This window comes from Rutidosis leptorrhynchoides, chromosome 8 (assembly GCF_046630445.1).
Source record: "Rutidosis leptorrhynchoides isolate AG116_Rl617_1_P2 chromosome 8, CSIRO_AGI_Rlap_v1, whole genome shotgun sequence".
Classification (NCBI taxonomy): domain Eukaryota; kingdom Viridiplantae; phylum Streptophyta; class Magnoliopsida; order Asterales; family Asteraceae; genus Rutidosis; species Rutidosis leptorrhynchoides.
The window spans coordinates 334680382-334752470 of NC_092340.1; the positions used below are offsets into that span (position 1 = coordinate 334680382).

General features: G+C 33.2%; 3 protein-coding genes across 3 annotated transcripts; 2 read left to right on the top strand and 1 right to left on the bottom strand.

Moving 5' to 3' along the window:
* Positions 1–33898: 33898 nt before the first annotated feature.
* LOC139862562 (mavicyanin-like) lies at positions 33899–38415 on the top strand. The gene is made up of 2 exons (XM_071851179.1): positions 33899–34139; positions 37988–38415. The coding sequence occupies exons 1-2, from the start codon at positions 33965–33967 to the stop codon at positions 38299–38301; spliced, it is 489 nt and encodes a 162-aa protein (XP_071707280.1). The 5' UTR covers positions 33899–33964; the 3' UTR covers positions 38302–38415.
* A 1507-nt stretch (positions 38416–39922) lies between these two features.
* On the top strand, positions 39923–40623 carry LOC139865001 (BAG family molecular chaperone regulator 5, mitochondrial-like). The gene has a single exon (XM_071853553.1). The coding sequence runs from the start codon at positions 39942–39944 to the stop codon at positions 40476–40478; it is 537 nt and encodes a 178-aa protein (XP_071709654.1). The 5' UTR covers positions 39923–39941; the 3' UTR covers positions 40479–40623.
* A 5723-nt stretch (positions 40624–46346) lies between these two features.
* On the bottom strand, positions 46347–51605 carry LOC139862407 (E3 ubiquitin-protein ligase UPL5-like). Its single transcript, XM_071851007.1, has 3 exons — positions 49886–51605; positions 47913–48502; positions 46347–46835 (listed from the first exon to the last, which is right to left on the bottom strand). The coding sequence occupies exons 1-3, from the start codon at positions 51549–51551 to the stop codon at positions 46572–46574; spliced, it is 2520 nt and encodes an 839-aa protein (XP_071707108.1). The 5' UTR covers positions 51552–51605; the 3' UTR covers positions 46347–46571.
* Positions 51606–72089: the final 20484 nt, after the last annotated feature.

A 72089-nucleotide genomic window follows, 5' to 3' on the forward strand; every position in this document is an offset into this window, starting at 1 on the left:
TAATCAATTACCCAACCCGAATAATTAATTAAATGATTATAATAGATTCCATATGAACGTCACTAAATAGGACAACCATAATCATTATTAATTATTAGGATAATTAATTTGAAGATAGGTTCGACAGACTCCAATGAGTTGTCACTCAATTAGACAATACCCCCATCTATTAATAGTCAATAGTCCAATTTCCACAAGTGTCGGTCTTTTCCCAAACCTTAATTATGGTACAAAGTTCAATAACCCTGTCTTAATATTGTAGCCCAACATCACGATTACTTCGGCTCAAATAAGCATAATAATAACTTAGTTACGAGACATTAAATTAAAAAGGAAGAACATAGCTTACAGTGATGATTAATCGCGTAGCGTTGCACGGATAGAATTTCGACTTAAAACCCGTAAAATATTTCTTACAATAACCCAACTAAACCATAACTTTATTATTAAAATTAACTTATATTAAAATTATAATATAAATATATATTACATATTACAGAAGAGAGAAAGAAATATGAAGAAAGGTGTACATAAATCGATCAAATGAATTGCCTTTTATAGGCAAATATTGAATTGAAATTTTCACTTATGACCCCTTAACTATGCTCAATTAACAACTTTTTATTATTTATTATTATTCTTATTATGAATTATTTAAATATTATATTATATTCTTATGCATAGTTGACTTGTACTTTCAGCTCCGTTGCGTCGAGCATTGATAGTTGGCTCGGGTACCGGTTCCGGATTTTCGAACGTCCTTTCGTATAATTTAATATCTTGTACTTTGCGTTTTGTAACTTGTACTCTTGTCATTTTTAGACGTTTCTCATCAATAAATTGAACCTTTTGAATTGTATCTTGTACATTTGAGCTTTTTGGACGTTTGTGTCTTCAAATCTTCGTTTTCGCCTTTTGTCTTCGTACTTATTTATTTAAACAATTACAATGAAAATATAATATAATTACATATGAAAACCTATTATTTAGAAGGGATATTGCTATGAAATATATGTTCCTTTTTAGCCTTATCAAATATCCCCACACTTGAGCGTTGCTTGTCCTCAAGCAATACAGAACTTGAAATAAAAACATACATGAATCACTTTTTTATTCATCACACTTTGTACATTAGTGATTTTGATATGGTGGTATAAACAATGATAGTAACGATAGAACTATGGTTAAAGGTGGGTGTGTCATCCACAGTTGCCTCGGGTTTAGGTCAACGACACTTGCAATCAAATAGCCGATTTACTTTCGGTTTCTAAAGCAAAGTGCACATTTGAAAGGTGGTTTACAGTCCCACATGACTATGAAAATGTAGATCCTTAAGGAAATTGGATCTTTATGAAAACATTTGATCTTTTTGAAAATTTAATCTAGCTTTTACCCTAGGTAAGTTTTCCGGAATAACCATTCACCGGTGTTTGCAAAATATTTTTGTGGGTTGTGTGGGTTTCAGATTTGAAAATTTTAGCTCAACACTTGTGGTTTTGTGTTACCCACTTGCTAACCTTGTATTGGGAAAGCAACACATCCAGTTTACTTGTTCCGTATATTACCTTTCGGTAAACTACCGTTCGGTTGTAAAGGAAAGCGATGAACAAGAAACTGTTAAGGCAATGTCTAATGACATGCATATGATTATGGTCTTAAAACGTGTCGGATGCTAGTACTATCCTTTGTAGGAGCAATAGTAAAGATCATCCTATGATTTTTCGGTCTGGCACAAGGTCCTGTCTCCGACCATGCTATGCAACCACCGTTCTTACGGTTGACACCCGATTTGGTTCAGGTGACCTAATGAATTCCAGGTGAATTCCTAGGATTTTACGTTCAATGGTAATGAACGCATTGAAAATAGGTTTTCAGAAAACAAATTGGTTTTAATTTTGATCAAAATATTTTCTCGTTCAAGCTCGAGTTTAGATATCATTGAATTCCATGAGTTTGTAATTCTCAATCTTTAAGGTCAATCTCAAGGATTGAGTAATATCAGGCTTAAAAGCTGATTTTTAATCTTTAAGGAGATTATCCTTTCTGGGGATCTGATTCATTAGTCTTATCAAGCTAATTTGCACGGTGCCCCCCCCATTGTGCGAGATAAATCCTTCTCATGGTTAGGATAAATCTGACCACTTGGCGACCCTGTTTGATGCTGAGGTCCATGGATTTCCTGCTGATTTTAGAGATGACTTTTCTAGATTTTTCGTCAACCTACAGCTGGTCTGGACGACAACTTCTTGACCTAAATCAAGAAGCGCGTGTCTTTTTCGGAAGACTTTACTTCCTTTTAATGATGGAATTGATTCATCGTGTAGATCCATCTTTCATTACAGTAAATCGGGTAAACCAGTTAATTTAGTCCAAAGTAAAAGCACCTGCAATAACTTTACAAAAACATGTGATAGATAGTTTTTAATTGAATAACTTGGTACATTCTCCCCACACTTGGCTTTTTTCATGCGTCTTTTTATATCTTAATAAATAAATTCAAGCGTTTTAGTTGTTTCTCAATTTATGTCCTTTCCGAGGTAACAATAATTTTGGCATTAACACCTAGTTTTATCGTTCATAAATATGTATAAACATGATTTTGAATTCATTTAGTTAAAAAATTTTAAAATTTTCATAATATTTAGAAAATAAGCCAAGTATAAACCAGAGAGAATTTATAACCCTTCCCGACACTTGAGATCATGCAATGCCCTCATTTGCATGAAATCAGACTATAATTATAAATTCATGAGGGTGATTAGTGTAGGAAAGTGATTAAAAATACCCAGTTTGTAATTACAAAGCTCGTCGAATGATAGATGGCGCGCCTCATCGTTCATTCCTTCATTTATTATATCACATTTGTTGTTTTGCATCTTGTCGTCAAAATCAGTAGCTTTTGCTGAACTTAATGTTTGTCTTCGAAAGTGCGTTGTTTTACCCTGTTGTTTACATGATAAAATACAAACATATATACATATTTTTAAAGTTGGGTATGTTACCCCACGTTCAAAAATTTATAAAATCAAATATTTTTTTTTTTTTTGCATACTTTAAATCAATAAAATTAAAAATAATGATGAAAAAATTTTTCGCCCCGCCCTCGGGTAAAGTAATTTCGGCTCAACGACCTAGTCTTCAACTCACGACGAATTTTAGAAATCATTTTTTTTCAACTTAATGAAATAAAGTAAATTTTTGATTTTAAATTCACACAAAACTTAAAAAGAAAACATATTAATTTCATATAAAACCTAAAAAACAAAAAAATTCAGAATGGGGGGAGAAAACTAGTTCTTTAGTGTCTGCTAGTGGAAAAGACCAATCGGATTCCATTCTCGGAACTACACGAGAACAGAACAACTAACTCCAAACAGCATTTTCTTTTTAGAATATTTGAATCTCCTCACACTTAGGTAGATTTAGTGTCGAAATTGTGATTAACTTCATCGTCAATTTCTCTTGGACCATAATCAACTTGCATATCTGTGACTTTTGCTTTAAGCCAGTGACCAGATTTTTCCGTAATATCCACAAATTCAACTAGCTTCGCCGTTTCTTTAGGCGACAGATTGGATACTAACCGGTTATATAACTTAAAGTTCCCCTTGCTTTTAGCATCAATAACCCGTTTAAAAAGTTTCTTCATTGAACTGTTAATAACGGGGTCATTTAATTTCGTATCAACTATGGGGTTCTTTATTATCAAGTCATCATTAGGTGTTACTTCATTTTCCCCACACTTAGGCGTTCTATTATTGTTAAGCATTATCGTTGGAGTTGGTAAAACAACATGGTTCTTACCAATCGTTTTTGTCGGTTCAACGGTTTTGGTTTGTGGATATTTAGACTTTTGAATCATAAAGGTGATCGATTTCTCATCATTACTAAGTGTCATTCTACCCTTTCTTACATCAAATAACGCCCCGGTGGACGCTAAGAATGGTCGACCTAAAATTAGAGGAACGTTTGAGTCCTCTTCTATGTCAATGACAATGAATTCGACTAGAAAGGTTAAATTACCTACTTGAACGGGTAGGTTGTCAGCAATTCCAACTGGGTGCTTAATGGTTTGATCAAGGAGTCGAACACTCATATCCGTTGGAGTTAACTCACCTACACCTAATCTCTTATATAATGAAAGAGGCATAACACTTACACTCGCACCTAAATCTGCTAGTGCATCATACATGACACAATCACTAAGTAGACAAGGAACAATAAATTCACTTGGATCACCTATCCTAGGTAGAGGTTTTGGTGGAACTGTCTTCACCGGGTTTACTTCTACGGTTTTTATTTCTTGCACTTTCTTATTCTTCTTCTTCTTCTTCTTTACAGAGGTATCACAAACTTTATTACCTATCACTTGCTCATACTCAACTTCTTTTCTTGAAAACGGGATGGGTGTTTTGTATGGTGCCACCACTGGCTTTACATACTCGGGTGGTGGTGGTGTTGTAACTTCTTCATTGTTACTTACATCTAAAACTTTCCCATCTTTTGGTATTGGTTTTTCAGAATTTGTTGATATCATGTTAACATTTTCATTCCGAGGATTTACTTCATTATTACTCGGTAGCTTTCCTTGTTCCCTTTCACTCATCAATCTAACAAGAGTACCTACTTGTTTTTCTAGATTCAAAATGGAAGCTTGTTGAGTTCTAAATGACTGATCAAACCTCTCATTCGTTTGGGTTTGAGTTTCAATAAATTGTGTTTGAGATTCAACTAGCTTAAATACCACTTCTTCCAGATTTGACTTCTTCTCGTCGGTTTGTTGTGGTGGTTTATACAAGACAGGTCTTTGTTGATTGAAAGTGTTGTTTTGAGTTGGTTGGTTATTCGGACCTTGTTGGTTATACGAGTTATTGTCGGGTCCTTTTGGATTGTAAAGAATGTTTTGATTTCGATTGAAGTTTGGCCTTGGCGGTTGATAATTATTCTGATAACTATTTTCCAGCCTTTGGTTCATGTAGACAACATTCTCACGTTGTTCCATCGTTTGTTCAATGTGACAGTCTTTCATTAAGTGTGGTCCACCGCATTGCTCACAACTGATTCGTATTGCGTGAATATCTTTATTCATCTTTTCCATTCGTCTCTCGAAAGCATCTATTTTTGCGGAAACGGAATCAAAGTTATGGCTAGAATCGGCTCTAGCCGCTTTAGATGAACGATATATATCTTTCTCTTGGTGCCACTCATGAGAGTGGGAGGCTGTGTTATCAATAATTTTGTAAGCTTCGGTTGCGGTTTTCTTCATAATGGAACCACCAACTGTTATGTCGATGTCTTTTCGTGTAGCAATGTTGACACCTTGGTAGAATATTTGTACTATTTGAAAAGTATCTAATCCGTGTTGAGGACATCCTCTTAACATCCTTCCGAATCTTGTCCACGCCTCATATAGAGTTTCATTTGACTTTTGTGTGAACGTAACAATTTCTCCTTGAAGTCTCACGACTTTAGATGCCGGAAAGAATCTTTTAAGAAATTTCTCAACTAAAACATCTCATGTGTCAATCGCCCCTTCAGGTAACGATTCTAACCAATCTTTGGCTTCTCCCTTTAAAGTCCAGGGAAACAACATGAGATAGATCTGTTCATCCTCAACTTCTCGGATTTTGAATAGTGTACAGATCCTATTAAACGTACGAAGATGTTCGTTTGGATCTTCCTTCGGCGCACCACTATATTGGCACTGATTAGTTACCATGTGTAGGATTTGTTCTTTGATTTCATAATCTGGCGCATTAATGTCTGGCTTAATAATGGCGTGACCTTGGCCCGTGCGTGTGGCTCTCATTCGGTCTTCCATACTTAGAGGTTCCAGATTTTCCATAATTGAATTTGTTGAATACGAATCACTAGAAGATTCTGATTTAATGATTTGTGGTTCAGGAGGAATGATTAGTGGTTCTGGATCTTGGAATTGTCCCTGAATATTCTCCGGATTCTCAATTGTGAGGTCGGGTTCAAAAGATGGATTATCGGAAATTTGAGTTGGAGTTTTTGGTCGACTAGATGATGATTCTAAAGAAAAATCAACGGCGAAAATATTGGCTAGATGTCTTGATCGAGTTATAGGTGGTGAACGTATGAAAGGTGGTGAACGTTTTACTCGGTGCATTCACTGAATATCCTATTAGTTTTTAAAAGGAAAGAAAAATTATATAAGTTATCCAATTAATAGACTTTTCTGATTTTGCCCACGTTTCGAATAGCCAAAAGATGCAGCAGAGGGGCAGGATTCGTTTGGTCTCAATATAATTGAGTACTGTTTGGCTCCAATAACCCGGTCCACGTACAAATCCAACTATTACTACGAACCAGAAAATTTTGATGTCTATCAATTTAACCACTTAAAATAAATTTTCGTAATTTTAAGAAATTTAGATAAGAAGTAGAATAAAAATCTTATCCTAAAACTAGAATAGCGAGAAATAAGAAAGAAAAAAACGCGTCGAAAAAGGTCGAAAAATAAAAGGTCGAAAAATAGGCGTCGAAAAATAAAAATAAGAAAGTAGCGCGAAAAACGGCGTCGCAAAATTCTAAAGCACATAAATCTTAGTCTAAGGAATAAGCACTTAAGGGATTTTACGGCAAACCTAAAAATTCTAGAAATAAAAATAACTATGGCAAAACTAAACTTAACACTAAAAATTGTAACTAGAGTCTAAAAATCTAAAGGTAATAAAAAAAAACTTTTTTTTAATATTTTTTTTATATTTCGTTTTTTAAGGATTTTAAAATTTTTTTTTTAAAAAAATTTTTTTTTTATAATTTTTTTTTAACTTTTTTTTTTAAATTTTTCTTTAAAAAAAACATTTTTTTTACAATTTTTTTTTAAACAAATTTTTTTTCTTTAAAAAAAATGATTTTTTTTACACAAATTTTTTTTTTTAAGGAATTAATAAATTTTTTATTATTATTATTATTTTTTTTCAAAACTTTTTTTTTAACTCATTTAATATTCATGAATAGTGAATGAAAAGAAATTAATTACTTTACTATTCACATGAAAACGACATGATAGAAATTATTAATTGCAAGTTACATAATATACCCCTGAAATATTTAATAAATACGACTTTTTAAAACTTTTAAAACTTTTACGATTCAAAATAGTAAATTAAAGAAATTAATTAATTTACTATTCACATGAAAGCGACATTATAGAAATTATTAATTATAAGTTACATAATATACCCCTGAAATATTTAATAAATACGACTTTTTAAAACTTTTAAAACTTTTACGTATCAAATTTGATTCTAAAATATTATTATATTATTATATTATTATATTTTATTTCAATATTATTATATTATTATATTTATTAAATTATTATATTTAAATTAATATATCTTTAATCAATCAAAAACTAAAAAAAAAAAACTTAAATACCCCGTGAAAACACAAAAAGTGTCCCCGAAATTACTTTTTTTTTTATAACTATATTTTTACAGATATAAATTAAAAATATAGCGTTTTAGCGCTCCCCGGCAGCGGCGCCAAAAACTTGATGATGTAGCGTGAGGGTACGAAATAGTATTATTTTTACTAGGAAATACTACAAAATATGACACAAGTTTTATTAATTTACGGATGGGATATACCTAAACCTTGCTACAACACTATAGGCAGTGTACCTAATCGTAGAGTAGTGTAGTTTTTAGTAAGTCCGGTTCGTTTCACAGGGAGCTAGTGATTACGTACTATATTTTTATAAAACTATATTTATATAAATATATATATATATAAGTAGTAAAATTATTATAAAAGGGGGGGTTTTTACCGTTTAATGACCGGTTTGTCGATTTTATATTTTTAAGCGTAAAGATAAATGACAATAATTAAAGTGCGTAAAATAAATAAATGACGATAAATAAAATAACAATAAATAAAATTGCGATAGAATATGAAATAAAAGGATTATGCTTATTTAAACTTCCGTAATCATGATGTTTAACGTTTTGATTTTAATTAATTGTTACCCGGGTTAATTGTCCTTTGTCATGGTTTATTTGATACCTATCTGGTTTTTGTCCATAATAGTCCATCGGTTATAAATATAAAGTGCGAGTGTCCTCGTCAAATTACCCTTATACCCGAAGTCAAATATTCCAACTAATTAAGGATTTAAACTGTGACGCAGTTATCACTTCTGTCAACAATTACACCAGTTATCACTGTATGTAATCCACCCATGTTTTGATTAGATATGAATATTAATTTACCCACTTGATCAGTTTGAATAATCAATTACCCAACCCGAATAATTAATTAAATGATTATAATAGATTCCATATGAACGTCACTAAATAGGACAACCATAATCATTATTAATTATTAGGATAATTAATTTGAAGATAGGTTCGACAGACTCCAATGAGTTGTCACTCAATTAGACAATACCCCCATCTATTAATAGTCAATAGTCCAATTTCCACAAGTGTCGGTCTTTTCCCAAACCTTAATTATGGTACAAAGTTCAATAACCCCGTCTTAATATTGTAGCCCAACATCACGATTACTTCGGCTCAAATAAGCATAATAATAACTTAGTTACGAGACATTAAATTAAAAAGGAAGAACATAGCTTACAGTGATGATTAATCGCGTAGCGTTGCACGGACAGAATTTCGACTTAAAACCCGTAAAATATTTCTTACAATAACCCAACTAAACCATAACTTTATTATTAAAATTAACTTATATTAAAATTATAATATAAATATATATTACATATTACAGAAGAGAGAAAGAAATATGAAGAAAGGTGTACATAAATCGATCAAATGAATTGCCTTTTATAGGCAAATATTGAATTGAAATTTTCACTTATGACCCCTTAACTATGCTCAATTAACAACTTTTTATTATTTATTATTATTCTTATTATGAATTATTTAAATATTATATTATATTCTTGTGCATAGTTGACTTGTACTTTCAGCTCCGTTGCGTCGAGCGTTGATAGTTGGCTCGGGTACCGGTTCCGGATTTTTGAACGTCCTTTCGTATAATTTAATATCTTGTACTTTGCGTTTTGTAACTTGTACTCTTGTCATTTTTTGTGACGATCTGTCCAAATCCATATGGACGAACACGTCATTCATTGATTTCATTGCGAGGTATTTGACCTCTATGATACGTTTTGTAAACATTGCATTCTTTTGAAAAGGCACACCATAAATGAATATTTAAATCAAAGGTTTTCGACATCTAATGATTTCTACATATAGACAATCACCATAAATAATAGTTTACAACAGTACTTCCATTGACCATGCAGTCAAAATAAGATACATGGTGATTATTTGGTGAATGCAACGTTTCCTTGAAAAATATGTCATGCAAGACTCCATGCACATAGCTTGTCTAACATCTAAGCAAACAGCGGAAGACTTCTAGGAAACCTGAGAATAAACATGCTAACAAGTGTCAACACAAAGGTTGGTGAGTTCATAGTTTTAGTGTTTCGTATAATCTGTATATAAAAGTGGATCACAAGATTTTAGTTGTTTCATCCAGAAATGTTTATCAATAGATTATATAAAAGTGGATCACAAGATTTCAGTTATTTCATCCAGAAACGTTTATCAAAATATTCTACGAAATTGAGCACCCTGGTAACTAAACTTTAACGTATATATAATTTGTACCCTTTGTATAATCATCTTAATAATACACGCAAACCAACGTGTACGCTTCTCAAATAGCATACGTCCGTTAAAAGGCTAGCGCTCTAGCTCGGACGGGGATATCAAGCCCTATGGATCCATATACTACTACTCGCGCCCACCAGTTCTTATAACTGGCAGTTACTAGTTACCAAAGCTAAGGGATTTTCGGTTCAAACTCAGTGTAGAATTTAGTATGTACTTGTATCCATTGCGTTTAAAATAAAGTGCATGTATTCTCAGCCCAAAAATGTAATAAGTAAAAGGGAGCAAATGAAATTCACTCATATAAATATTGTATATCGGTTAATAAAGCATTTGCATGTATTCTCAGCCCAAAAATGTAGAGAGTAAAAGGGATCATATGAAACTCACACAAAATCAGTTTTAGTATTTGTATCCATTTAGTAAAACAGTTTATAAAACTGCGCATGTATTCTCAGCCCAAAAATATAGTTTGAAAAAGGGATCATATGAAACTCACAGTTTAATATTGATATACAATATTGCAGGAAAGCACGTAGACGCATCGGAGATGATAAACACGAGGTTTGATTCACAAAAATACCTCCGAACATTACCCATAATTTCCTTGGCAATAACCCATATTTTCCTTAGCTCTAGCTCGCTCGGAAACTCGTTTTGAAAATTACTTGGACAGTACTCCGTCGTAATATTTTATGTACATTATTATTTTTGTATCGCAAAAATAATAATACTAATAATAAGATTAATAAGATTAATAATAATCTTAATAATAATAATAATAATAATAATAATAAATATTATACGGAGTAATATATATTTGTGTATGTGTGTTTGATTTTTCATTCGAGCAAAACACCTGAATTTATAGTACCTGGCCTGGAATCTGGAGTCATGCGACTCGCATGGAAATGGCCTTCTGGCCATGCGACTCGCATGAGGACCAGGGACAGCTCACATTGTTTTTGTCCTAACATTTGTCGACATAATAAAATATAAATATAATATATATAATTTAAATTAATTAATTATATATTATATTAAATTCACGTGCATAGTTGACTTGTAATTTTTGTTCCGATAAGTCGTACGTTGTCACTCGACTTATGTCCCGGTTCCGGTTTTTCGAACGCCCTTTCGTACGCTGAGAAAACTTGTACTTTACGTTTCGTGAATCGTACATTTGTCAAAATATAGTCTTAAATCATCCATAAAATATACCACTGTAGCAAAGTCAATTTTTACTGTAGCAATTCACTGCAGCAAAGTCAATTTCACTGTAGCAAATAGTGATTTTCAAAAACACTGTAGCATTTTGGGTACTGTAGCAATTTGAAAATGTTACTATCGTTTACTAAATAACTTAAAATTTTATATATATGTATATATCTTTTTAATATATATAAATCAGTTTTTAAATACACATTGGAAGTTATTTATAAATAAATTTTAATAATAAATATTTTAACTTATCATATATATTCAAATAGATATTTAAACCAATAAGTTTAATATACGGTATCAAACAATTAATACATTGTTACCTTTTCATGTTATAGTATATATGTATCTATTTACATATAATTGTTCGCGAATCGTCGAAAACAACCGAATGGTATTTAAATATATAAAAGTAATTCAAAAATTTTGAGATTCAGTTTTACAGACTTTGCTTATCGTGTCGGAAATGTTAATCATACAAAGATTAAGTTTAAATTTAGTCGAAATTTCTGGGTCATCACATTTTTAGACGTTTCTCATCAATAAATTGAACCTTTTGAATTGTATCTTGTACATTTGAGCTTTTTGGACGTTTGTGTCTTCAAATCTTCGTTTTCGCCTTTTGTCTTCGTGCTTATTTATTTAAACAATTACAATGAAAATATAATATAATTACATATGAAAACCTATTATTTAGAAGGGATATTGCTATGAAATATATGTTCCTTTTTAGCCTTATCACATACATCAAACTGTCATAATGTACTAATTAGGCCTGATCCACCTAAATTCATCATGATTTGTTTATGTACTGATCACTATCAGTTAATAAAATTTTATCTTATTCTTATGCAAAGTGCTGCCTGTGACAAATGTAAAACATTGCATTTATATTCTGCCCACAGAAGGAGAGTATTTCTATACCTCCGATGGCGGATGCTCTTGTGACAGCCATAAAAAGGCACAAGGGATCGGCTAGAAAACATTAAAGTTTTACTAGAACGCACCGAGGCAAAATGAAAAATCAGATACTTGTCATGACAAATATTATAAAAACTTACTTCACATAACGAATGAAGTTCTTATAATATATGAAGGCCAAAATATTTCACAACTCTTCCTCATAAACTTTATGACGGAAGGCGTATGGCGGAAAGGTTATTCATTCATAACCAATCTTTAACAATACTTCATAACTATTCCTCATTAATTTTATGATGGAAAGCATATAATAGACTTTAATGTCCTACCAATTATTTTGAAGGCATGGTGTTTGCAAAGTAAAATTTCAATATTGGATATGTTATTAATTCAGCAGAAGTTACTAATGCAAAACATCTTCATAAGACTTACATCAAATACTTTATGCAATATACAGTTATGCATAGAGAATTTATCATATGTTTTGTACAGAGCAGATTTATTTTAGCACAGAAAAACCTGAGTATTTGTCAACAAACATACATAATCATCAAAGTGGTATATATTTCAACTATAGAAAGCAAATAACTTCATTACAGACATTGTTCAGAAATTGTTAACAGAATTCATGTAAACTGCACACCAAGTACATCCTTGGCGGTTGATTCCTCCCTATTGCATACATCATCGAAAATGTCAATCTTCAGGTTTATCAATTTGTCCTTTGTCTCGTTGACTCTCTCTCCAGGGTCCAAGGACGCATCAGATTAGCAATAGCAGGAGGAAGATACTGGTTTGGGGCAAGGCGTTTGGTTACCTTGCTGGCAACATCATATATGGTGTGGGTGACTATAGCATCAACATAATCATTGTAGGGAGTCCCAACAAGTTGGGATACTAGAACCTTCGCTATTACACCCGGTATCCCCTTCTTCAGTTCAGCAAAGTTACCCTCATCGGCCTCCGCCCTGTGGAGAAGTTCAGCAGACTTGTCCTTTTCAGCATTCAGCTGATTCTCCAGATCACTAACCTTCAGTCGCTCCTCCTCAACCTTTTTCCTCTCAGCTTCAATCACTTTGTCCTTCTCCTCTTGCAGAGTAACAGCAGCATCTTGAGCACTTTTCAACTCAACTTCTCTAGCCTTTAACGCTTCTTGAGTATTGGTTAAGGCATGTTCAGCCTCAACAGCTCTTTTGCGAGCATTTGCACCTTCAGCAATTTCAGTACGGGCTAAGGCAAGAATAGACTCTTGATGCAGCTGCAATTGAAGAGCATTCTTTAGATGATTCATGAACAACATAGCAGATGCAGTAGTTGACTGCCTAAGTTGTTCAGAACGGAGAGCCGCAAAGTGAGGATTTAGCTCAGGGATAGCACAACCCTGTGAAAGAAGAATGTTATGATCAACATTAGCAATTCACATAAATAAATTGTTGGCACAAGTTGTTTTATCATTGTTATATGAAGAAGAGTCAAAAGATCATTGCACTTAGTGGCAGGGTTATCAATAAACTCCTGCAGCGCGCCTAAATGAGCAGGAATTGGTGGTACAGGAACATTTGATGATGTGAGAGCAGGGGTAGTGGTACTGGGAGGAGGAGAATGATAAGAAGAGTCGCCTTCCGTCCTCAGCTCCTGAAAATCAGCCTCATCAAAGGGAGTAAAGTTTCGGTTAGGAGATTTCAAAATTTCATCCTCTTGACTTTCGAGGTTCTCCGCCGTCCTCTGTTCACCACCTTCAGTAGCCTTTCCTTGGCTATCATCAGAATCTGCTAAAACCACTAACATAAATAAATTAGCAAACATAACAGTTATGAGCAAAGATATATGTAATATCAAGAAAGGACAATGTTGGCATACTTCTTCTACGTTTTAGCTTAGGGCTTCCCTCAGCACTTTTTGCTCTCTTAGAGCCTATACTCTTCTTGCGAGTCTTTTATGTTGCAGGAGGGCTAGGAAGCGTTTCACCAGTAATGTCAATCAAGCCTGTTGTTTCCTGCTCGGTAGTGGTGTCCTCCGCCGTCCGTTCAGTGTCGGACTCGGACTCACTATTTGAACTACTGCTGCTGCATTCCCCTTCCTTTTCAACATTAGCAGCAGCAGCAGCCTCAGCTTCAGCAGCAACCCTTTCTGCCTCTAGTTCTGCCGGGGTTTTGTCACGGGCAGTGATCTCCACGTCATCCTCAAGATCGAAGGATAAGATAGCAGAACGAACAAGCATCTCGGTATTTTCGGCAAAAATTAAACAAGGGCAAAAAATAGCAAACATAAGCAATAATGACATAAAAATGATAGACAAATATATATGTTAGGATGATCATATCACATCCTACCCTGGTTTTTCTGGCGGAGTACTGGCACAGAAGTACTTGGCCATTCTTGGCTCACTTTACACAGCACAAGAATACCCTCATATTTCTCATATGATCTAAGCGGAAGGCGGAGAGTTTTAAGATTATTTACTATTCGCTTCTCTACGGCGGTTACCTTAACGGCCTTTCCCACACCATCATCTATAGACTTTCATTTCCGAACAACGAAATACTCCTCCGGAATAACTCCTTCGTCAACAAAGAAAAATGGACTCTTCCAGTCCTTCAAGTTTGAAACTTTATTTTTCCCAACAAAATATGTATTTCGTTTATTGTCAATCGTAAGCCAGCAGTGGCTAATCGTTCGAATTCTAAAAAGAGAGATGAAAACTTTAAGGCGAGGCTTAATATTGCTGGCATTGCAATACATTTCAAAAAGAATAATTTTTTGAAGACCGTGGGGATGGATTTGGCTCAGGCAGGCTCTATAGTATCTAAGGATACGGAGAAGAAATTTAGTAAGAGGAACACGGAGGTTGCCGTGCGTAAGTTGTAAAGCATACAAAGTAATTTTTCCGACAGGCGGTTTATTGGCCCTTTGATTGCCAGTAGGAAGAATAGGGTTGTATTGATTAAGATGATGAAAAGCGATCTTCAAGCTGTCAAAATGGCTCTTCGATAATGACGATACTATCGTGCTAACTTCAGGAAGGTCGGTTGTTTCTGAAGAAGAAAGCTCCACGTTCTCTCGGCCAGTACTCGACACAGAAGCCATGGTAATAATATGAACAGTAAAAGTGAAAAAGAAGTAACAGCGAGGTAAAATGCAACTGACCTTGAAAGATGAAAAACCTTAAAAAGTTGAAAGTAAAAGCTTGAGGAAGGCGATGAAGATTTGGGCAGAGATATGCTTTTTAGATCTTGAGCAAAAGTAAAAAAGTGAAGTTCAAAGGTTATGACGGTTTATATAGAGTTTCATCAATGTATTTTTTATGGACACGATCGTGACACGTGTATGGGCAAGTTTAAAAGTGGGGTATAAAGAAACGCTTTTTACAGCTGGTGGCGCGTGAAGAATCTCAACCATTTAAAAGTAATCATCACAATGTCAGTAAAATTCGTCTGTCATCATTATTAATAATGTTTTCTCCGGTGCAAATGGCAAATGTGAAGACTTGTTTGGCATGCGTTGGCAGAAGTTTAACAACTTAATCCTTTTTCAAATGCTTAAGTCATTAAACTGGGGGGACTTAATGGTGTATCCTATCGTATAACACGCATAAAGGCACAATATTCGCATGAAAATAGCATCAGGAACACTGAGAACAATGGTTTTAAGAAACTGTACGTCAAACGTTCTCCGCTGTGCAGGCTGCTTCCGTCATGCATAAGCACTGAAGGCCGCCTAGCGCTTAAGCCCTAACCGGAGAATGTCACATCCAGCGCATATTTCAGATCACGAATAATAGAACGTATCATCATCTGACACGTGTCCCTGAATAATCCGGTGGATCTGTCACTATAAATAGACCCCTTGGGTCGTCATTTTCCACATTCAGACATTCTGACAACTTGTGAGCAGAGATTTCAACTTTCTCTCTCACACAATACTTTCTCTCACTAGAGGTCATCCGGCTAGTAGCTTAGCGCTCAACGGACAAAAGATTGATTAAGCCACCCCACAAGTTTCTATACTTGTGAATCGAGTCTGCAGGGATTATTTCCCAAGGGTAAACATCAATCGACAACACTCCCCAACTTTTAGCTAGATACTTCTAGTATTGTGCTAACACACTAAACCTTACCTCATAAGGAAATAGGTGTTAACAATCACACTTGCATATAGTAAGAGCAAAAATAGTTTTATCATCTTATTCTTATTTTTTCTAGAAATTGATGATTAATTTGGAACATTCCCTAAAAAAATACAGTATTTTATTATATAAATAAATTAAAAACCGGGGAGTACCAACCTTGAACTCATGTATTGCTTAAAGCACTGTATTCATACATATTACCATATTAACTATTAGACAAAAAATGATAAATAATACCAGGGACATTTTTGTCTTTTCACTTTTTTTTATCCCTTCCTTTCTTCTAAATAACACCACAAACGTCCACCACACTTTGTTCAAAATTTAAAATCGGCCCCCAAAACAGGGGGTTAAAGTGTCAAATTAAAATTTTCATAAAATATCTTAAATAAACTCCACTCAAATATTCAACGTGTCATATCTTCTCGCTCGCAACGAGTTTTATTTTTCCGACACCATCGTTAAACTCAAAATAATTTTACGAACACAATATCACTAACTATACGCAAAACGGACACTTTTTAAAAAACATTAAATATTTAGGGTACTTTTCATATACTTTGATTTTTGACTCGCAGACTCCGTAACTAAACACAATAAAATACATTAGAAACCGAACCCCCAGCGCGAAGCGAGAGTTCGACAACTAGTTTGAGCTAAAAAAAAAATACTACGGAGTATATTATATAAACTATCTATTCATACTTACTATTTGAACTAGTCGTTTTGTTCACGTGTTTATTGTGCGTCAGTTTTTTTTTTTCTCCTTTTGTGTCAAATTTTACATCTTTAAATTCGTTTAATATCAATTATAATAATCTTGGTGAGATTCAGAACAGTACCGGTTCGACCCGACTCTGTTGAGTTAAACCGGGTCGACCCAGTCCGATCCTTTTTTCTGAAAACTTTTTTTTCATTACGGTTTCATTTTTTCCTTCTTCTTTCATTCCTCCATTTTTTAAACGTCTAGTTAACCAACCGTTAACGGCCTTTTTAATGTATAACTAATCGACAGTTAACTGAAAAAAACACCCTACAACGAAGTTATTATTTTATAACTTTCTTTTACATCCTCTTTTCCTTCCCTTTTCATTCCTTTTTTTACCGTTTAATTGCCCGACCATTAACCCTTTTATTAACCAAACATTAACCGATGAAAAATACCCCGAAGTGAAGCTCGAGCTCTTTATACTTGTTGCCACTATTACTCAATTACTACCATTTTGTCCTTTATATACCCTCGCGGAATGGCGACCCTTTGTTTCGGCCATTGTAGCACGTGTGTCACTCAGGGCATAAGGGGGATGATGACTTGACGTCATCCTCACCTTCCCCCGACTTATCACCGGCAGTCTGTTTAAAGTTCCAACTCAGTGATGGCTACTAAACACGAAGGTTGCGCTCGTTGCCGGACTTAACCCAACATGAGTAAATAGTAAATTGACGCCAAAATCAACCATTACAAATTAGCCACATCACCCCAAAGTTATGTCAAAGCCACCTCTATTTATAAGATACGGAGTATATAATAGTACTACTTTATACTATTGTTTCTTAAAAAAAATCATACTTAATTAAATTATTTAAGAATGATAGAAAGGGTAATGTGATGTATAAACCAAGCCTTTTTTTTTTCTTCCTTTTTTGGTGTAGTTTTAATTTAAGCATGATTCATGCACCATTTTTTTTTTATAACTAAACACCACTTTAGAGTGTTATAGAATACGATAATTTAAAAGTATGGTAAATAAATAGAAATATAGGGACGATCACCTTAGGCCAGGATTAATCTGGCGTGAGCAAGAGGCGTTACATGAGGTAGAAACTAAGGTGTTAGATGTCTGACGCCCATTGTCGTAAAAAAACCCGATTACTCGCCGATTAATCCCCGATTAATCATTTTTAAGAGCAATCCGTTCTGATTTCTGAAATTCCGTTTAGTTATTTTGTCAACGTCAATTGATAGGTCAAATTCCAATTTGGTAATCAAAGTCAGTAAAAGTAAAAAATAGTTAACATTTTAACATGAATTTAAACTATAACTTTATAATTTATGAGTCAAAATGAATAATTTTAGACAATTATGTTAAAGTTTATTTTTATATTTATAGTTTTTTTCTATATTTACACATATTTTTTAAAATTTAATATTTAAATGTATGCAGTACAAATCGATTAATCCCCGATTAATCCTCGAATTACCGATTAATCCTTCTAAAGTCTCGACCGATTAATCTCCGAATAACGAATTTTGCTACCTTGCTGACGCTCCTGACAAATTTAGCGGGGTGTCACTTGTGACGCTGAAGGAACATCAGCTACCAATCTGACGGAAGCGCGTCATGGATTTTTCAACCAATCAGAATTTACCACTAATTTTTATATATTATTAATTTATTTATTTTGTACCCACCTATTAATCATATTTTATCAAATTACTCATCACAAATTTAACACTCAAATTTGACACTTTTATTTATTTAATTTTATTTGATAATCTTGACATATCACTCAAAAAGTGTATTATTTGATTACAGGTCCCCGCTAATGTTAACAAGGGTTAAATATGGGGATGAAAATGGATTGAATGTGGATCGGGTGGTGTCATAACCCGTCCTTAACCATAAGAACGAGTTAGATAACGTATGATTTCATTGCGAGGTATTGACCTCTATATGCGACATTTTTAAAAGAACAACTGCATTTATTTTACATTACAAACCATAACTCTTATGTTAATACAAGCTTTAGACAATATAAAGATGATTATCGTTTAGCGATAATCTTAGACTTACAAACTTTACATGTGATGATAACAATACGATTTCTAGCATATTTTACATTACAATTCCTCGGATATGCAGTTTTATTTTTGACACAAATATGCATACTCAAGATCTTGCTTAAATTCAACATGTTGCAGCGGAAGCTTCTAATTATCACCTGAGAATAGACATGCTTAAAACGTCAACATAAAGTTGGTGAGATATAGGTTTAATGCCGGCAGCAATATATATATATAGACCACAAGATTTCATATATAAACATTTTCATAAAAATATTCTAAGTGGTTGAGCACTTGGTAACCATACTTAACATTTAATCACGTCGCATATTCCCTTTAATATGAAATCTTACTACACTGTACCAAGTATAGTCACGAAACGAAGTACTGTGCAACCGTTGAATACTGGTCGTCCAGTCCGGTTGGGGTTGTCAGGCCCGATAGATCTATCAACAGGATTCGCGTTTACAATACCGCTGTAAATAATAGTTACCAAGCTACAGGGAAGTATGCCAGTGGTACAACTCAACGTAGAATATATTTTTCAATTACTTGTGTCCATATCGTAAAACATAAAATACATGTATTCTCATCCCGAAATACTTAGAGTTTAAAAGTGGGACTATATACTCACTTTTGTCTTGAAGATATGTAATTTCGACTTGGTCTCCGATTGATATCACGAACCTATCCATATATAATATATCAATACCTTTTCTTTTTAAAACAATCGTCACATATATATACTTATTATACTTTTAATACTTTTAATAATTTCTTAGTCCGTAGTTAGCAGTCCGATGTTAGTAATTCAATTTTAATGGTTCATTTTTAGGTGTTTAATAAACCCCCAATGAAATAAATAAAAACCCCCATCGTATATGTATTGGTCGAGATTAATCTTGACCCACGGTACCGGTGTTGTCAAATGACGTGTTGCGTACATAAAGTACCGGTGTTGTCAAATGACGTGTTGCGTACAATCATGGGATCTTATGATTAATCTTCTCGTATTGTTTACGGGTGATCCTGAACCATATAAAATTAAATTATGAGTACATATATATAAAATATCATGTTATTTTAGAAAGATGTGGTTTATTTAATTTTTTTCCAATTAATCACGTAGCTAAACTAGTCTTGGATATCCGATTTCGTTTTGGTCATAGTTTCTTCGTTACAACTCCGTTTTCGTTGATTCAACTTGCCATCTCCTTGGATCGAGTTCCTCTTTAAGACTATGAACTGTAAATACCTTAGTTTCTATTCGAAATCATAGATCATAGGTCAAACTTTAGTGAAACTTATGAAGTTAATCATTTTTGTTACAAGAACATCATTTAATGACCATTTTTCTAAAAATACTTATACTTTAAATTAAATCATGAAATTTTTATGCGTTAACATATTCATAGTAAAAATCATTTTTCCAGAAAATAAACCTCCAATTCAAAGTTTAAGATGGTTTTTAATTATCCAACCCAAAACAGCCCCCGGTTACACTCCGACGTCGTAAAAACAGTTTTTAAGGTGTTCTTTGAAAAACCAAGTTATACCTTGTTAAATTAGCATATATTTAAGTTATATTACAGGTCTTGAAGTATTTTAAAAGTTAAGTTAGAAGGATCTATTTAGTTTGCAAACAAGTTTGAAAACATTCAAACTATGTTCTTGTTGTTAAAATTTTATACCACAAAATAAGATAGCTATATATATATGAATCGAATAAGGTTATGAACAAAGTTACTACCTCAAGTTACTTGGACAAGATTGCTGTAAAAGAGGAGTAAAAACCTAGAACCAAAAGGATGATGGAATTGGATGAAAGATTGGAAGTAAGTTTGTGTTCTTGGAAGGATTCTTGAAGTGTTTTTGTAAGAGTTTTCTTATGGTGATTAAGTGATGTTTTTATGGCTAGATCTTCATGGATATTAGCTGAATGGTTATGGAGTTTAAGGCTCTTAAAAATGTGTGTGTTTTTAGCTAGAGGTTTGAGTTAAAAATGAATCAAAAATTGAAAATGGATGGAGTATAAATGGTGGTGTAAAAGGTGTATAAGTTTGTAATTTTGTGAAAAAATCTTTTAATCATGTGAAATTGTCATACTAGATAACAAAAGTAGTTACCTTATACATAAGGCATTGAACAAGGGCTGGTTGGTGGTAATTTGATGTGTATATACCAATAGTAAATACGTATAGAAGCTAGGTATGATACGAGTACATGTACTCTAGATATACGTATAGAAATCTTGTGAAAAATGGAATGAGAATTCAAATATAGCTATCTTTTGTGAATATACTTATATTTTTTTATGTATTTAAGTCCTTAAAAAGTGATTAAATACATTACTTATACGATATATGTATAAACATTATATGTTATAAGTATTTATGTCAAATAACGTTACGTATGGTTATCGTTTTGAAAACTTAAGTTAGTAGTTTCAAAATATACTTATAACTTATTGTTATTAATACAAAATGAGATATTAAAACATCCTTAGATCATGTTAAATATGTATATATACATATATATACACAAACGTATAATTATCATATATTGTATAGTTCGTGATATCATCGGTCAAACTAGACGGTCAAACGTTGTGTAAAACTCTTTTCAAAAACATAAATCTCAACAATTTGGATTGCTTATCATGTTGGTAAGGTTTAATTTATGTAAATATTAATCTTATAAGTATAGAACGATCGAAAAAGTGCGGGTCGTTACATTACCTCCCCGTTAAATAAATTTCGTCCCGAAATTTTAAAATTGTACTTATTTTGCGTCATCGAGAAACAAGTGTGGATACTTTTGTTTCATCTGATCCTCTCGTTCCCAAGTAAACTCAGGACCTCTTCTAGCATTCCAACGAACCTTAACAATCGGTATGTTGCTCTGCTTGAGCTGTTTAACTTCACGGTCCATGATTTTGATTGGTTCTTCGACGAATTGTAGTTTCTCGTCGACATGGATTTCTTCAAGAGGAATGGTGAAATCTTCCTTTACAAGACACTTCTTAAGGTTTGAGACGTGAAAGGTATTATGTACTCCGGCGAGTTGTTGCGGTAACTCGAGTCGATAAGCTACCGGTCCAATGCGTTCGATGATCTTGAACGGGCCTACATATCTTGGGTTCAGTTTACCCCTTTTTCCAAAACGTATTACACCTTTCCATGGTGACACCTTTAACATAACCATGTCACTGATCTAAAACTCTAATGGTTTCCTTCGGACATCGGCGTAGCTCTTTTGGCGACTACGGGCTGTTTTCAATCTCTCCTTGATTTGTACTATCTTCTCAGTCATTTCGTGTATGATCTCGGGACCAGTTAATTGTCGATCTCCTACTTCATTCCAACAAATAGGAGATCTACACTTCCTTCAGTACAATGCTTCGAATGGCGCAGCTTTAATGCTCGCATGATAACTATTATTATACGAGAATTCTGCTAATGGTAGATATTTATCCCATCAGTTTCCAAAATCGATCACACATGCCCTGAGCATGTCTTCAAGAGTCTGAATCGTTCTTTCACTCTGCCCGTCGGTTTGCGGATGATACGCGGTACTCATATCCAAACGAGTTCCTAGGGCCTCCTGTAGTGATTGCCAGAACTTTGATGTAAATCTACTATCACGATCGGATATAATGGAAATAGGTATTCCATGCCTTGAAACAATTTCCTTTATATACAATCGTAATAGTTTCTCCATCCTATCCGTTTCCTTTATAGGCAAGAAATGTGCAGACTTGGTGAGACGATCAACAATCACCCAAATGGTGTCGTATCCCCAGGCAGTCTTTGGTAACTTCGTGATGAAATCCATGGTAATACCATCCCATTTCCATTCTGGGATTTCTGGTTGTTGAAGTAACCCTGACGGCTTCTGGTGTTCAGCTTTGACTTTGGAACAAGTTAAACATTCCCCAACATATGTTGCAACGTCTGTCTTTAAATTAGGCCACCAATAATGTGTCTTAAGATCTTGGTACATCTTTCCAACTCCAGGATGTATCGAGTATCTTGTCTTATGTGCCTCATTCAATATCAACTTCCTTAATCCACCCAACTTCGGTACCCAAATACGGTTTGCAAAATATCGAATTCCATCTTCCCGTATAACGAGTTGCTTCTCATACTTCTTCATTATTTCATTTCCTATATTTTCTTTAGTAAGTGCTTCTCGTTGAACTTCTTTGATTTGTGAGTTGAGATTCATGAGAATTTTTATGTTCATCGCTCGTACTCGAATTGGTTCTCGTTCCTTTCTGCTTAGAGCGTCGGCCACCACGTTCGCTTTCCCGGGATGATAACGAATTTCACAATCATAGTCATTTATTAACTCAACCCACCTACGTTGCCTCATGTTCAGCTGTTTTTGATCGAAAATATGTTGAAGGCTTTTATGATCAGTAAACACAGTGCATTTAACCCCATACAAGTAGTGTCTCCATATCTTCAATGCAAACACGACTGCTCCCAGTTCTAGATCATGCGTCGTATAATTCCGCTCGTGAATCTTTAATTGTCGGGATGCGTATGCAATAACTTTCTTCCGTTGCATAAGAACGCAACCAAAACCTTGTCGCGAAGCGTTACAATATATTTCAAAATCATCGTTCCCTTCTGGTAACGATAAAATAGGCGCCGTAGTCAACTTCTTTTTCAGTAATTGAAATGCACTCTCCTGCTCAGAAGTCCATTCATATTTCTTCCCTTTTTGCGTTAACGCTGTCAACGGCTTAGCTATTCGGGAAAAATCTTGAATAAACCTTCTATAATAACCGGCTAAACCCAAAAATTGGCGTATCTGCATTGGTATCTTAGGAGTCTCCCATTTTTCAATGGCTTCAATTTTTGCTGGATCAACCTGAATTCCTTTGCTACTAACAACGTGGCCAAGAAATTGCACTTCTTTCAACCAGAAAGCACATTTAGAAAATTTAGCATATAGCTGTTCTTTTCTTAACAACTCTAATATCAACCTTAAATGCTGCTCATGCTCTTGCTCACTCTTGGAATAGATAAGAATATCATCAATGAAAACGATAACAAACTTATCTAAATATGGACTACAAACTCGATTCATGAGGTCCATGAATACAGCTGGCGCATTCGTCAATCCAAACGGCATGACCAAAAATTCGTAATGACCGTAGCGTGTCCGAAAAGCAGTTTTCGGTATATCTTCTTCTTTGACACGTAATTGATGATAGCCCGATCTTAGGTCAATTTTCGAGTACACACATGATCCTTGGAGTTGATCAAATAAGTCGTCAATTCTCGGTAGTGGATACCGATTCTTGATAGTTAACTTATTTAATTCACGATAATCTATACACATCCTAAAAGATCCATCTTTCTTTTTAACAAATAGAATCGGAGCTCCCCACGGTGAAGTACTTGGTCGTATGAATCCACGATCCAGTAATTCTTTTAACTGACTCTGAAGTTCTTTTAACTCGGACGGTGCAAGTCTATATGGAGCACGGGCAACTGGTGCAGCTCCTGGTACTAAATCTATTTGAAATTCTACAGATCTAAATGGAGGTAATCCCGGCAACTCTTCCGAAAAAACTTCAGGAAAATCTCTTGCCACAGGCACGTCGTTGATGCACTTCTCTTTTTCTTTCTTTTCGACTTTATTAACATGTGCTAGAATAGCATAACATCCCTTTTCTAAACACTTCTTGGCTTTCAAACAGCTAATGAGTTTTAACTTTGAGTTACCCTTCTCTCCATAAATCATCACCGGCATTTTATCCTTACAAGGAATGCGAATTGCCTTCTTGGCACACACAACTTCAGCTCCTACTTTGGACATCCAGTCCATGCCGACTATTACATCAAAACTTCCTAATTCTACGGGTATCAAATCAATCTTAAATGTTTCTCCGGCTAAATTTATTTTACAATCACGGCAAATTTTATCGGCTTTAATTAGTTTACCATTAGCTAACTCAATCATGTACTTAGCATCTAGAGGTAATGATGAACAATTCAATTTAGCTTGAAAGTCTCTACACACGTAACTTCTATCAGCACCAGTATCAAATATAATAGATGCGGATAAGTTATTAATGGTAAACGTACCCGTAACAAGCTCCGGGTCTTCACATGCCTCTCTAGCATTAATAACAAATGCTCTCCCACGTGCAGGTCCGATATTCTTCTCTGGATTCGGGCACTGGCTCTTATAGTGACCTTGTTTTCCACACCCAAAACAAGTAATGGTAGCCAAAGCAGTTCTATTTGCATTGGTGGCAGGAGTCTTGGTACCATTTGTATTTGTAACGAGAGCCCTACAATCTTCAGCAAGATGACCCTTTCGATTACATTTGTTGCATACCACATTACAGTAACCAGAGTGATGTTTGTGGCATCGGTTGCATAAAGGATTTTGTCCTTTATAACCAAAGCTTAAACCACTACCCGTACCTTGCGTGGTTTCTTGTTTCTTAAAAGATTGTTGTTGGTTACCTCGATCATAATTTCCATTCCACTTTCTTTTGTTACCTGATACCTTCACATCAGTATTGGATACTTTCTTATCCATGATGACCTGATCCATTAGCTCGTTTGCCATGGTTATAGCTTCATGAATTGTCTTAGGTTTCGATGCTGTAACATTTGCCTTGACCTTTTTGGGCAAACCATCTTTGTACATTTCAATCTTCCGTTCTTCGGTTGGAACCAATTCAGGACATAGCAAAACTAATTCCATGAATCGCTGATTGTAGTTGGTGATTTCAGTACCAACAACCTTCAGACTTCGTAATTCATCTTCCAACTTCCTAACCTCGTTCCTTGGACAATATTCGTTGATTAACATTGTTTTGAATTCTTCCCATGGAGTATCATAAGCTACATCTCCTCCTACAGCCTTCACAAAATTTTTCCACCACGTGAGTGCACTATCTTGTAAAGTGCACGATGCATACTTGGTCATGTCCTTTTCAACACAACCACTGATTTTAAACACAGTCTCCATCTTTTCTATCCACCGGGTTAAACCGATCGGTCCTTCCGTTCCACTGAATGATGAGGGCTTGCAAGCTTGAAACGTCTTGTAGGTGCATCCTACACGAGGATTTGGGTTAACTGCAGCAGCTCTTGCAGCTTCGACCCATAACATTCTGTCATTGACTCGCTGGTTGATGAATTCCTCGACTTCTTGTTCCGTCATTCGATTCAATCGCGCCATTTCCTAATGAAAGAAAATAATTATTCACATGGAATATTATAGATGTAGTGTGTATTTATAGTACATTATAGCTTGTTAATAATATGAACTAGGTATTATTATAAAAGCCTTTTCTTCTTATTAGCGTTTTATAATTATATCTAGGGTAGTACCTACCCGTTAATGTTCATACTTAATAGCTTAGTACAGAACCAATTACTACAATCTAAATAATACTTAACCATGGAAAATTATTGCATTTCATACTTCACTATTTTACATATGCTTATCTTACATCGAACATTAAGCAAACCACTCTAATAATATTATACAAAACATTATATGATCCCATGGTTTAATACGGCAGCGCATCGTTTGGTCTATTTTCTAGGACGTTTAGGTTCAAGGAATGGCCTAACGCTTATCCTAGCTGTCTGCCTATATTTTGGCGGTGGGGCTGAAGAACTAGATGCCGAGATAGAACGAATAGGTATAGCAGGAATAGGGGTGGTAGTGTCTAGTGGAGTTGGTGCCACATCATCCTCACTAAACTCGGGATTTGAATTTTCTAATTCATTAGCCTTTCGTTTCTTTCCTAATTCGAACTTGTCTTTCGTAATTTTCTGTATTTCTTCCTCGGGTTCACTTTCCTCCTCGGGTTCACTTTCCTCCTCGGGTTCACTTTCCGGGTTTCCTATAGTTGGTTCATCCGGAATTTGTGAGTCTTCCCCAAAGATATTATTTTCGTCATCGGATAGGTTAATGACTGAAACGCCATCTGAAGATTCTGATTCGGAGTCGCTGAATGTGATAACAAGTTTTGAGCCCGACATCTATCACACAACAACTAACCCATTAGTACTACATAATATTTACATATAAATTTTAACCAACAATGATAAGCAATGGTTTTTAAATCAGACCCGGTCAAAGTCCAGACTTACTAATGTATCCTAACGACTTATCAGTTAGACACACTAATGCAAACCTGGTTCGCTAAGACCACCGCTCTGATACCACATGTCATAACCCGTCCTTAACCATAAGAACGAGTTAGATAACGTATGATTTCATTGCGAGGTATTGACCTCTATATGCGACATTTTTAAAAGAACAACTGCATTTATTTTACGTTACAAACCATAACTCTTATGTTAATACAAGCTTTAGACAATATAAAGATGATTATCGTTTAGCGATAATCTTAGACTTACAAACTTTACATGTGATGATAACAATACGATTTCTAGCATATTTTACATTACAATTCCTCGGATATGCAGTTTTATTTTTGACACAAATATGCATACTCAAGATCTTGCTTAAATTCAACATGTTGCAGCGGAAGCTTCTAATTATCACCTGAGAATAGACATGCTTAAAACGTCAACATAAAGTTGGTGAGATATAGGTTTAATGCCGGCAGCAATATATATATATATAGACCACAAGATTTCATATATAAACATTTTCATAAAAATATTCTAAGTGGTTGAGCACTTGGTAACCATACTTAACATTTAATCACGTCGCATATTCCCTTTAATATGAAATCTTACTACACTGTACCAAGTATAGTCACGAAACGAAGTACTGTGCAACCGTTGAATACTGGTCGTCCAGTCCGGTTGGGGTTGTCAGGCCCGATAGATCTATCAACAGGATTCGCGTTTACAATACCGCTGTAAATAATAGTTACCAAGCTACAGGGAAGTATGCCAGTGGTACAACTCAACGTAGAATATATTTTTCAATTACTTGTGTCCATATCGTAAAACATAAAATACATGTATTCTCATCCCGAAATACTTAGAGTTTAAAAGTGGGACTATATACTCACTTTTGTCTTGAAGATATGTAATTTCGACTTGGTCTCCGATTGATATCACGAACCTATCCATATATAATATATCAATACCTTTTCTTTTTAAAACAATCGTCACATATATATACTTATTATACTTTTAATACTTTTAATAATTTCTTAGTCCGTAGTTAGCAGTCCGATGTTAGTAATTCAATTTTAATGGTTCATTTTTAGGTGTTTAATAAACCCCCAATGAAATAAATAAAAACCCCCATCGTATATGTATTGGTCGAGATTAATCTTGACCCACGGTACCGGTGTTGTCAAATGACGTGTTGCGTACATAAAGTACCGGTGTTGTCAAATGACGTGTTGCGTACAATCATGGGATCTTATGATTAATCTTCTCGTATTGTTTACGGGTGATCCTGAACCATATAAAATTAAATTATGAGTACATATATATAAAATATCATGTTATTTTAGAAAGATGTGGTTTATTTAATTTTTTTCCAATTAATCACGTAGCTAAACTAGTCTTGGATATCCGATTTCGTTTTGGTCATAGTTTCTTCGTTACAACTCCGTTTTCGTTGATTCAACTTGCCATCTCCTTGGATCGAGTTCCTCTTTAAGACTATGAACTGTAAATACCTTAGTTTGTATTCGAAATCACAGATCATAGGTCAAACTTTAGTGAAACTTATGAAGTTAATCATTTTTGTTACAAAAACATCATTTAATGACCGTTTTTCTAAAAATACTTATACTTTGAATTAAATCATGAAATTTTTATGCGTTAACATATTCATAGTAAAAATAATTTTTCCAGAAAATAAACCTCCAATTCAAAGTTTAAGATGGTTTTTAATTATCCAACCCAAAACAGCCCCCGGTTACACTCCGACGTCGTAAAAACAGTTTTTAAGGTGTTCTTTGAAAAACCAAGTTATACCTTGTTAAATTAGCATATATTTAAGTTATATTACAGGTCTTGAAGTATTTTAAAAGTTAAGTTAGAAGGATCTATTTAGTTTGCAAACAAGTTTGAAAACATTCAAACTATGTTCTTGTTGTTAAAATTTTATACCACAAAATAAGATAGCTATATATATATGAATCGAATAAGGTTATGAACAAAGTTACTACCTCAAGTTACTTGGACAAGATTGCTGTAAAAGAGGAGTAAAAACCTAGAACCAAAAGGATGATGGAATTGGATGAAAGATTAGAAGTAAGTTTGTGTTCTTGGAAGGATTCTTGAAGTGTTTTTGTAAGAGTTTTCTTATGGTGATTAAGTGATGTTTTTATGGCTAGATCTTCATGGATATTAGCTGAATGGTTATGGAGTTTAAGGCTCTTAAAAATGTGTGTGTTTTTAGCTAGAGGTTTGAGGTAAAAATGAATCAAAAATTGAAAATGGATGGAGTATAAATGGTGGTGTAAAAGGTGTATAAGTTTGTAATTTTGTGAAAAAATCTTTTAATCATGTGAAATTGTCATACTAGATAACAAAAGTAGTTACCTTATACATAAGGCATTGAACAAGGGCTGGTTGGTGGTGATTTGATGTGTATATACCAATAGTAAATACGTATAGAAGCTAGGTATGATACGAGTACATGTACTCTAGATATACGTATAGAAATCTTGTGAAAAATGGAATGAGAATTCAAATATAGCTATCTTTTGTGAATATACTTATATTTTTTTATGTATTTAAGTCCTTAAAAAGTGATTAAATACATTACTTATACGATATATGTATAAACATTATATGTTATAAGTATTTATGTCAAATAACGTTACGTATGGTTATCGTTTTGAAAACTTAAGTTAGTAGTTTCAAAATATACTTATAACTTATTGTTATTAATACAAAATGAGATATTAAAACATCCTTAGATCATGTTAAATATGTATATATACATATATATACACAAACGTATAATTATCATATATTGTATAGTTCGTGATATCATCGGTCAAACTAGACGGTCAAACGTTGTGTAAAACTCTTTTTAAAAACATAAATCTCAACAATTTGGATTGCTTATCATGTTGGTAAGGTTTAATTTATGTAAATATTAATCTTATAAGTATAGAACGATCGAAAAAGTGCGGGTCGTTACAGGTGGTGATGTATCCATATTCATATCCATATAATTTTTGTTCATCCATATCCATATCTATTTAATTTCAGATCATCCATCCATATCCATATCCGCTAGATTAAGCGAGTTAATGGATATCCGTTGAATATTAAAAAAATGGTATAATATTTTCTAATATACTATGAAAACAAAAACGTGTTATAAGAAAAATCAATAAAACATGAAAAAAAAAATTAAAATCTACCCACAAAATGTGTAATCTTTGTCAAAAATAGAACACAATTTGTTGAGTTTACTATAAACACATATTATAAAAAATTAAATATGTAATTTTATGGTTATTTTCTTAGATATACGTGTTTTATTGCAATATATCATAGTTATTTTATTATAAGGTTGAAACAAAATATAAATTTAACGGTAAATGCATTTGTAATAGTAAATACGTAAGCATATATATCTATATTTATGTATTTGTATATGTATTCATGTATAAATGGATATATCCATAGATGAAATTTCTCATTCATGTCCATATCCATTTAGGTTCATCCATATCAGTATCCAGAGCCGGACCTGGGGTAGGTGTAACATCCCGCCTTTTTCCGTTTACTTTTTGTTTAACTATTTTGAAGTCCGTTAAATATTTATAACATCTCCCGTTGATACGCATTTTAAATTATCTCGTTTAGGTAATTCATGCACCCAATTCAAACTTGAGGGACCAATGTTGCCAAATGACCAAAGTTTTGACTAGGTCAAAGTGGTCAACACCCACCTCCTCCATTCATTATCCTTTCCATTTCTATTTTTCTAAATACTTTCAACATATTCTCTCAAACACCAATTCAAAGATTCATCATCCATTTTCAATCTAACAATCAAACATCAAAACAAATTACATATTTGGAATCCTTACATCTTCCTCTTCGAATCCATACCGATTACTTCTCATTTGGGTAACTTTCTAAAATCACTAGATTTTATGTTCTTGATGATTTTTACTTATAAAAGTGTTAATTAGTGTCTATGGCTCAAGTCTAACATGAATATGTGATTTATATGTTCGATCTCGTTATTTTAAGCAACTAGCATGAACTTGAATTTTGGTGTGTTTGATTTGGTGATTTGGTTGCTTGAATGTTGTTAAATGTTATAAGTGCATGCTTTAATTGTGTTACTAGTATCACTAGCTTCAATTTGATGTGGAGGTTGCTTTTGAAAACTTCATAAACTTGATTATTGATTTTGGTGATGTTGGTTAGGGTTTGATAGACCTAAATGTGAACATTTGATGTATCGAATGCCATTAATTGTTGTTGGTAAGTGGTTAGTTGGATTGTATGCTTGATTACCTACGAAACGGTGAATTATATGTAGGTAGTAAGTTCCCGAATCATAAATATGCATTTATGAACTTGAAACTTTGAAAATGGACTTTTAATGACCACTTGGCTAGAAATCGGTTATTGTAAATGATGTTTTTGATTGATGAAATGTGTTTAGTTGTGTTCCTCGTTAAATTACATTTCCAACGATATAAGATACATGTTTTGAATATTTACGGTTCATAAGTTATGGTGGGTTGAAGTTAGGTTCGTGCCTTAAGTGTTAAAAACTGCCAGATTTGCTGAACATGTACCTGGAGCGGCGCTCCATAACCTTGAGCGGCGCTCCAAAGTAGGCTGTCCAACTTGGCACTTTTACGAAAAATGTTTGCTATGCTGTGGACCTCCAATTCACATGTAACTTGTTCCAACATGCTTATATATGATTAAAAACCTCAGAAAAATAGTTCGGGATCCGACCCGAATGTGTTGACTTTTTCGTTGACTTTGACTTGACCAAAGTTGACTTTTGTCCAAACTTAACCAGTACTTGTTTAAACCGTTCTAATCTTCTTGTATACTTGATTCTTGCATGAAACTTGACAATTTGACTCACATGCTATATATAACCGAGTCGTAACGAGCCATAGGACTAATTGAACAACTTTGACCAATCGTGTTTATCGATATTGATACAACTTACTTGTTTAGGTCAAGACTAGCAATTATCCTTGCACACGTTTACTTGTGAAGTACTTATTTACTCGTGCACTCAAGGTGAGATCATAGTCCCACTTTTACAATTTTGAACTTACATTTGGGATGAGAAAACATAAACGTTTCTTTCTACTAAGTGAACACAAGTAAAGAAAAACAAACATTCTACATACGAGTTTGAACAAAAATCCTCAATTCGATTATCATTAGTTACACTTGCCGGGTGTAAGCGAGAACTTATGTTATATGGCCATATGGGTTTGACAAACCCTCATTCGGACGGTTCGCTACCGTTATTCGGATGAAATATATTTTCGAGAAACAGTGTATGTTCTAACACTATTGTGATGGGGTTCTATGGATGGAAAGTTAAGCCTTGATAATTGGGTGCTCGTGATAACAATTTTAGAATGGTTTACCGTTATTTCAATGATATAAATCTTGTGGTTCATTTGTACTTACTTACTTAAACCTATGATTTCACCAACGTTTTCGTTAACAGATTTCTATGTTTTTCCCAGGTCCTTGAACGTTTTGTGATACATGCTTCCGCTCATTACTTTTGATACTTGCTTGGATGTCGAGTATACATGCATACGTGGAGCTTCTTTTGACTTAACTTAATTTGTGTCGCATAGGTTTCAATTGTACTTATAACATTGTAACATGTTTGGTCGTCGAACCTACTTGTAAACCTTAAAACATCTTTATAATTGAAATGAATGCGACATATTTTGGTCAAACGTTGTTTTAAAGACTTATGACCACGTGACGGGACCTAAGTAGACGGCGCCGTCAATGACAATTTTGTCGGGTCGCTACAGTAGGGCCGCAGGTGCGACCGCACTGGGCATCGAGTTAGAGAGGGCATCAAATATGACGTTCGAATTCTTTTTCCTAAAAAAATAAAAAATAAAATAAATAACCAAGTTGTAGGAATGGGTAAAGTTTTTTAAATAAATGAGAATAAGGAAGAATGAAAAGGTGCATGGAGTGATTTGAGGGGAGAAAATGTGTACATTACTTTACAGTACAAGTAGGTAATGCATTTACATGTACCTTTTAAACTATATGAATATTTAAGTAACAATGAATTAGTAATTGTGAAATGATGGGACATCTAGTGACTTTCAAAACTTAATGTATTAATATATTTAGCTCAGTAAAAATTATTTATCTTTATTTCTTTTTTTATCATTCTATTTGGATTCTTTGTTATATTAAACGAGCTACACAATTTTTCTATACAAAGTTGATGTTTATAGATTCTGTTAAATACAAGTTATACGGAGTAGTTTTTATTTAGATAACTCTTGATTATGATGTAGTATTTTACATTATTGATATAATAAGTTATGATTATTATGCACTCTTAAATAAATTTTACAGAGTTTGTAATAATTTCATAAAAAGTTAAATTATATTTTTGAAATCTAATCTTTTTCTAGTATTAAGTCATACTATTCCGACTAGAAAAGAACTTAGTTTTGACATTAGATTTTTTTTTTTTTTTTTGAATATATCGATCTTAGACTTAACTTATAATATGAATTATCATTATCATTATCATTTTTAAATGTAGTTTGTGTCTTCAAACTGTTACACTATACTATACTGAGAATTTGTTAAGATATTAATGTGAGAATGAGCAATATAAACTAACGTTTCAAACACTCCATGCAGTAAGTTTAAAGGTCTTAATAGGGGCATCTTTTTGTCATCTCGCACCGGGCAACAAAACACTTAGGACCGGCCCTGTCCGTATCCATATTCATTTAGGTTCATCTATATCCATTAAAAAATAGTGGATCAGGTAAATGTTTACCGGATCGGATGGTAATTGTTATAGCTAGTTAAATGCATTTTAAAAAAGGCATGAAGATAAAGCAGTTTGATGTCGATGCAACGTACGTTGTATTATTTCAATGTCAGTCACGTGCTCAATTAGAAATTTCATTGAGAATCACGTGAATGCTTTATCTTTATTTAACCACCTTTTCTGACCTACCCTTCTAACAACCTTCCATTCTCATCTAACAAACAAGCAGCTTCAAATCACTTTTCTTAGTTAGATAAGATGACTGCAGTGAAGTTGCTGGTGGCACTGTTCATCCTAACGGTGTTTCCCGGCCGGAAATTTGTCGGAGCTCAGGTGGTCCACCATGTTTTATCGAGTGATCGTGCTTCGGATACATCCACGGATATTGGCCCTTGGTCCTCCGGCCGTGTTTTCCGAGTTGGAGACAGTCTTTGTAAGCATCGAATCTTTAACTTCAAATTTTTATATTATGTGCTTGCACCATAGGTGATAGGACCATGGAAGTATTTGCATGCATTTTTTTGTTTTAGAGTATATTAACTCGTTATATAGTATAAATAATAGATAGATAATAGATATAGATTGAATTTGATTTGACAGACATATTGTTATTGTCTTTGCGTTTAGAACTTAATTATTTAATTATTACAATTTCAAAACGTAAATAATCAGTTTCTAGTGTTTGGTAAGTTAAAAAAAAAATTAATTATTTACGATTTGAGAGGCTTAAAACATGAAAATAAAAATCAACTAATCAAGTCACCCCTTACCGAAGCAAAACGTGATTATCAGATTATGGCGTTTTACTTTTAATTTAACAAATAATCGAATTTACAAAAACTTAATTAATTGAATATTTAATTATTGCGTTGTCAAATAGTATAATCAAATCCACACTATTAATTTATAATCCGTTTTGATACAGCCGATTGTTTGATTTTAATTATCTTAGATGCATAATCAATTTTTAAAACCAAAACCCAAACACCAAGATATATGCTATTTTCATAAGCAATCCTAATTCTATTACGAAGTACTCCGTAATAAAATAAAATTATTTATTTATCTATCAGAAGTGACTTTGTACACTACTTTTTTTCATGAAAATATCTCATGAAGGTTGGTGGTAATTAAATATCTCATGAAGTGAAAGACCAAAATACCCTTAAGTACTTTTGTAAAATGACAAAAATAATCCAATACTGAGTGTCAAAAGATGAAAATTTCCTTTACCTAATACTCCATATAACCAGTAAAATGACCCGTAGAATCACGGGTTTGTTTAAAAGAAACAGTTTAATGATATATTTAGGTATTAAGTGAATTTAAACGCTAAAGTCATTTAGTTTAATGATTCCGACGGATTCCGACTAAGAAACTTCTCCTTGTTTTTACAGACACATTGATGTACTTAACTTGGTCGGAATAAATGAACTACATATATTCTTTCACCACCTTCTTCCAATTTTCATCACAATCACTATTTTCCTTGTAATAAAAGCCTACATAGAACCTTTTATTAATGAGACGTGTATTTCGCATACATATATAATGTAATTACTCTCGTAAAGAAAACTCATATTTGAATTTGAATAATAATATAATAATAAATAATGAGAGTAAATTTTTTCCCCAAAAACATGAAATAAATAAGTAAGTATATTTAATTTAATTAGTAATTAATTAGATTAATGACATCACCTTAAATGCTTAGATTTTTTCTTTTTCTTTTTAATTTTTTTCTTAACAAATGAATTTACCTAATAATAACATCATTACCAAAGAGCCAATGGCTTGGCGGTATCGAGGTCACCCTTACAACCTTGAGGTTGAGGGTTCGAGTCCTGCTTAGGACAATTCGTGGTGTATATATTCGAGTTAGATTTAAGTGGGTGTTTGAGTTTGCCTTTCAAAAAAAAATAATAACATCATTATTATAGAATAATTTTAACAGAAACTATATATAAAGGCGTGAACAGTAATTTAAGCGTCGATTTTTTGGCGACTTGACTGCCGCTTAGAGGCTAAATTGAACTACATGCTTGATTTAAAACCCATGAAAATTTGCTTCTACCATTTTCACGGCGTCTCGATTTTGGTACTTTTATTATTTATTGTATCTATTTTATTCTATTTATTTATCTATATGTATGTAAATTATTTACTTTATCTATTTTTATTTTTGTTTTATTTTACCCTACTTTTTGGGCCGGAGGTCCTCTTGGAAGCAATCTCTTTATCCGTCGAGCAAAGAGAGAGAGGACTTTCTCTACTTTTGTGAGTGTTTCACTCGGGGTGGAGAAATGATTTCTCTTTATTCTAAGATAGAGGAAGGATTGTCTACGTCTCACCTCCCCCATACCTCACACATATGTTGTTGTTATTGTTGTTGTTGTTGTTTGCTGCTGCTGCTGCACAGTACACCCCACCACTCTAAACTTGAAACCATAGACTATACTCACTATAGAGTACTAGTAGAGATAACCAAAAAAAAAAAAAAAAAAAGGTTGGTTTCTGATTCTGTACAACTCAAAACAGTTAAGTCTTTTTCCAGAAAATAAAAATATTAACCTTTTTATGTAATTTGTTTTAGGATTAATTGGTCTAGGGTTGCTTGTCATGGCTTGGTTAAGCCCACCCCCCCCCCCCCACCCCACCCCCCCCCCCCCCCCCCCCCCCACACACAACACAACCCATGGCTACAGTGCCATCGATACCGGTTTACCATGAGTTCTACCATGGTTGCTACAACAACTAGCCTCTTTTTACTATGGAATATTTATTTGGTATAATCGTATATGTACGTGTATATATTACTTTCGTCCTAATTTTATTATATCCAGAAAAAATAATGCCCCTTACATTGTACCTTTTGTGATTTTTACAACTTTATTCCTAACTGGTGATGGTAAACAGTAACTGTGGGGGTAGGTAGGATAAAAAAGGCTGGTTTAAAATAGGGGAGAAGATGTAAAATAGGTTGAAAGATTATTAATTTACTGTTTAGAAGCTCTTTGTAACAATACTCCGTAAACTTCTTTTGTGTTAATTAAAATAAATGAAAAATCAATCATCAATTAATTAATTAAAAGATTATATGACGAGAAAAAGTTAGAGAAATTATAATAGGGTGCTGATTCGTACACCACCAAAATTATCCATACACCACTAAATATGCAACACAGTGTTGTACTGTACAACTTTCTAAAGCATATTTAGTGGTGTATGGATAATTTTAAGTGGTGTACGAATCAGTCCCCATTATAATAGGCGTTGTTTAATTATTTATTTATTTATTTATTTTTTGCCAAAATTATGCTAAAAAAGGCGGGGTCGTTTAGTTACGTGTTTTTTTATGTATGTTATATTGTTCATGTGATAGCTAACAAGTTCAACTATATTAGTATGACACCAAATGTTTGGATGTGTGTCTTTTTTATTTTTCTTGACAAAAGAAACTAAAAACTTCTTAAACCAAAACGAGAATACAAACACCATCAAAAAGACCACAAGACAAGACAACATGAGAGGCACAAGCCAACAATCCGAAACAAACATAAACTACAAGGACACAAAACTAAGAGTTAGTGGCAGACGTATATATGCCGAGTAGTCGTACGGGACACTACTGAAATACGCAATTTTGTGAATTTTTTTTTAGATTTTTAACTAGTGATATCACTGAATAGTGTAATTTTTTTTTGTATGACGCTATTGAAATAAGTCATCTGGTAGAATTTTTTTGAGATTTTAAGAGGTGACACCAGTCACCACCAATCCTAGATCCGCCACTGACTAAGACTATCAAAACAAAGCAGAAACCAAACTAAACTAACCGAAGCAACAATACACAAACCAAAAGAAAGCCAAACACACCAAACTGAAGAGGGGAAGAAAACAACCAAACCAACTACCGGTGTCTAAGATGTGGAACTATAGGGGGTGTGAGTTAGAGCTAATACTAGTCTAGTATTTTTTTACCATCTCTTTTGGTTCGGGCCAGATTCACTAAAATATCTGGAAGAGAATCGAAAGCAGGGTAATCAAAAGGGGTATCCGTCTCACCTGAATTTAATATAAAAAAAAAAGAATCCTACACTAAAAAATAAAAAAATTTACTAATATTTCTTTTATGTTTACCCTCTGTCACTAGTTTTACCCTCTCTGTAGTCGGGTTAAAGTTCGTCACTAATGGAAAGGCTAATTATAAAAAAAAAAAAAAAATTGCGATTATATTTGTACATTAGTGAAAAAGATGATTAACTTATTTTCATGGTACAGTGTTCAAGTATTATTTACCACAGGATATCATCGTGGAACTTGCAAGCATGGAAGAGTACTATTCATGTGACCTAACCAACCCCATCAAGATGTACACACAACAACTAACTCAAGTACCCCTTGAGAAGGAAGGTGTCCGTTATTTCGCTAGTGGATCTTTTGAAAAGTGTCAAAAAGGGTTAAAGCTGCCTGTGCACGTGAGGCCACGTGAGCTACCGGCTACAGGGCCTAGTCCATCATCAGCAACCCATTTATATGGGCTTCTTGCAATAACCTTATTGAGTTTTTTTACTTATGCGTTTTATCTTATTTAAGTACTCCGTAATACGTTTGTACTTGTGTTGTCTTTTCCATTAACGATGTTTTGCTAATACTCTGTAATAAATTTCGACTCCATTATGCGCATGCTTAAATAGCGGTTTATTTTCTCTACTATGTTCCATATATGTATATGTATATGTATATGTATGTACTAGATAGTGTTAACGTGAAAGCTTTTGCGGTGAAAGGTTATTTTATATATAAAAAAAATACTGAAGATTATAGCCTATAACTAATTTATCACCTCTTGAAATAATACTCTAATACTCTTTTCTTTATCATGCATTTCAATATATAATGTGCATCTTCTATATTACACATATAATTACATACAATTAAAAAGTGATTTAGTCTTCCATATTTTATCATGCGTTTCAACATATAATGTGCATTATCCATATTACAATTTACAATTTCATGTTTATAGGACTTGTATTTGTATACTTATAATTGAAATGCTAAATGAAGTCCTAGGAATAACTAGGTTTTGAAACAAATCTACAATTTCACATATACACTATACATAACCATCACAAAGATCATAAAACAGTGTACACCCACTATAGATATTGGAGAGAATGAAAATAATTGAGTTGGAGTATTTTGTCTTTATAAATTAAAAGTGATAATTGATTTTGTTACAAAGCATTAGTTAAAATTTAAATCAACTATTTAAAATTTTAAATCAATCGTTCATTTAAATCAATGATTTCTTGAGTATAACACCACTCCCAATAGTCAATTACCCGCTAGTTATCCGTCATTACCCGTAATGAACCATAGGCACTGATTAGTTACCCGTCTTAGTTATCCACATTCACCATGAATTTTGCGAAAGTTATAAACTAAAAGTGGGTCCCATTTGCTGAAAAGTGCATGTTTTAAAGGGATACTTGTTTAAAAATGTGATTAGTTGTATATTTATTAATATTTTTATGTCATTTAGAATTTAAAATAAATATAAAAAGAAATTAATTAATGACGTGACAGTTAAGAGGAAAATGTTTTAGTCATGATAGACAGCGTTTAGTTATAGGATTTTATGGGTTAGTTATAGAATTTGGGTGCTGATGTGGCGCTGATGTGACATGTTAAGAGGATTAATAGTTTAGTTACGATTGAGAGTGGCCTAAGCCCAAGACTCGTAAGGCCACGATCAATTATAAAGATAATTTGGATGTAGGAAACATAAATTTCTATTGGTCAACTAGAACTTTTTTTTAATTTAAAAGCGTAACGTGTCGGTGCATTGGTGGTGACCTGACTTCTCACAGAGGAATGTTAGTGGTTCGACTCACATGTGCAGCTACACGCGATACTCGATGAATTCGTAGTACGGGTTTCTTCAGAAGATGGTAGGACTTTAATTTTTCGTCCAGAGCAATGGTAAGTTGGGTGAGTTTCGAAATCTCGTTCGTATCAGTGATTACTAACCGTTTGGTTAAGTGATTACCAACAGTCGTTAAAAAAAATAATAATAAATAAATAATTTTGTGGTTTAGTAGTTTACTATCAAAGTTAAAAATGAGATGGCCGTCATCACTAGCATCACAAATAAAGTGATGATAACCACCGACAACCCGTTGTCACTATCTCTAGAACGTTCCACACACACTCTGTTTCGCTTCTGACAATGAAATCGTCACGCAAAACAACCAATTCCACCCAAATCCCCGTCACTTATAATCTCCCAAACCACGAATCCACCGCCGCCGTTAAAATCCAATCCGCCTACCGATCTCACGTAATTCGCAACTTAACCAACAAGATCAAAACCGTTAACAACGAAGCCGATAAACTGCAACACTTAATTCAGCTCCAAGACACCGTTGATGCCGTACGAAGCAACAATCAAGAACGAATAAAGATGAATGAAGCATTAATGAAGTTATTATTCACGCTCGATTCTGTTCCTGGAACTGATCCAACGGTTAGGGAGTTTAGGAGAAATGTTAGCCGTCGGATCGTTGGATTACAGGAGATTTTAGATTCTGTATGTGATACGAAGCAGGGGAATTGGGATGAGTATTTGAGGGATTGGGATGATGTGATTTTAGGGATTGAACATGAGATTTGTAGTGAAAAAGGGGGAAATGATTCTAATGAGTTTGAGAGATTTTGTGCTGAAAATTTAGGGTTTCAGTGTTTACAAAGATTCCTTCGTCAATGATCGGTAATACATAATTTAATTACATATATATTACATATAAAAATTAATTCGTACATTAGATTAGATTTACAACATATAGTTTTATTCAATTTTGCTATTATGTTAAGCTTAGGGGCTGAGCTACATTGAAGGTAAAGGTAATCTTAGCTATGAGTTCATTCGCTATAAGAAGTTTAAATCTTTATGTATATATATATGTGTGTGTGTGTATATATATATATATATATATATATATATATATATATATATATATATATATATATATATATATATATAACATTTTGGTTGTGCTACGGTAGAAAAATGTTAAAATACCAATGTATGATAGCCTATTTTTATATAGTCTTGATTCTAGATCAATATCATTTTATTTTATTTTTAACGGCTATTTCGACATCGACTGAATATGCCCCTCTAACCTCCTAGGTGGACATTTTGTATGTATTGTGGAAGAATTCATGTTGGGTTGTGTGAGTTGTCTGTAGAATCGATTTAGGTCCAACAACATGCCATGCATATAAGCTCATGAGTCCCTAATTTCTCTAAAATCAATTGGTGATAGAGGGAGGTTCTCCTAAGCTTATATACAAGCATTTGTTTCTTTCCCATTCCTACGTGGGATACTCTAACCGATTAGCTCCAACATTGTCTGTCTAAAAACAGACTAATTTCTGTTTATATATGTTTCCATTTCACTTTTTTGTAAGCATGCAAAATGTTTTTCAATACTTTATTTTCCAATGGTGCTGATCATAATGAAAAGATTGAGAAACTTTGTACTCCAAGCTCTGTCAAGAGATCCTCTGGTTTATAAAGAAACTGTGTGATACACACAGAGTTTTAACTAATTCTTATAAATCCTTACAATGATACAAAGCATAGCGAATGCGCCTAGGGTGCACAAAACGTAAGAAATTTTCTTCTTCTTTTCGTCATTAATGATTGCATGTGAAGCTAATAGTCCCACAATGCTTGCAATAACTCCAATCATTTTCTGTCAAAAATAAAGTGATATGGAGTAGTTTTTATCCGCAATCATGCTTGTAATTGTAAACTAACAATTTCACATGCTAAAATCTAAGCGCTGAAGTATGCTCATGAATCTAGTGATCCATGAGCATTAGTATTAGCCCTTCTGTGTGTGTGTGTGTGTGTGTGTGTGTGTGTGTGTGTGTGTGTGTGTGTGTGTGTTATTTTGAAATCAACACTGTGTGTGTGTGTGTGTGTGTGTGTGTGTGTGTGTGTGATTTTGAAATCAACACTAATTCTCACCAGTGTAGTGGGTTTAATGTGTAAGAATGGCTCCAAAAATATTTCTACGTTCCTGTACGTGAAAAAAGATTGTCAACTCTGTTTCATAATTAGGTATTGTGATTTCATTACAAACATCTGATTATATGGAAACTAATTACCTTATAAGAACATTCCCTTCGTAAATATGACACGTATGGAAACTAAAACCTTTTCCTATAGGTTTATGGGCCTTGCTACATTCTGCACAACTTGAGATAATGTTGTCACAAGTTTAGGCGATACAGGAATATATGAGAATATGCTTCACTAGAAGAGTGACAAGAATTAGGATTACCTAGTTTCCAGTAAACTCCGACTGTCATTCCATCATGCAGCGTCGGTTGAACCACAAATTCGAACTTGTTTCTCATGTTATCCATCAATGAAGAGAAGAATTCCATCACTTGCTGTTCGAAACTCGGCACTTTAGTCCACATATGTGATAAACATTAAATTTTGAAATGGAGGTTTTTAATAAAAATTAAAAAGTTACTGTTGAAGTTGTATACGACAAGAATACAGTTTAAAACATTTTTTTTTTGTTTCACATACAAATGGTTATGTTATTGCTCGAAATCAGACACAAAAACATGTAGTTGGAGTGTCTATATTGAGAAAAAACAACTTAAGCCCATTGAAGGTAATTTCAAGAACATGCATACAAACCTCCTTTCCATGAAAGGTAACATGATTGCATACACAAAGGCAATCATGTCCAATGATCTCAGAAATATCCGTAAGGCTCTTGTTCTTGATGGCTTCGTAAAGCTTGAGGACCGTTTCCAATGCTCTATTGTCCCCATCATTTGATCCTCCCGACGCCAATGGCAACTTTAATCTTGTTTGTTTTTTATGACGGAAACCCAAAGTGGAAAGATTTATTAATGGTTTAAAGAAATGTTGATTACGCCTGATAGGTCCTACAAGCGGTATCTTGCTATGAAAGATGAAAGGGGTAGTAGAATTTGAGTTAACATTGTGCAGGTGAAGTGAGGTGGATGGGAAGAATGTTGAAAACATTTTCGTATGAAATATTAAAAAAATGAAACATATTTTATGCTAAGCTAAAGCTGAATGGTGAAGGATATAGTTTAGATGTTTAAAGGCTAGAAGCTAGGAATCTTTATTGTACAAGTTAGGAATAAGCAAAATAAAATAGGACTTACATGTATGCACGTGAAACGTGCTGAAATTGTCTTTTAAGCCAGGCTCCATTTTGAAGTTATAATAGTTTGTTGAACATAAGTAATGATAACGTACGTGTTTGGCCTTTGTTTATTTACCAGTATTGTTTGAGTTAGGGTTTTGAATTGTGTAATAGATATATATATCTTTAAGGCTGTCCGGTCGATTTCAATTTTTCATATAGGCGCTATTTAATTAATAAATAATAGCACCAAAACAACACTAAAATTTTGAACAACACCATTAGATAGTCAAATATAGCAATAAATGCAGCAAGTCATCATCATTAGAACAACAAATTACAGTAGAAACAACCTACAATGAGCCTAAATTGAGTTAGAAATATAGACTAAAATTCAGTATTTTGAGACTTGACTCCCATCACATCCTTCACCAAATCCTGATAAAAAGATGGTCCAAGTCTATATCAATCTTAGCTTGTTAACTTAATTGTATTCTAACATAATTTGGTTTTAAGTGTATGAAAAGGTTGAAAGGAAATTTAGTGAAACAATGTAGATCTGGATGCTTGGCTAGTGACTTGAGTATATAAGAAAGGTAATGATAGGTACATCACCCGAATTTATTTCGACCATTAAACAAGTTTTATAACAGTGTACAATACAATCCTCTAAAGTATGTTTATTGGTGTACGGATAAAGCTTGAGAACTGATGGAACATGTTATGAAGCATGACGATTAAAGTTTGAAGTCGGAGTTTAGGATCAGAGTGCAATTGTCATTTTATTTTATTTTTGGCATAAACATGTAAAGAGTTAATTTATTATATTTTCTTTAGGCATAGGTATCATACTATCAGTCATTATAATCATTTAAAATTGGATAGTTTTCCAAGAATTATACATAATTCCTGGTCTTTCCTTTATCCGTTAACTAGTGTTGATACATTGTCACCGGTTTATGTCTAATAATTTTCTATTCAATCTGAGTATTATTATTCAAATTCTCTATGTAATTGGATGGATTGTCCTTGTTATCCATTGATAGGATCATAAGTTCTTTTACAGCTCCAAATGAACACTATCATATATTCATATGGACATGATCAAATAAAAATGAACACTCTCCAGTCTCCACTAAGAAAAACATCAAATGAACCGATTTAATGAACCGATTTTAGGTATGTATGGTCAGTAATATACAAATAATGAGAGTTACTGTTAGTGTCTGGGGACAACAACGACAAACATTTTTTTGTAAAATTTTGATCACTGAATATTAAACAAATACCGTTTGTACATTTCTTTTGAAGTTATAAGGTAAAAATGTGATATATTATATTATACTATCATACTAAATCCCATGTTATTATACAAGTTTCTACTTTTCTAACACATAACAAATGAGCAAAAATCAAGTAGATCAATTTCAACAATTTTTCTTATTGTTCATACACATGTCTCAAATGCATCACCATCGCACCCCATATCTAAATTTTGAACTTTATTAGAGAATATAACCTTCCCAAAATGGTTTAGTGGTCGAGGAATGAGGTTATGATATCATCACAAGAGCTCTCATGTTTAAAACTCATTCGCAACATATTTTGAGAGGCAATGAGAATAATCAGAAATGGTCACACGGAATGACCCAATTAGGTTGCATGCATATGAGTACAGATACTTGTGTTTTTCTGGATAGCCTAAACATGAAAAAGTTTATTTGTTTACCAAAATACCAAAAGAAAAGAGGTGCAACTTGTGATGGTTTAATTCCATAACACACATCAACAACACGAGCCATTTAACCATCACCACTATACCTGGCGATTGAGACCCATTCTCTCAAATTCGGGTCAGATGGGTCAAGCTTTCGAGTGAATTGGATTTTGAAAAAAATTAGACCTGACAATGTAAACCAATGTCTAATGGGTCTTGTATCGAATCCTAAGTTCAACAAATAGAGAATATGTCTAATGGGTCTTGTGATGGTTCAGTTCCATAACACACATCAACAACACAAGTCATTTAACCATCACCACTATACCTGGCAATTGAGACACATTCTCTCAAATTTGGGTCAAATGGGTCAAGCTTTCGAGTCAATTGGATTTTGAAAACAATTAGGCCTGACAATGTAAACCAAGGTCTAATGGGTCTTGTATCGAATCCTAAGTTCAACAAATAGAGAATAGGTATAATGGGTCTTGTGATGGTTCAGTTCCATAACACACATCAACAACACAAGCCATTTAACCATCACCACTATACCTAGCAATTGAGACCCATTCTCTCAAATTTGGTTCAAATTGGTCAAACTTTAGAGTCAATTGGGTTTTGAAAAAAATTAGACCTGACAATGTAAATCAAAACTTAAACAAAAGTACATTGAGTTTTTCTTCAACCTATTGAGTCTTATACAAGAGAATAGGTCTAATGGGTCTTATATCGAATCCTAAGTTCAACAAATAGAGAATAGGTCTAATGGGTCTTGTGAATGAGTCAAATGGGTCGATTATAACAACATTCATCCGTCAATAATTTATGAAAGCATTAATTGTTATATCAATTATTATGTATATTAATATTTTCTTATATATAATAATAATAAGTATTAATAATAACTAAAACAATATAATAAATGTAAAAAAATCAAATGTAAAAGTATATGACATGTTTGGACCTATTTGACCCATTTGACCCGTTACCCGTTTCGACCTATTACCAAACCGACCCAACCTGATCCGTTTGGACTCGTTTAAAATTTTTACCAGTTTGACTCATGAACCATTTCAACCCAAAATCATTTTGACCCGTTACCCAAATCGACCCAATCGACCCAACTTGACCCGTTTGCCATGTATAAATTCACCACATACTAAGAACCAGAAAGGAGAAAATATCTTGGATCAAAATTTTAATATCAAAAACAAAACGGAAATTATAACTTTGTTCCAGAAGTCAAATTTTGTAAATACATTTATCATTTTACTTGACAAATCAAAGCATTATTAGAACTCACTAGTTAGTAGTTTAGTACGGAGTATTTGTTATTATAAATGGTCCCCCCCTCCCAAACCCCCCAAAAAAAAAGCGTTGCCCAAAATGAAAAGCTAAACTTTATATTTTTAACATAAGAGCATAAATTTTGAACACGAGATCAACTCAAATACTGAAAGATTTAGAACCGAACAAGAAAAACATGTTTACTTCAAGGGTTACCTATGTTGCATTTGCAAATTAAACATAAAACAAAACAAAACAAAAGAATTTAGGTTTACCGAATGAGTAGATCTACCCAGCCCGTTGATCACCCGAATCAATCTTTCCTTTTAAACAGTTCTAATATTAAACATCTGCATACTAGATCTTACCATTATAACCATACAACCACAAACATACACTGAAGCATAAAATATAACCACCAGATTAAGTTAACATCTTAAGATGAAACTATCAGCATTATTCATATGATTTATACCTAGTCATAAACATTCCACAAACAGACCAAAACAGTCAGCTAAACGCAGTTCTGTGCATTTCTTAGTCTAAATAGAAAAACTAACGATAACCTTACACTATAACTTGCACAACCTGAGTACAAACCACAGTTGATATGTGCAAATGATCTCTCGTCTCAGAATTTATGTATCTTTTACGATAATCCAAAGCTACAGAAAACATGATCTTGAGTAATGATGTTTAGGCGTTCACGCATTACATCAATTGATGGGTAAGCAGGAAAACATAGTCGGGAGAAACATGTGTGAGAAGAAGGCAGAAGGTTTATCGAATCATTGGTTTTGTAAATGAAAAGCTTTGAAGATAAGCCGCTAAAGCCGTCGACTGGTGGATGCTTCATTGCGGTCCAAAAAAAGAGAAGTATCGATCGCTGCTTATCTGTCATCTCTCCAACAATCTGCTAACAGGGAAAATTAGGTAGGAATTTCAATTTGGGTAATGTTTTATCCCAGAAAAAGAAATTAATGAATAATAACTAAAATTGAAATGGGTCGAGAGTGACTACGGAGTATTTTTTTTTTTCTAATACAGACAACCTACTAAAGTTGTCATCCAAGCATTTGGATTATCATTGCAGAAAAATATATGACTATCTGTTATTTTAAATAATTAATTATATTGCAAGAAATGGAAATGGTAAAAGATGAGAACTCACTAGACCGTACGAATACATGTTTGTTTACGTGTGATTAACTTCGTGCTCATGTGAACATTGATATACGTTAGAATGAGAAACAAAAAAAAAAGGCAAAACACTATAAATTGATGTATAATAACTCAAAATAAATAAATGAATACTGAGCAAAACATAAATGTCACAGAAGCTAAAAACAAACTGAAATGTGAAAGAGGACACTATTCATTGTTTTTAAAAGGATGAAATACTACACTAAATATTAAACACTAGTTTTCATTGCAAGAAAACGACATGTCATTCACACATACTAAAATTCCGGTTTGACCCGTTACCCATCATAGCGACCCGCACATTTGGCCAACTTAAAGATGAACAAAACAGGGTTTGGCTATAAACAAAGTTGCAAAACTCACTACTCGGGGACTACTAGGTCGGGACTTTGGAGGGAGTAATTGGCAATTCGAGAATTAAACGATGATTAATCGTATTGGACTTTTATACATTTAAAAAATATTTGTTTAAATTCATAAGAATACCATAAACATAAACTTAAACTTTCACATAATTGTCTAAATTCATAAACATAATCGTTTCATTTGTTAAAGAACTCTTAAATTCTAATTAAGATACATGTTAAAATGTTGACTAGTTTTGACTTTGACCGACTTTTGACCAACAAATCCTATTTTAACCCATTAACCGACGTTGACCGATTAATTAAACAGATGTACGAAAATTGGATCGGTCTGTTCTTAATCGATCGGGAGTAATCAAGGTTTTTACAACACTGGCTATAAATGAGTATTGAAATTAAGAAAATATGAGAATTAATCGTACCTTCCAAAACCAACATATCTGAGGATCGGTTTCCTTATACCCACTATATTCAGTATGTAACTTCCAATCCTCAACACAAATATTACTTTCATTCCCGTTAAGCAACCCATCAAGATCCTCGAGCTCTAAAAATTTGAAAAACAACTTTTGACCCTTTTCATAGCCGATTATATCTGCAAACCCTCTAACAAATTGTGCTACCTGAACCTTCACAGACTTTTCAAACCGATGCTTAATAAGAAGCTCAACATATTCCTTCCTATTTCGGCTATTCACAACAACGTTCTTTCCATTAGGAAAGAGCTCAATAGTTTTTTTGAATCCGAATTCTTCAATTTCATGTACAAAAGTTAGACCAAGGACATCTTGATCTACTACAATAGGATCCATTTCCAGTATTTTTTTGCAGCTATTATACAAGTATGGATCTGCATCTTTAATGTCTTCTAAAGAGACATTAGCTCCAACCAGTTGCACGAAGAATGAACGATCCAAAGTGATGCCTACTTGTAATTTATGCATCAAGGATAGGGCGATTACCCTGCCTGCAAACTTGAAATACAGGCGTTTCAAGAAGTCCATCTTACATGCTGCAAATATAGCAAAACAGGGAGGGGTATACATGTCAGAAGAATAATGTGGAGGGGGGGTGTTTCAAACCACCAGCGGAAAATGCAGGCTGTTACTAATTTATATCTGCATATTTGCATTTAGCAACATATAATAATACACAGGCTATAACTTAGAAAACAAAATCAATACTCTTCGTAGCCTCTCCGATAAGCATGTCATCTGATTAAGGTTAACACATGCTAAAATTATAAATTATCTATATGTATATATTTTTAGAACGGCAATTTCGGCATCGAATCCTCTCATTTGCCACCCACGCACCCGTTAGAAAGAAACTCCTCGCATCCATCGCGCAAAGCGTACCTTGAATGCTTTAGGTTAACTGCTTGGCCTGCACAGAGTGAAGGATACCAGAGACACAACCTTGGAGAAAACTCCCTCCCAGGATTTGAACCTGCACCTATTTTTTCAAGGATATGGGCCCACAACCAACTGAGGCTTTTTACCACTCAACCAATAGTTCGGTGGTTCTCTTTGTATTTATTTAAAGTCATGCAGATGAGAGATCAAATAAGTACAAACCTTTTAGGAAACAATATATGATGAGAATTTTAGTATTTTGCATTAAAGTTGAGCAGAGTTGTCAAAGACACAGATACTCAAGCATTGGTCTTTTATTGATCTAAGGTGACACCCGGTTAATATATACGCTTATTAACCTTTTTTTATGTTGAACACTTTTGATGTTGGATTTTTTTTTTCTTCATTTTAGGGTACTTTATATCAATCCGGGACATGAACAATGCAGAAGCCTATACGGTCCAAGGTACTAAAGAAAACTATAAACCCTAATATTCTACTATCAATACTATTCCAATGTTTTTAGTAAGTTGTGCCTCGCAATCGTGAGTCATAGAAAGGAAACAGAACAAAATTAGCTCTTTCCTCTGCTTCATGACTAATTCTGGCTGATAACAAAAAAGAAAACAGATAAAAAATAGTTCTTTCTTCAGCTTTCTAGTGTTACCCGAAACAGGGGATCACTTAATATTCACCTCAATATACATACATTTTACAATTAATCAATTACTATTTATGGATGTATATGATATATTGTACTTCTCAGGATCTGGTTATGTAACTCCCACACACCCAATATTCAAATTTCTCCTCCTAAGTTCATTTATGCTTTGTATAATCAAGATATCAATCAAAATTAATAAAAACCTAGCAACTAAACTAGATTCGTGCATTACTTTTACTTAAAAATACTAACCGTCCCGGCGTCCCATATAGTAAGGATATAATATATAAAGTCTGCTTATTCCATACAGCACAGATATAAGTATACAAACATATAATGTACTATCATTTTTGGGCAAGCAACGAAGGAATATTACCTGGATTCGGAAAGAATCTTCTAGGGTCATTTGGGCAAGCGACAAATAGTGAAAAGTTAGGGTTGAATAATTCTTGACAAACCAAGTAAAACCATTCGCGTAATACACCAGGGCCTGTAGCTTCCTCATTTTTAAACGCCATAAATAATCCAGCACGCAAATCTTCAGGCTGTTTGTCTGCAATATACTCAAAAGACTCAGCCAACAAATTAGATCTATCAATAAGCATTTCATGACTCTCATCAAACTCTTCATCTATCTCAGGAAGCAACATCATTGCCAAATGGGACCTCGATTGTGAATCCAAGATATCGTTACGCCCACAAATCCATTCATAGTCCTCGCCTTTTTCCGCATATGTCACAATTAGATAGTTTATTACAACCTTAACGAACTTCATATCACCCCAAAAGATTCCTTCTGCGTCTTGAAACAATTTCGAAATTCCACCCAACTCCTTCAATAACGGAAGGTACTGATCCCATCCGTTATCTTGTTTGTTTTTCATTAACAATTGACCCTCGATTTCTTTAAGACGGTTTCGCACTTTCCCCAACAGGTCAAATAAAATCATAAATAGCTGTCTGATTTCATCATCGTAATAACGGAGAGTTTTCACCAAAGGCAATTTTATGAATTCCCGGTGCCCTAACACATCCTTAACTGCAACCTTTATAGGTTGCAAGAATGTAGCAAAATCATGAACAATAATTGATGAAGGGTTACCATTTTTAAAACTCAAACTCCCACTTAAATCATTCGCAAGCTCAGTCACAAACGGGAAAACATCCTCAACCGTAATTATACAACTCTTATCATCATCATCATCATCATCATTATTCTTTGATCTCCTTACAAGCCGCTTAACATTCTCTACGATAAGTCCTAAATTAGTCCGACAAAAACGATACAGCTGATCATCTTGTCCAACAGATTCACCAAGCACATTACATAAATCTAACACTACAGGTGCACAATAGTAATATAAAGTTTGACCCAACTTAGTTATAATAGAATCAATAAAATTTCTTACCAAACTTTCAGCACATTTTTTATTACCTCTATCAGACGAAACGTAAAGCATTACTAAAGCTTTCGAACCATACAACGCCTGAAAAATATTTAAATACGAAACGAGCTTATCGTCACTGATATTATTCTCACACGTCATTTGATAAAACTTTTCAACCTTCCATTTCACCAAATCTAAACAAATGTTAGTTTCACCTTTACATAACCTATAAATCATTGAAACAAACTCATTAACAATGTGCCAAATTTCGGGATGTTCGGTACTTCGCATTCGAGCAACCAAATGCAGAGTCGCATCTTTTGTGATCTTACATTCAGCTAAAGTACTTTCGTCCTGCAGCTGTCTGCCACCGTAAATTAATCGATGCTCCGTTACCGGAATTCCGGTTATGGATTGAAGTTTCTCGTGAATTGACTTCACTTGATCATTAGAGTTGCCGTGCAGAACTAAAGTTTTCGCATCGGAGATCAAACGAACGAAGAATTGAATGCGATTAGGGTGATCGGGTGACGTGTCTTGTGAAGTAGAAACCCTAGGTGAGTGGTGGATAGGGGAATTAGGGTTAAAATTGGAATCGTGATCGTCAAGTTTACGACGTTTCATAGGCGTAGTCGGAGAGGACGGAGATGACATTGGAGTTCACTGGCGATGATGATGATTTAATGTAAAATTAAACCTTCAAACTAAAATTGTAGTTCGGTGACAAGTGATTATTTTTGTGAAATGTTAAGGTTTATATTTATATTTCTTTTTGATTAGAGAAAATTAATTAAATGCTGTAATAAAGGTTATTAAATTACATATTCAACTACAGATCTAGGAGCAATATCCCTTTTTATTTTATTGTGTTATTAATCTTGTAATGTATTTGCATTCTATTTTGTTATGACCGAGCAAAATCTCCGTCATTGTATCTTTAAGAGGTTCTTCATTGCTTTAACGAAGACCTCTTCTTTTCAATGCATTCAACTTTTTTTGTTAAAAAAAAAAAAGAAAAAAAAGAAAAAACTACAGATTGTTATAATAATAATAATAATATAGATATGGATAGTCAATTTTGGTGTATACATATAGTCAATTTTGGTACACAAAGTATGTATTTTTATATTGAGATTTTAGGCTATAAATACTCATGAATGCAAGCATTAAACTTGCACCATTTCTCACACTTACAAAGTGTTTCTTTCTTTCTCTCCATTATCATCTTTGTTCTTACACTTCATTATTAGTATTCTAAATCAAGAATCAAATCACTAAAGGTAGTTATAAGCCTACTGAATTATAACATCAAGAATCAAACCACTAAAGGTAGTTATAAGCCTACTGAATTATAACATCAAGAATCAAACCACTAAAGGTAGTTATAAGCCTACTGAATTATAACACGTTATCAGCACGATAATCTTAATACTAAATATGGTTGGCTCTGCCACCAAAATGATATATGGTCGGTTATACCACCAAAATGATATATGGTCGGTTATACCACCAAAATGATATATGGTCGGTTATACCACCAGAATGATATAGGTCGGTTATACCACCTGAAAAAATATATGGTCGACACTGTCGCCAAATTTTCATTTATGTTTACTAATATTTATATTTTTGTTATATAACATTTATTTATGATTGCTTACACATGGTCGACACTGTCACCTACTTATCGTTTATGTTATATTAAATTTATGTTTAATGTTTATATACTTATGAATATAAATTGACTCTAATTTATCATGATGTTTGTTTTAATTTTTGATAATAGAAAATGTCGAATCTGGAAAAGCTTAAATTTACTCCTTTAGAATCAACTGGAAACAACTACATGCCATGGGTTATAAAAGTAAAAATGCATCTTAAATCAATGGGCATTCTTGAAACCATAAATGAAAAACAACACTTGTTCTGAAAAAGAACAAGCTACGGCATGTTGCTTTATTCATCAACATATTGATGAATGCTTACAAAATAATTATGTGACTGTAGAAGATCCCCATGTTTTATGGGAAGGTCTCAAAAGCAGATTCAATAATCAAAGAGAAATTTTACTTCCAGCTGCAATGGAACAATGGAGAACATTAAGGTTCCAAGACTTTAAGAAAGTAAATGAATACAGCTCAGCTCTGTATAATACATGTTCACAACTTAAATTCTGTGGACATGAAATTAGTGATGCAGACATGATGGAGAAAACTTTCTCCACAATGAATGCTGCAAACATCACAGTGCAAAGAAATTTGAGAATGCTAAAGTTCAAAACATATCCTGAACTTAATTCATATCTCTTAGTTGCAGAGCAAAATGATGAGCTATTAATGAAAAATCAGCAATCCCGTCCTACTGGTACACTTGCAATCCCTGAAGCAAATACTGCAAATAATTATAAACAGGGACAAGGACGCGGGCAAGGTCGTGGTTATAATAACCATCACCATCATCATGCCAAAAGCCATAACTATGGTAGAAACCATCCTTATGGTAATGGTAATGGGCGTGGACGTGGTCGTGGTCGTGGCCGTGGTGGTCAAAGAAATAGTAATCCACGAAAATATAAATATCAACCACAAAACAAGCCCATTAAACAAGATGTTGAAGAAAATTCTTCTAAAAATTCTGAAGAATCTTGCTACAGATGTGGTAGAATGGGCCACTGGGCTAATACTTGCCGAACATCTAAACATCTTGTTAAGATGTATCAGGATTCGCTGAAAGGTAAAGAAAAGGAAGTAAATTTTGTGGATAATATTGATCCAACAGTCACTGAGAAACCATCTGATTTATATGAAGATTTCTTGAATGTTTAAGTTGTGTGTCTTTTGAAAAATAAACGATTTAATATCGTCTGTCTTTGTCATTATGTTTGCTAAATGTTTCAGTACTATCTATTTGCGTTTAAAATATTGTGTAATATTAATGTACTCACTATTTATTTCTTATATATGAAGTTCAATATGAATTTTGCTGGAATACAACATCAATCAAGTGGTGGAGATCTCTGTATAGCAGACAGTGGAACTACACACACTATACTTAAATCCGAGAAATATTTTATTGATCTAAAACCAACGGAAGGAACTATACATACAATATCAGGACCTGCTAACTTGATAAAAGGGATAGGAAAGGCAAATTTCATACTACCAAATGGTACAAAATTTTTAATAAATGATGCCTTATTTTCTCCCAAGTCAAGCAGAAATTTATTGAGTTTCTCCGACATATACCTTAACGGGTATGATTATCAGTCAGTGACAACAGAAAATGAGAAATATTTAAGTATCACTGACAAGAGTCATGTGGTTGAAAAACTGCCAAGACTTAGTTCTGGATTACATTATACACATATAAATGTACCAGAAATACATATGGTAGTTAACGAAAAATATATTGATCCTGGTGTATTCAGTTTATGGCATAACAGATTAGGCCATCCAGGATCAACAATGATGAAAAGGATTATTGAATGTACTCATGGACATCCACTAAAGGATAGAAAAATCCATCATGATACAATGGTTCCATGTACATCTTGCTCTCTTGGAAAATTGATAACTAGACCCTCACCACTTAAGGTTGAGAAAGAATCACCAATGTTTCTTGAAAGAATTCAAGGTGATATATGTGGACCAATTCATCCACCATGTGGACCATTTAGATATTTCATGGTTCTAATAGACGCATCTAGCAGATGGTCTCATGTTTGTCTGTTATCAAGCCGTAATGTGGCATTTGCAAAATTTCTTGCCCAAATTATTAAATTGAGAGCTCATTTTCCTGATTACACCATTAAAAGGGTGAGACTTGATAATGCTGGTGAATTTACATCTCAAGCATTTAATGACTATTGCATGTCTATAGGAATTGTTGTTGAACATTCTGTTGCTCATGTGCATACACAAAATGGTTTAGCCGAGTCATTGATTAAACGTTTACAGTTAATCGCTAGACCATTGATAATGAGAACAAAACTCCCTGTATCTATATGGGGTCATGCAATTTTACATGCTGCTGCATTGATTCGCATCAGACCAAGTGCAAGTCATAAATATTCCCCCCTACAACTTGCTTTTGGTCAAGAGCCAAATATTTCCCATCTTAGAACATTTGGTTGTGCAGTGTATGTTCCAATTGCGACACCACAACGTACAAAAATGGGTCCTCAAAGGAGGTTGGGAATATATGTTGGATATGAAACATCTTCAATATTAAGGTATATTGAACCTATGACAGGTGACGTTTTTACAGCACGTTTTGCTGATTGTCATTTTAATGAAACATTGTTCCCTAGATTAGGGGGAGAAATGAAAAATAAAGAAAATGATGTTTCATGGTGTGAACCTCAATTAAAGTATCTTGATCCTCGCACAAAAGAATGCGAGACAGAAGTTCAAAAGATAATGCATATACAAGAACTTGCAAATCAATTGCCTGATGCATTTACAGATACAAAAACGGTGACAAAATCATATATACCAGCAGTAAATACTCCAGCTCGAATTGAAATTCCAAAAGCTGGCAATAACGTCACTCATGAATCTTTGCCACGACAGAAACGTGGAAGACCAATCGGTTCAAAGGATAAAAATCCTCGAAAAAGAAAATCAGCTGATAATGAAGTAAAAGAAAGTGTTCAAGAAGAACCACAAATCAGTACTCCTACTGCAGAGGAGATTGATGATGTCAATACAGAAATTGCAATCAATTATGCATATTCAAAAATATTATGGAACCGAAATGAAATGAAAAATCTTGATGAGAAATTTTCATTTAATGTTGCATATGACATCATGAATAATGATGATGATCCAGAACCAACATCTATGGTTGAATGTCAAAATAGACATGATTGGGCTCAATGGAAAGAAGCAATACGAGCTGAATTAGAATCACTCAATAAAAGAAAAGTTTTCGGATCCATCATTCTCACTCCTAAAGATGTGAAACCTGTAGGATACAGATGGATTTTTGTCCGAAAAAGAAATGAGAAAAATGAAGTTACAAGGTATAAAGCTAGACTTGTAGCTCAAGGTTTTTCTCAAAGACCGGGAATTGATTATGAAGAAACTTATTCTCCTGTTATGGATGCAATTACTTTTAGGTACTTAATCAGTCTGGCAGTTTCTAAAAATTTAGAAATGCATCTCATGGATGTTGTGACTGCTTATCTATATGGATCACTTGATAGTGATATATATATGAAGATACCTGAAGGATTTAAGGTACCAGAAGCATCAAATGCAAAACCCAAAGAAATGTATTCGATTAAATTACAAAGATCTTTATATGGGTTAAAACAATCGGGACGTATGTGGTATAACCGATTAAGTGATTACTTGATAAGCAAAGGGTATACAAATAATCTTACTTGCCCTTGTGTTTTCATTAAGAAAACAACATCCGGATATGTGATCATAGCTGTTTATGTTGATGATCTTAACATCATAGGTACAAATAAAGAGATCCATGAAGCCATTCAACTTCTAAAGAAAGAATTTGAAATGAAAGATCTCGGAAAAACCAAGTATTGCCTTGGTTTACAAATTGAGCATATGCCTAATGGTTTACTTGTACATCAAACAACATATACTGAAAAGATTTTGAAACGTTTCAATATGGACAAGGCAAAACCATTAAGTACTCCTATGGTTGTTAGATCACTCAATGTTGAAGCTGATCCATTTCGTCCATGTGAAGATCAAGAAGACATTCTTGGACCAGAAGTACCATATCTTAGTGCAATTGGAGCTCTTATGTATCTTACAAATTGTACAAGACCTGACATTTCTTTTGCAGTTAATTTGTTGGCAAGGTTCAGCTCTGCTCCTACCAAAAGACACTGGAATGGGATCAAACACATATTTCGATACCTTCGAGGAACTACTGATTTAGGATTATTTTATTCTAACGAATCAAAACAAGATTTGGTTGGTTATGCAGATGCAGGTTATTTATCTGATCCACATAAAGCTAAATCTCAAACTGGATATGTATTCCTAAATGGAGGTACTGCAATATCATGGCGTTCTCAAAAACAAACACTTGTTGCTACATCGTCAAATCATGCCGAAGTGATTGCATTACATGAAGCTACTCGAGAATGTTTTTGGTTGAGATCAATGACACAACTCATTACTGATTCTTGTGGACTAGAACGCGATAAAAGTCCAACAACTATCTATGAAGATAATGCAGCTTGCATAGCACAGATGAAAGAAGGGTATATCAAAAGTGACCGAACAAAACACATACCACCTAGATTCTTCTCATACACTCAAAATCTCATTAAGGACAACCAGATTGAAATGAGATATGTGCAATCTAGCAAAAACTCTGCTGATCTTTTCACGAAAGCACTTCCAACTGCTATTTTCAGAACACACGTTCATAACATTGGCATGAGACATGTTCAAAAGATGTAACAGCTGAAGCGATGTCTACTTGAGGGGGAGTCAACTCCATGCTGCACTCTTTTTCCCTTAGCTAAAGTTTTTTCCCACTGGGTTTTCTTTAGCAAGGTTTTTAACGAGGCAGTAATTTATAGTTGATCTTCAACAAAATAAAATTGCTATCCAAGGGGGAGTGTTATAATAATAATAATAATATAGATATGGATAGTCAATTTTGGTGTATACATATAGTCAATTTTGGTACACAAAGTATGTATTTTTATATTGAGATTTTAGGCTATAAATACTCATGAATGCAAGCATTAAACTTGCACCATTTCTCACACTTACAAAGTGTTTCTTTCTTTCTCTCCATTATCATCTTTGTTCTTACACTTCATTATTAGTATTCTAAATCAAGAATCAAATCACTAAAGGTAGTTATAAGCCTACTGAATTATAACATCAAGAATCAAACCACTAAAGGTAGTTATAAGCCTACTGAATTATAACATCAAGAATCAAACCACTAAAGGTAGTTATAAGCCTACTGAATTATAACACAGATCTATATCTAATTATATTCTACCAATATTATATGGCAGAAGTTAAAATTTAATAAAAGGGTAATTTATTTAACATTACAATTATTAACACCTACATACTAAAAGTGGTTGTCAATGTAGTCGTTTTAGTCGGATTGTCGTTTTGAATTTGCGTTCACGTTACAAACGGTTTCTTAACTTCGACTATATTTACACAACAGCCCCTCAAATTTTCACTTTTTTAAGGGTAAAAAGTGTAAATATATAATTTTACTAAAATAAAAGAAACTAATTGCACCCGAATTTATAACGGGCTCTATCTTCTCGCTCGGTGAGAGTTAAATTTTTCAGAGACCACCGTTCAACTCGAAAAAATCTTACGAACCCAATGGGACTAACTATACGCGAAACGGACACTTCTCAAAAAATCGCTAAACACAACGACAACCCGTATCTTCCCGCTCGCCACGAGTTAAATTTTTCCGACGGCAGCGTCAGACTCGAAATAATTTTATGAACAAAACAAAACTAACCACGTTCGAAACGAACACTTTTTAAAAAACGTTAAACACAACGACAACCTGTATCTTTCTGTTCGCCGGGAGTTAAATTTTTTTCGACAACACCGTTACACTCGAAAAAAAAATTTTGAACAAAACAAAACTAAATACGTTCGAAACTGATACTTTTTAAAAAACGCTTAACACAACGACATCTAAAACGGCTCTTAACACATGAGCCATGTTCCCCTCTGTAAATACACAACGATACGTTAAATATGATTACGTAGACCGAAAGCCCCCGCCGCAACGCGCGAGCCGTTCCGGACTAGTTTATAATTAATACTCATTAAATTAATTCAATCTAATAATTCCCTTTTGTATTTTTGTATTAAATACAAATTTTAATTTTAATAATTTAAAAAAAAAAAGGTGATTCGTACAGAATTAGTTTTAATCCATACATAATTAAATATATTTTATAATGTTTTATATGTAATATGTATATGTATGACTAAAAATTAGTTGTGTACAAATTATAACCAATTAAAAAAGAATACAATAAATATGAATTAAATGCACTATATGTAATATAGGTATGTTTGTCAAAACTAGCTGATAACTTTTAACTTGTAGCTGGTATCCTGTACAGTAGCTTTTATCTAGTAGCTGGAAGTTTTTAACTGATAGTTGTTAGTTTTTTTTTAGATATATTTTGGTGTTTGGTACAGCAACCGATTATGTTAAATAGAAAATAAAATGGCAAAATGTGATGACCCAGAAATTTCCGATCAAATTTAAACTTAATCTTTATATATTTCCTATACGATAAGCAAAGTCTGTAATGTTGAGTCTTAAAATTTTGGAACTGTTTTCATAATTCAGTAATCCTGTGACTATTCCCGACGATTCACGAACGATTGTTTGTCAATAAAAATGTGTATATATATATAAATGCAAATATATGTAGTAATTTGAAATTATAAAATATAATTTAAACATTAGAATTAACTATGTAAAATAAGATATAAAATAAATAAATACAATTTAAAATGAATTTATGTATATATATACATATATATGATTGCCATTAATAATTATTATATTGTAATATATATAAACTCTATAAATGTTATCCATCCAAATATATTATTATATAGAATATGTAACACACAAGTAATACTAATATTAATATTAATGCTATGTACTAGATACTTTATTATAAATAATATAGATATAGATATGAAATTAAACACAATTAATTTGTTATATCATTATTATTATGACTAATATTATTATTGTTATCATTATTATTAATAATATTATTACTATTATTATGACAATTATTATTATTAAAGTTGAAAGTATTATTATTAATAAATTATATTAAACATAAATCATAATAATTAATTAGGTGAATCTTTTTCCTATCCATCAGTTTGTTTGTATATTACCCGTGAATTGAATCAATTTATAAAGTAAATAAAATGTACTGTGTTTAATTGATGATGATTGCACCTTTCTGTTTCATGTCTAAATCATCACAAAACATCACACTTTTTCATTTGTTATCGACAACTCACCATTTATCAATCATCCACTATCTTTTTACAAATTAACTATCTTCTATCTATATTTATATATACATAAACATTTACATACTCAAATGAACACAACAAATTCACCATCGACTACCATCATCCACCATCCATCGAATTTTCACCACCATTACTTCACTTATATGTTTTCTGTTTCTTCTTGTTGAACAACACCACCTCAAACCTTGTTATTACAATATTCATCAACAAAACTCTCCTCCTCTCTTTTATACAAACCACTTGAAACCATTTCTCTTGTTTCTTAAATTGTGACGAGCACCTCACCACAATGCCACCATCAAACAACCACGATTACCTTTCTCTCTATTAATTGTGGCCGATCAAACACCATCACTTCCACGACCGAAAACGAAACCTAGTTGTATGGTACCTTTCGCGGTTGTATCCCAAGGAACCCAACGACCATTTATTGATGATAAACCTGCTATGTTTATAACCGTAACCCAAAACCATCATCAAAAACTTCTTCTTCGATACCCACTAAACACAAGAAGTTGCTTACTGCTGTAACCACTCGACACTTGTTTCATTTTCCATGTGCGAAACAACAGCCTATGCCGCTGTTTTTCTACCCAAACACCTTATTGTTACTACTACAATTCTGTGGCAAGTTCTATTAAGAATGATGATGATTATAATAAAGAAATGAATAATGGAAATGGTTAGTGATAAAAAGCATCGAATAAAATATCAAGTGTGCTTAAATGGAATGTTGTGCTGTGAGAATGATATCATGTAATATGAAGACTATTATATATAGAAGATAAGACCCATGAGGAACTAGACAACCAACTTAAAGAATGTGGCAGACAAGGAGAAAAGGAATTCTTTTTTTTATGAAACACAACATATAAAATTAGTATTTCTTTTCTTTTTCAATGCAAATGCTAGTGATGGACCAAAAATGTTGGGTATTATCCTGCTACAAAAATTGAATTGTTTAAATGTTGTTGGGTTTTGATAATTAGACGTGTGAGGAGAATTGGGCCACACTTGTTCCAGCCCATTGTTTCGGTATTATGATTCGAATTCGAATACAACACGAACCCACACATAATTCAAGTTGATAGTGATTAAGGATGATAGTTAAGGTGATTAGAGGATTCGGTTTAAAAATAATAATAATAATAATAATAATAATAATAATGGAGATGATGATTTAGAAATGATACAGTACATATAGGATACTTGATATGATACATGATTAAAGGTGATGGCAAGATTAATGGTAATAAGATGATTAGGTTTGGATAATGATATTATGAAATGATGATGATATGTGTTTAATATGAAGATGATGAGAATATAGGTATATGATCGATGATATGATGGTGAATGATAATGGTAAAGTTCAATGATGAGGATGATGTTGATCGATGATGGTGTATTAAGGATACATAACAATGATGATGTGTTTAGATGCTAATACAAGATGGTATAATTTCATAATTATTATTATTACTATTTTTATTATTATTATTATTATTATTATTATTATTATTATTATTATTATTATTATTATTGTTATTATTATTATTATTATTATTATTATTATTATTATTATTATTATTATTATTATTATTATTATTATCATTATTATTATCAAAATTATTACTAATTTTAGTAAATAAAATTTTTATTATTATGATTAATTATTAATTATTAATAATATGATTATTATTATTATTACAAAATAATACTACTCTTAATTTATTATCATTATACTTATTTTAGTACTATTATAACTTGTACTTTGTAAATAAAAGATTAATTATATAAAAATATATCTAATGCTCATATATTAAATATATAAATATTTTCATATATAAAATGAATAATTAATGAAGTAGCTAAATTAGTAATATAAAAATTATATCACAACTAATAATATATATATAATTATTCGATTACAATTACGTGTGTTAATATATATTACGAATGATATAGGTTCGTGAATCCAAGGCCAACCCTGCATTGTTCAATATAGTCATATGTATTTTTACTACAAAATACATTAGGTGAGTTTCATTTGCTCCCTTTTTAATTGCTTTTGCAATATATATTTTTGGGCTGAGAATACATGCGATACTTTTATAAATGCTTTACGGAATAGACACAAGTACTTAAAATATATTCTACGTTGAGTTGTACCACTGGCATATTTCCCTGTAGCTTGGTAACTACTATTTACATGGGTATTGTAAACGCGAATCCTGTTGATAGATCTATCGGGCCTGACAACCCCAACCGGGCTGGACGACCAGTTTTCAACGGTTGCACAGTACTTCGTTTCATGACTACACTTGGTACGGTGTCGTGATATTTCATAATAAAGGGAATATGCGACGTTGATTAAATGTTAAGTATGGTTATCAAGTGCTCAACCACTTAGAATATTATTATTAAAACGTTTGTGTATATGAAATCTTGTGGTCTATTGACATATTGAAATGATTGTTACGATAAACCTATGAACTCACCAACCTTTTGGTTGACACTTTAAAGCATGTTTATTCTCAGGTATATAAGATGTCTTCCGCTGTGCATTTACTCATATTACTTGGAGTCATTCCTGCATATTTAAGATCAGTACCTCGCAATGGAACCATATGTTGATGACTTCGTCCAAGTGGATAAGGACGGGTCTTTACAGTTGGTATCAGAGCGGTGGTCTTAGTAAACCAGGTTTTGCATTAGTGTGTCTAACTGATAGTCGTTAAGATGCATTAGTGAGTCTGGACTTCGACCTAGTAGTTGTTAGGTTATATTAATGAGTCTGGACTTGAACCTGGTCTGCATGTCAAAAGTTTTGCTTATCATTTTTGTCGGAAATCATCTGCTTATCATCCTTAGGAAATTACCTGCTCATTATTCTTAGTCTAGACACGTTTTACTGCATTGACTGCATGAACAGTGTGTAGACAAAATTCATATCTTAGCGTATCTGGCAATTCATATCTTAGCGTATCTGTTACTGTAGACCTTGCCTGATATCTCTCGTAAATTTCTCCATAATTTAAGGGATCCTGGTACTATATATATCTATGCATATTATGCATTGAGAATACATCCAACTATCAATTGCTATCACTAAACTCTTCATACCAAAATCTTTCCTAAGATCGCGTAAGATGGACTCTACGAATCGACCAAGTTCCTCTGACTCCGAAGACAGCGTGACAGGAGCACACCAACCAATCAACTACCATGATTACTGGAGAAAATGGGGGTGGGTTCGCGACATACTCACCCTATGGAGAAGGGAAAAAGGTACTCCATATCATGAACCGAATCTACCACCTAACCTTGGAGTACTTAACCCGCTCACCGACGAACCCGTTCACAACACCGTTTATACCCTTTTTGCAAGAATTTTTCGTCTTGAGGCTACCATTAACGGAACTAGAGAAGATATCCAACCTTTACCTCACACTGATAACCAACCAGGGTTAGTAGAAGAAGTTAGAGAACTCCGAGCTCGAGTATTAACTTTAGAGAGCACGGTACACAATTTGCAAGCACCAGCAGTATCACCAACACCAGTAACATCACCAGCCTCAGCACCAACGGCACCAGTACCACCAACAACCTAAGTTTCAACATTACACGCCTCAACATCTCATTCCGTACCTCGCGTATAATCATCGTTTTACGTATCGTTCTACATCAATTATCTTCGTCCTTCATGGCGATTAAGTAATCTCTAATGTTTTAGAGATTATGTATTCTAGTTCTAACGATAAATCACATGAGATTAATATCATATTAACTCATTAAATTCATGATTACATCTGAAGAAAATATATATTTATGTTTTCATAAAGATTGTAATTAAAAATTCTTTTGTACAAACCGTTAATGGTGAAAATATTTTAACAGGTAGGTAATACCCGAGGAATATTTAGATATCACATTAATAAGTTATACTGTACATTCTTCGAACCTGAATCAACGGTCATTTACTATCCTACCTACATCCACAGGTATACGAATTTGTTCACCACGGAATAACTATTTTCATTCAATTTCATATTTGGATTTTGAACTATCAGAATCCAACAAGTGGCATAATGAAGAAAAACATTGGACAAAATAAAAATTGTTAGAAACAAACGAATTAACTATGAGAAGAACTTGTTAAGAATCCACGCTAATTGTTCTTAGCTAACTGTTCCTAGCTAACTGGTTACATTTTATTTATCGCATTTTATTTATCGCAATTTTAATTCTCGCAATTTTATTTATCGTCATTTAATTTCTGCTATTTATTTTACGCACTTTAAATATCGGGACATGTATACAAGGTTTTGACATATCATATCGACGCATCTATATATATTATTTGGAATAACCATAGACACTCTATATGCAGTAATGCGGGAGTTAGCTATACAGGGTTGAGGTTGATTCTACAATAATATATATAGTTTGAGTTGTGATCGAGTCTGAGACGTATACGGGTCATGACACGTATTAATTAATTCGAATATTATATATCAAATTATATATGAATTATTGGACTGTTAACTGTGGACTATCGACTGTGGACTAATGACATTGGACAATTAAAATGAATTAAAATATTGATTATAACATATGAAACTAATTATTTCTTCAAGTTTGCCACTTGATTTCATCTTAAATCTCATTTGTATCTTGACGATTTCAATCTGCGTTCATACCTTTCATGATACTTGAAAACACCTCAATCGAGAGGATGAACCAACCGCACTTCATCTACGAAAGAAAAGATTGATGCAGATAGTTATGCACCTGAAAACACTCGAAACCTGAATAAACGATTAACAAGTATCTGTGCTAGCTCCTTTGGCGTTGTTATCACCAAAAATGACTTTGCAATCCCTTTTCAAAATAGCAAATTTTGTCACAGCTCCAGCAAATCAACTTCGACTTTTCATTCGAATTAACCTTATTATAACCTCGATATATAAGTTTGCCTTTCGACATCGTCATCAGGGAACCATTTATGTTCCACCACATTAGCAGTAAACTTACCAGCAACTTCATTACTCATTGGCCTAAGTCTCTCCGAAGAACCATTATATTTGTTCGTTAAACTCTATCATGTACTTATTCGCATCTGATAACGAGAACTGCCATACCAATTACTGGATATCAGCAATCAGTATTTTGAAATCTCGCAGCATGTCTACATCAACAGTTATATGTATACATATAACATTTATCTCTTAGAAATATGATCTTCCATTCTGAAATTCTGAAAAGCACCCAGTCTGCGAATTAATACTCTAAATTTTGAAAAATTGAATGAAGCAACAAAAACCGTAAACGACCTTAATCATCAGAAGTTTGAGGATAAAGAATAGTATGTTGGAAAAGCTCAGAAAAGTTGGAACTGGAAAATGGATTGAGCTAACCATGAAGGAAACAAAGAACAAATACAAGGACCAAACCCTATATTCAAAGAATCCAGATAATTCTGGATCCGATGAAATCTTTAAAGAATATCTTGCTCTGAGGTCATGTTAAAATCTTGCGGAAAATTTTTCTTCATCAACCTTCGAACTTAGAAATTCCAAAATATCATCATAAATATCTTCGATATTTCTGAGGATATTTTCATAAATATTCTTGTCCGAAATTATCTACCTCTTCGTGTTTTCAGTATTCCATTATATTGGAAACTTCAATAAAATCTAAGTATAAATTATGAATGGATTGTGGAGAAGTGTTGGGAATTGAAGCATGGATTAGTATAATATAATGACGCTTGGCCAACGTGATTATATTACAGTAAGTCATGCTGAGTTTCTAATGGAACGTGATGATTCACAGAATTATAACGTCATCACGTGCCATGTTACATAACCCTTTCATTCTACTTAACTTCTGAACATATCAAGAAAATATATTCTTGATAGTTCTATCCTCAGTAATTCTGATAATTTGACAAATCAAATCGTGCTACTACCTTCCCTTTCTACCTTGTATATTATGATAATTTGAAACTCCATACATATGAAGTCTGGACCATTACTTGTGAAAATAAAACAAAAGCATAAAGCTCCGAAGTAGAAAGGGAGTATAAATTGCAGCAAATAGGAGAGAGCATTAACTAAGGATGACAATGATTATAGGAGACAGAAGCAGGGACATCGAAATATAAGGGAAGATATAAAACCCAACAACAACGTAGAAATTACAAACCGTGTATATTAATGTTTATCGCAACATAAAGACACGGTAAAATTAAGAATATTATCACCCCAAAGTAATAGTAGAAGTAAACAGATTCTTCTGGTGGAAGATTAAAAAGAAGGATGACAGAAATAATAATTAGGAAAAATATCAAGGATTAGAACGGGATTAAGCATTTTCACAATCTTTTGGATGTATGAACTAAGAAAGAAAGTATAGAAATGATGAGAATAATGGAACGGAAGAGTTTAATTTATAATGGGAATATCAGACAGAGTAATCGAGGCAGATCACCGTATTTAATTATAGAGATCTTAATTTCCTTACTCTCCGAAGAATCAAATCTTGTAGATTTTGATGATTTTCATTTAAATCTTTTGAATTCCGGAATTCAACCCCCTACGTCAAAAGTTAGGACGCACCTTATTTTCTAAATTCAATCATGACTAGTCAAAAGTTATGATGAAACTTAATTTTCTCATTTCACTGTTTAGTGATAGCTTCACTCGTACTCTTCGAATAATCGAGTTGTTTTATCCATGTTACTCGATGTTGATAAAACTCTATTCATCAACTCATATTCATCATGAAAACATTTTTATTGTTAGCCATGACCACCTCACTCAAATTTCGGGACGAAATTTCTTTAACGGGTTGGTACTGTGACGACCCAGAAATTTCTGACCAAATTTAAACTTAATCTTTATATATTTCCTATATGATAAGCAAAGTCTGTAATGTTGAGTCTTAAAATTTTGGAACTGTTTTCATAATTCAGTAATCCTGTGACTATTCCCGACGATTCACGAACGATTGTTTGTAAATAAAAATGTGTATATATATAAATGCAAATATATGTAGTAATTTGAAATTATAAAATATAATTTAAACATTAGAATTAACTATGTAAAATAAGATAAAAAATAAATAAATACAATTTAAAATGAATTTATATATATATATATATATATATATATATATATATATATATATATATATATATATATATATATATATATATATATATATATATATATATATATATATATATTGTAACGACCCTGGTTTTTCCATCCTTAATTAATAATGTTTATTATTAATACGCATGATTAAACGAATGTATGTATTACATTTACATGACTTTTAAGTGCCCGGAACGTCTTTGTGACACACGAAACTTTCACGAATAATATTTTTAGATATTATTTGCATTCATGATTAAGTTTTATTAATCATTTTGATTAACTATGGTTATTAGTTAATTACTTGGACTTTTATTGGATTATTATTTATTTGGACTTGGGCTTATTTATTTAACTTGTTACTTACATACATACTTGGGCTTATAAGCCCATCCTACTTCTTAAAAGGAATTAGTTAGCCCATCTTAATGTGTAAGTATTACTTTCAACCTAACTAGAAGGTTTAACACATATGAAATCTTGTTACACAATACTTGCACACCTTCCCCATGTAAGCACCCATATTAACCAACCTTTTTAAGCTTTGCATGCTAGTGACTAATGGCTCTTTCTCTTCCCCCCTTTTCCCTTTGATGCCAACGGCCAAGAAGGCCTTGGAAGTGTTTTTTTTGCTTCAACTTTTGTTACCATATCAACTTGTAAACCTCATTCATTTCACACACACAAACTTGCACTCTATCTTTCATCTTTCTTTTCTCTCTAACCTTGTAAATTACAAGTTTATTTTCTCCTTCTTTTCTTTGATAAAACCGAATACAATACACCCCATCATCATCATCATCACTTGATCTTGTTTAGTGTTTAAATAATTACTAGTTGTTGTTATTGTTACTTACTTACATGTACAAGAATCAAACTCATTAGTTTCGTTCTCCATTTATCTTGTATTTACAAGAACCCTCAAGAACTTAACTTACTAGTTTATGTTCTACACTTAATGTATCAAAAGATTAAAGTTCATAGTTGTAACTCATACTTGAAGTTCATGGAGTAAACTAAAGTTTACTTTCTAAAGATCAAACTTTGGTTTGAATCTTTAAAGTATGATCAACAATGAACTAGTTACTTACTTATTTAGTTTATTACTTCATTTCTTGTACATTTAAATTCATGCTTGTTGTTAAATGGTCAAGTACTACAAGTTAGTCTTGATCTCATACTTCTTGAACTTAAGGTTAACTTTATAAGTTTCAAGAACATAGAAGTTTAACTTACTAGTTATAACTTCAAATACTTTTGTAAGATCTAAGTTATATAGCTTATGGTCTTCTTATTTTTGTCATAAACAAGAGCTTTAAAGCTTACATACACTTTACTAGTTGATAATCAAAGTTTTGTAACTTATGGTTTCACTAAAGTAAAGATTCATGTGTTAGTACTTATAATTTAACTTAATAACTTTACTTAGACTTGCACTTGGGTTATGATGGTCAAACCATGGTCAAGATGATGTAAAATCATCAATGAGTTGTACACTTGAAGCTATAGGCATCAAGGATGAGAACCATGATGAACATCAAGCACCAAACTCACCGGAATCCATTATTTTCCTGTTTTCTGTCTCCTGCTTACTGTTTTGCTGTTTCTGTAACAGACCAGTAGACCTGGGCTGTTATGATTATGATTTTCAAATAGATCTTTTCGAGTAGATAACTTTTCATATAAGACTCGTCTTAATTCGAGTTACGGTTTAGAGTCTATGGCCCTCCGAACGTCACTATGTCCATTTATTTTTCTGTTTCCTGTTTACAGTTTCTGTTTTCTGGTTTCTGTACCAGACCAGTACACCTGGGCTACTGTAACCTTGGTTTTCAGATATCTCAGTTCGTGTAGATAATTTTTCATATAAGACTCGTCTTAATCCGAGTTACGGTTTAGGATTTATGGCCCTCCGATCGTCGCTATGTCCATTAACGTTGTGCAGAAAATTCTGACCTACTCGCACTTAGACCGTCGCCACGGTCAAACTAAGACGAGTTTGCTTCTGAAATTTTTACCACACTTAAATGACTCATATACGGAGCCATGGCCACTGGTCTCACCTCTGTTCGGTTTGTGTAGAGGCCGTGGTGACTGATCAAAGTCAGCCTTTGTTTTAAACTACTTTCATAAACGAAACTTATTTGTTACCTTTTGTTTGATGATGAATGATGATGACCTTTAAGACCTTATTTACATACTTATAAACCTTTTGAGACGATTTACTGACTTAGTACTATTTGACTTAGGTTGAGGACTTTCGGACCGATTACTTGCACACCTTTCCCGACTCAACTTAACCGCTACTTATCATTGTGAGTTATAGCATTCCCTTTTTACTTTAACTTATTTTGGGAACTGAGAATACATGCGGATTTTATGTTTTACATACTAGGCACGAGTACTTAAACTTATATATGTGTGGGTTATACAATGGCATAAACATTCCCTTTAGCTCGGTAACGTTTAATCATTGGTTTTTGAACTGTGAACGCGAATCTTAGATATGGATCCATAGGGTTTGACATCCCCACTCGGGCTAGTCGCGCTAGCAGTCAACGAGTGTTTAATACTTCGTAAACATACGCACTTGCCAAGTGTACTTTCAGGGGGTATTATATTATTAAACGTTAAGTTAGTTACCGAGTGCCCACGGTTGAGCATATACTTAAACATACTGATTTGGATTACTATTTGAAACGCTCTCTGTAGCACTGAAATCTCGTGGCCTACTTACATTACTGTTATACTTAAACTATAGCTCACCAACCTTTGTGTTGATATTTTTAAGCATGTTTTTCTCAGGTGCTTAAGGTTAGCTTCCGCTGTGTACTAGTCTTGCTGTAGACACCCGCTGCTCTAGAGTTATCTCCGCATGAATTACTTTATCTTGCATTCAAACTTAATTACTTTTGAACTAAGAATTGTAACGACCTAAGGGTCACGTGCTATTACCTTTGCTTCTGTTCATTGAAGCATACTTTTGATGTAAAACAATTGACGTTAGTTATGACGTCTCCTTTTGTTATGAATGCAACTTGTTTTGAAAACGCATATAGTGTTTGACCTTGTAATGATCCTGTTGTTGATGGTCCATACATGATGATTTAGTACGGGGCATCACATATATACATATATATGATTGCCATTAATAATTATTATATTGTAAAATATATAAACTCTATAAATGTTATCCATCCAAATATATTATTATATAGAATATGTAACACACAAGTAATACTAATATTAATATTAATGCTATGTACTAGATACTTTATTATAAATAATATAGATATAGATATGAAATTAAACACAATTAATTTGTTATATCATTATTATTATGACTAATATTATTATTGTTATCATTATTATTAATAATATTATTACTATTATTATGACAATTATTATTATTAAAGTTGAAAGTATTATTATTAATAAATTATATTAAACATAAATCATAATAATTAATTAGGTGAATCTTTTTCCTATCCATCAGTTTGTTTGTATATTACCCGTGAATTGAATCAATTTGTAAAGTAAATAAAATGTACTGTGTTTAATTGATGATGATTGCACCTTTCTGTTTCATGTCTAAATTATCACAAAACATCACACTTTTTCATTTGTTATCGACAACTCACCATTTATCAATCATCCACTATCTTTTTACAAATTAACTATCTTATATCTATATTTATATATACATAAACATTTACATACTCAAATGAACACAACAAATTCACCATCGACTACCATCGTCCACCATCCATCGAATTTTCACCACCATTAGTTCACTTATATGTTTTCTGTTTCTTCTTGTTGAACAACACCACCTCAAACCTTGTTATTACAATATTCATCAACAAAACTCTCCTCCTCTCTTTTATACAAACCACTTGAAACCATTTCTCTTGTTTCTTAAATTGTGACGAGCACCTCACCACAATGCCACCATCAAACAACCACGATTACCTTTCTCTCTATTAATTGTGGCCGATCAAACACCATCACTTCCACGACCAGAAACGAAACCCAGTTGTATGGTACCTTTCGCGGTTGTATCCCAAGGAACCCAACGACCATTTATTGATGATAAACCTGCTATGTTTATAACCGTAACCCAAAACCATCATCAAAAACTTCTTCTTCGACACCCACTAAACACAAGAAGTTGTCTACTGCTGTAACCACTCGACACTTGTTTCATTTTCCTTGTGCGAAACAACAGCCTATGCCGCTATTTTTCTACCCAAACACCTTATTGTTACTACTACAATTCTGTGGCAAGTTCTATTAAGAATGATGATGATTATAATAAAGAAATGAAAAATGGAAATGGTTAGTGATAAAAAGCATCGAATAAAATATCAAGTGTGCTTAAATGGAATGTTGTGCTGTGAGAATGATATCATGTAATATGAAGACTATTATATATAGAAGATAAGACCCATGAGGAACTAGACAACCAACTTAAAGAATGTGGCAGACAAGGAGAAAAGGAATTCTTTTTTTATGAAACACAACATATAAAATTAGTATTTCTTTTCTTTTTCGATGCAAATGCTAGTGATGGACCGAAAATGTTGGGTATTATCCTGCTACAAAAATTGAATTGTTTAAATGTTGTTGGGTTTTGATAATTAGACGTGTGAGTAGAATTGGGCCACACTTGTTCCAGCCCATTGTTTCGGTATTATGATTCGAATTCGAATACAACACGAACCCACACATAATTCAAGTTGATAGTGATTAAGGATGATAGTTAAGGTGATTAGAGGATTCGGTTTAAAAATAATAATAATAATAATAATGGAGATGATGATTTAGAAATGATACAGTACATATAGGATACTTGATATGATACATGATTAAAGGTGATGGCAAGATTAATGGTAATAAGATGATTAGGTTTGGATAATGATATTATGAAATGATGATGATATGTGTTTAATATGAAGATGATGAGAATATAGGTATAT

What these genes read in the sequence shown, in the direction of transcription:
- LOC139862562 (XM_071851179.1), top strand. Translation starts at nt 33,965, where the DNA reads ATGACTGCAGTGAAGTTGCTGGTGGCACTGTTCATCCTAACGGTGTTT. An exon ending in CCGAGTTGGAGACAGTCTTT is followed by an intron (nt 34,140 to 37,987) that starts GTAAGCATCGAA and finishes TTCATGGTACAG; the next exon opens with TGTTCAAGTATTATTTACCA.
- LOC139865001 (XM_071853553.1), top strand. Translation starts at nt 39,942, where the DNA reads ATGAAATCGTCACGCAAAACAACCAATTCCACCCAAATCCCCGTCACT.
- LOC139862407 (XM_071851007.1), bottom strand. Translation starts at nt 51,551, where the DNA reads ATGTCATCTCCGTCCTCTCCGACTACGCCTATGAAACGTCGTAAACTT. An exon ending in AAGATTCTTTCCGAATCCAG is followed by an intron (nt 48,503 to 49,885) that starts GTAATATTCCTT and finishes CTATATTTGCAG; the next exon opens with CATGTAAGATGGACTTCTTG. An exon ending in AGATATGTTGGTTTTGGAAG is followed by an intron (nt 46,836 to 47,912) that starts GTACGATTAATT and finishes CCCTGTTAGCAG; the next exon opens with ATTGTTGGAGAGATGACAGA.